The sequence below is a fragment of the Mesocricetus auratus genome, unplaced genomic scaffold, assembly GCF_017639785.1.
Source record: "Mesocricetus auratus isolate SY011 unplaced genomic scaffold, BCM_Maur_2.0 Super-Scaffold_100676, whole genome shotgun sequence".
NCBI classification, from domain to species: domain Eukaryota; kingdom Metazoa; phylum Chordata; class Mammalia; order Rodentia; family Cricetidae; genus Mesocricetus; species Mesocricetus auratus.
In genome coordinates this window covers 89584600-89656688 of record NW_024429266.1, presented here as the reverse complement: position 1 = coordinate 89656688, position 72089 = coordinate 89584600, and the positions used below count along the sequence as shown (strand labels likewise).

Here is a 72089-nt window from a genome sequence, read left to right as displayed (position 1 = left end):
AAGGTGTTTGGTTATATTGTATTCAGTAACAGGCACTTGGAACCATCGAATTTCTGAGGTGGTTCACATTTTTGGTTGTTATCTCATTTCTCTTATCTGTCAGAAACTTTAATTTTGTAGGTATTACACACTTTGGTATTGTTCCAGAGTGTAAATGGAGTTCTTAATTGGCCTAGATGATAAGTAGCCGGAGTCAGATACAGAGGGAAATGCTGAGAGACCAGAGAGAAGGAGCAAGCCACGGCACACCTTACCTCCTTCGAGTCTCAGGAGGCAAGAGAACGATTTTCCTGTTTCTCCCTGCTTACATCCTGTTTCTACCTAACTACCTCACTTCCTGTCTGTCTGTGTACAGACCTCCAGGCTTCTATGGTTAGCTACTGGCAAACTCCGTTCTCTGACCTTCAACAGGCTTTATTTACACAAGCAAAAATGTCACCACCCCTGAGGGCACAATGACTCTGTTAGATCCCCCGACCTGCACCCTGGAGATTGGGTCTCAGTATACAGCCTTGGCTTTCCTGGAGCTTGTTATACAGACAAGGCTGCCCTCTAACTCACTGAGAGCCTGGTGCTCCTGAATGCTGAAACTAAAGGCCTGCACCGCCATGTCCGGCTCCATCACCTCTTCTGTCCTTCAGACTGAATACTTTCAGTTGTCGTACCTTCAAATGAAGTCTTTCCACATTCACATCACTGCCAGCTATCCACAGTGCCCGGATGATTTTCACCCCTTCCTTTCCCCATTTAGTGAAGTTCCTTTGGTTCTTTTTTTTATAACTTCTTTTTCCTTCTCATCTTCATCGTGTCCACAATTTTATCCAACTACTTGAATTTATTTATAATAACTATTTTTGAAGCTCTGTATGCTGATTTTATTTGTGGCTGTTTATTATTTATTATTACTGGCTGACTTTTCTCCTTGTTGTCACTCACAGTTTCTGTGTCCTTATAAGTCTAGCTATTGTATTGGGCGCTGGGCATTGTAGGATTTCTTTTATGCCATGCTTTAGTATTTATTTACTTTAATTTTTAAAATTTATTTTTATTTTATGTACATTGGTGTTTTGCCATGGGTGTCGGGTCCTTCCAGAGCTGGAATTACAGACAGTTGTGAGCTGCCATGTGGGTGCTGGGAATTGAACCTGGGTCCTCTGGGAGAGCAGTAGGTACTCTTAACCACTGAGCCATCTCTCCAGCCCCCTCTTTCTTTATTTTGAGACAGTGTCCTGATTGCCTTGGAAGTTGCTATGCAGACCAGGCTGGCCTCATAACTCATAGAGACTCACCTGCTTTTCTTTTTTCTCTTGAGTGCTAATATGACACAGGCCACTACCACCAAGCCTATGCTGTAACGTGTAGTCCCCCCCCCCGCCAGCCGCTTGGGCTCTGCCACAGTTGCAGTCCCCAAATAACACACAGAAGGCTATATTAATTATGAAGCTGTTGGCCATTTGCTTCTTTCTTACTGGCTAACCCATAATTGTTAATCTAAGTATTTCTCTTACCAGAGAAAAGGGTCCGGACATGTTACTTCTCTGGAAGGCTACATTGTCTCTGCCGTGTCTCTCTTTCCCAGAATCCTCCTCAACTCCCAGTCCCACCTATCTTGCTTCCCTATTGGCCAACAGTGCTTTATTGACAGATACACAGGACTTCCCTATCACTATGCCATGGTTCTGTTGTGTTCCTTGAAAGCGTCTTCATTCTATTGTATCAGCTGGAAGTCAAATGTCTTAGTCCTTGGTGACCACGAGGAACCGTTCAGCTTATATCTCCCTGATAATTCTTCCCTATTCTCATGAGATTTTACCATATTCATGTTCTGTTTCCTGTTCAAAAGCAAACTCAGGCAGAATGTGTAGGAAGATCATGGAAGCTTTCCCAGTAGCTCTCTCTCCTCTCTCTCTCTCTCTCCTCGCTAGTAGTTTGTCATATGGACTCAGTTGCTTCAGATTGCCTAACTTCAGATTTGTGTCTCTTCAGCTTGGAGGACCACTGTGCTGTTTGTAATTCTAGCTTCTTATAACACAGTCTCAAAACTTGCCTCAAAGTAGAACATTTGAGGTAACTACAGGACTTAACCTTATAGTTTGGATTTTAATTACCCAAAGTAGCCATGTGGTTAAAAACATTGGTCCCAGGTCTGGAGAGACGGCTCAGTGGTTAGGAGCACTGACTGTGCTTCTGGAAGACCCGAGTGTAATTCGCTGAGCTAGCACAATGCCTCAAGGAAGATATTAATTCAGTCACAAGGGCAAAGCCTCTGTCACATAATTATTTCCTAAAGGCCCCACTTCCCAGCATCTTCCTATTGCGGTAACATTTCAACATGGATTTGGGCAGGGACGGTCCACACCCAAACCGCAGTATTACTGTTTGCTCAATCAGGGTTCCTCATGACATACACCCTGCTCAGAGCTCTGCACACCTCTGTGGAATCTTTCATCTTCTCTCCAGCTAGAGAGAAGGAAAAGAAGAGGGGAAATGGAAGGGAGAACAAGACAGAAGAGCCTAGGACAAGCCTGGCGGTGGTGGCGCACGCCTTTAATCCCAGCACTCGGGAGGCAGAGGCAGGCAGATCTCTGTGAGTTCGAGGCTGGGCTGGACCGACAGCCTCCAAAACAATACAGAGAAACCCTGTCTCATAAAACCAAAAAAAAAAAAAAAAGAGTCTAGGACAAAACCCCATGACCTATTTGCTCCAACTAGGCTCTACCTCCTAGAGCATCCGCAAAACAAAAGGTTTAGTTTGTTAATTTTGTACACATTGGTGTTTTTGCTGTCATATATGTCTGTATGAGGGTGTCAAATCCCCTGGAACTGGAGTCACTAATTGAGAGAACGCCTTACAGCAGCCGGGTCCTATGGAGGCATTCTCTTAGCTGAGGCTCCCTCCTCTCTGATGACTCTGGCTTGTGTCAGGCTGACACAAGACCAGCCAGTTACACACAGGAATGCATTAGTCGAGAGTGGGCTGTCCCAAAGTGAGCCTGACATCTCCTGTCTCCATTTCGTACACACGCTGTCTCTTCTGTGTGTGCTAACCCCACTCACGCACACGTCCCTGCTGTCTGGTGGCATCTGCCTGTCAGGGTAGCCACAGGGGCTTGCTAGAGGAGGCTGCCCAGTCTTGAACATTTCTGCCTCTAGAACTGCTCTTCTCCATAAACTATCCAGCCGCAGGATGATGACAACTGCAACTATCAAGGGATGCATTGTTTTATATAAGAATTTACGTACTCTGGAAACAGCCCCCTCTTCCTAGATGCACTTTCCAGCGTGCGTAATCAGATTCTCACCTAGCATGGCTCCTAGAGGTAAGTTGTTTCCAGTTGGGTTGTGACTCCTGAAACGCGAATCTAATTAACCTTAATGAGAAATAGGGAGTCAAATATTGGGGGAACCGGGAAGATCGGAGAACTGGGAGCAGCTGCCAGGGAATGGAGACAGGTAGGAAGCAACTGGTGGATGCTCTAGTCCCTCCATTTCCCTCCCCGGTGAAGCAGAGGTGATTGGTCAGCGGAGACTAAACCAGGGCAGGTACCTAAAGAGGCACAAAGAAAAGACGAAAAGGGTTTCACTCCACGGCTGGAACCTGGCTTCCCTGCTCCAGAAATGCTTCCAAATGCCCACCCTTGGGACCTGTGACACATTCCAGTTTGTGTTTTTAAAAATCTTCATTTTACATGTTAGTTCATTATGAGGGTACATGCTCAACACCCACACTTCTGCATCCCCAGACTCAATCAACCACGATGGAACATAAGGGGGTGAATACCATATCTGTCCCAAACAGACTTCTTTCTCTCATTATTTCTCTAAACAATCTAACAATAGCTTACATAGCCTTGATATTTCTTAAAGTACTTAGGAACGGTAAAGACTACTTAAAGTATATGGGGAGGATGTGTGGGGTTTTCTGTAAACATGCCATGCTGGGTAAGAGATGAACATCTGTGGATTTTATTCAACAGTGCAACCATTTCCCTGTGGATCCCAAAGGATGACTGGGTTTAGCAGCCATGAAATCTGTATCTGGTCTTCCTTACGACAAAAGTTCACATGAGCTGAGGTGCAACCAATACCATGGATGTATGAAAAGCCATTTGGAAATCTGCTGTTTTACGTTTATTAAAACTATCATGAAAGAGGTTTTGAATGGAAGTACCCTCCATGGGTGGATAATACTTCTCCCAAAAGTCATAGATTTTAAAATGAAAATCCCATTGCCGGTTGTGGGACACTCCCCTATGACCACTGGTCAGGGAGGTTCCAAACCCCTCCATACAGTCTATTACCACCGTTCTTGGTTGCCTCCCACAACTTTTGTTTCAAGACAGAGTTTTTCTGTGTAGCCATGGCTGTCCTGGAATTCAGTTTGTAGACCAGGTTGGCCTCAAATTCAGAGCTCCACCTTCCTCTGCCTCCTGACTGCTGGGATTAAAAGAGTGTAGCACCACTTCTGGCTTTGCCTACTAGAGTTTCATGGTAAGACCTATTGCTAAAGTCACTGCCCATTTTGGTCACAGGGCATGAAGATCTCAAGCTGGAACTGATCTAGATGCCTCCTCCCTCCTGGCTGGCTTTCACGGTGCCAGGAGATGTCATCAGTGTCTTACACAGCCAGGATTCCTGTGACCTATAATAACAATGCCAGGCAAGACACACCCTCTGGTGCAACAGTGGCATGCCCATTATGGGACTAACAAACTGCTTTCTGATTGAATGCGACACAGAAGTGAAGGCATGTCTGGCTGTGTAAACCTGTTCAAGAGCCCTTGGCTGAGGACGTCTAATAGGCCCCTGACGGGGGATGTCCTTCTGTGTATACGTTTCTCTTATTGGTTGATCAATAAAACACTGTTTGGCCAATAGAGGCAGGAAGATAGAAAGGACTAGGAAATGAGAAGAATTCTGGGGAAGGTAGGCAGAGAGAGACTGCAAAGAGACCATAAAGGATGCCATGTAGCTGCCAGAGGAGAAACAGGTCCAAGCATTCTCTGGTAAGCCAAGACCACACGGAAATACATAGAAATGGGTTAATAATTAAGAGAAATCTAGCCAGTAAGAAGCCCTAGCCATCACCCAACAGTTTAATAATTAATATAGTGTCTCTGTGTGTTCATTTGAGGGTGAAGAAGAGGGACCTGGCGGAACAAGAAAACATCAGCAACAACCCCAGTATGCAACATACTATTATTGCTTTGCAAAGTGGTCATGTTGCCAAACTGCCTTCTAAATACTCATCCTTACATATCCATACATTAGTTCTGCATTCATCCCTTCATCAGGGAAGCTTTTTACTGTAGTAGGCAATGGTTAATGCAGAAACCCATAGCTGACTACAGTGCCTACACTAAATGATGGTGGTATGGTTCAGTCCTCAATGGGACATCCATACCATCCTTTTCAGAGCTCAGAGAACATGGAGGAAGAGGGGGAAAGAAGAATGTAAGAGCCAAAGGATGGAGAGATGTGCAACCAAAAGGTGTCTGTGGACATGGCATAAGGATTGCACTCATGAACTTAGGGCAGCAGTGGCTATCTGGACAAGACCTGCATAAGATTGGGTCCACCAACAGTTCACCATAGATGGAGGAATGACCACAAGGCCCACCTATCCCTAAGGGAGTAGTGGCAGTTAATGACATCCTTTTCTTAAGTGGTGGGGCCATTGATAAGTTTCATATACTTCAGTAAATGACCTCCTATTCACAGCACTGCTAGAAACCAATCATAAACTCCAGGAGAGTCACCCACAAACAGAGCATGTGAATATGGAGGGGGCGGGGCTTATGGGACGGTTTCAGTGGCAGAGAGGAAGAGGGGGATGGGGTGAAAATGACTAAAATTATTTACATACATGTATGAAACTGTCAAAGAACAAAAGGGGGAGGGAGAGATGGGGGAAAGAAAGGGGGTGGTGATGTCAGCATGTGAGATTGAATTTCCACGTAAAATGAAAAAGCTTAAAAGGAATTTTAGAAACAAAAGAACAGAGAGAAGCACAACTTTTTGGTAGCAGCAATTTTCTCAGGTGGGCTCTGTTTTGCTAGCGACAAGCAGAGATTCACGAAGCTTGCTTAAGGGAGTCTTCCTGACTCAGCACAAATAAAAAAAAAAAACCAGCAAGGTTCTTTTAAGAGGCTCTGCTAACAATTGAAAGATGTGTACGTACAGCTGAAAGTGGCAGAGACCACATCTCCAAGCTGGCAGCTTTTGCTGGATGTCAGCATAGACTGAGACAGTGAGCTGGAGTCAAACTTATGCCCGCCATCTTGGAAAAACTGCAGTTTAAACAGCTGCAGTTTTAACAAATAAGACACATGGCCAGAAAAAAACATAAAGATTTACAGTAAAGTCAGACTTGGATTTGCTGCAGAGGCAGAGGCAGGCAGATTTCCAGAGAAACCCTGTCTCAGATAAATAAATAAATGTAAAAGAAATAGAGTAATATTAGATAAATAAATAAGCTACGTAAAGATGGAAAATACACAGAGAGTCTGGATACTGTATGCTACTGTGTTTTTCAGTTTTTTGATTGCTAAAGGAACAACTGCTAAATTACACTTGATTATAAATGCTGCTAAATTAATTCAACCTATATCTTTTAAAAATGCCTTGACTTCAAAATTTAAGTATAAGGATATGTTACTTTGGAAACGATATTTTATTTGTGTTTCCACAGAAAATGGAAAGCTGTGGATTCCTTCCAGACTATTGTGGTTTGATGAACCAAGACCCCCAGAAGCAGTGGGCCAGGTGTTCCAACAATTAAGACAGCTGAGATGGTGCAGCCTTACAGACCATGAAAATAAGGACTTCTACAGGTTTCTGAGTTTTGTCATGATCCCCATGGTATAAACAGCGCCCCCATCCAGCAGGAAGCAGTTTAGAATGAGCGACGTCCAAATTCCCATATTGTTTATAAATCTTTGTTTTCATTTAAATGGGGTTGCTTATAATTAGTTGATGATCACAACCAATTTATTTTTAATGGTAAAAGAGATTTATAGTATGGAAATGAATACTTGGTATGGGTATAGTTTTTCATTTATTGATAGAATTTCAAGGTCAATTTTGTGATATGTATATTTCTCTTCTTGATTAATAGTGTGCTTATATTGATCTTTTAAAACTTAATGCATAATTAAATACAGACTATAGATAGTTACTTATAATAGTCAGAACTTATAGTTAGGTAAGTTAGGTTTTCTAGATATACAGAAATATATTTGAGATAAAAAGACAGTCTTCAAACCTTTCAAAGACCTTCAGAAAATGGCATTTAAAATGGTTAGGGGTTTTCTTGACAATGAGAAATGTCTGCTCCTGGCACATCAATTACGTCTGAGAGGAAGATGGGCATCGAAGAAACTCGTTATGGAGTTTGCATTCAACATGGCAAGATTAGCCATTTGGGCAAGAAACTGCTCTTGCCTAGACTGCTTGACTGTTGCTGTATAAACTGGACATGCAGGACCCACAGGAAAGTGACTGCTGAACTCATCCTTCATGGTTCCTGATTCATGGAAGAGTCTACAAGATTTTCTTCAGGACACAGAAAAATAACTGACAGACTGCCAATGCAGATGGACAGTTTGAAATTTCCTGCTTTGCTGAGAAGTCTTCCAGATACACTGTGGCCTATGGGCTGAAGATGGATGCCCCAACATTACAGAGGAACTTCGGGTGACTGTTCAGGTAGCAAGATGTCTCTGTCAATTCTAGTGTTTATATATTATCCTTCTGTGGCCTTTGATGGAGTTGAAGACAGATAGTTATCATTATAGTTTTCCTTAGTTATGATAAAAGATAAGTTACATATAACACTTTAGACTCACAAGGATAGGATAGATGATGCTTTCTTTAAATTACTAAATGTTAATGGACAAAATATTGTAACTGTGTTCTTACTTAATAACTGTTCTGTTATATATAACTTGACTATATTAAAGTTAAAACCTTTCTTTTTATTTAGGCAGAAAAGACAAGATGATGGGAGATGTCATTCTGAAGTCTGTCTCTTTTTGGTTGTTGAATAAAACACTGTTGGCCAATAGGGAAGCAAGATAGGTGGGACTAGGAGTCGAGGAGGATTCTGGGAAGGAGAAACACAGGGAATCACAATGTAGCCGCCATAGGGGTAAGAAGTCCGGATCCTTTCTCCAGTAAGAGAAATATTTAGATTAACAATTATGTAGTAAATACTTACGTCCCGAGATAGCCAGTAAGAAACCAAGCAAATGGCCAACAGCTTCATATTTAATATAGCCTCCTGTGTGTTCATTTGGGACTGATGCAACTCTGGAACCAGGCTGGTAGGAAGGCTTCTCACTACAGGGAGGGTGTTTAGATTCTCTGGGTACACAGAGGTTTCCTACAGGCAAGAAGTGAGCTGCGTGGATGCAATGTGACCAGCTCCCAAAGGTCCTGCTGTAGTGACTTCTCTGCCATGAGGGACTGTAACCTGAACTGGAAGCCAGAATAAATCCTTCCCCCTTAAACTGCCTTTATCAGGGTATTTCACTATGGCTACAAGGAAAAGGAAGTAAGACCAATGCATTTCCCTCTCAGTGAGAGCCCTGGGGTCACCTTTGAGATTCTGAGACTCCCATCTGTAAGAGCCAGGTAAACTGGAGAGGATGGAGCTAACTCCATTCTCAGAAAAAGCCACCTTGAGAAATTCCTTGCTTGGTACAAGACTGATTCAGCTTCAGCCAAGGAACCATAAACAGTTCCACGGAGCACCCAAACTGTGCCCACCCTGGACAGAGTGACCCCATCCGGGTGGTCAGGCAATAACTAATTTTGGTAAATAGCATCTTCTTGCCACAACTGTCCCTGTGGGCAACTGTTACTAACAATTTTGAAATTCCCCTAACCCCTATGTCAGTGAATCCAAAGGTCACCTACTCTTACCCAATCCTGGACAGCCAAAGCATGTACTACCCTGCTTGCATTTTTTTCCTTTATAAGCCACTGCAATTGAGGCCAGGACCCTTTTCCTGCAGCTGCTGTGCCAGCTTGCTGGACGGGGTCCCTGCCGAGGCTTGTAGCTTAACATTAAACCTTGTGCGTTTGCATCAGCGAGTTGGCTCCTTGGTGGCCTTTTTTGGGGTCTCACCAACTTAGCATAACAATCCAAGAGACATGCTCCATCCTGCCAGGGGCTAGGCAGCAGGCATGGGCCTCGAAAAGGTTGGGAGTTTGACGAGTTGCTGCTTCCAGTGCACGGCCAATCTTGCCAGGAAGGCGTGAAGCAGTTCCTTGGCGTGTGACTACTCCCAGGAAGCACCCGGAAAAAAGGCTGAGAGCCAGGCCATCAGAAGTGCTGGAGGGCATCTGAATTCTGCTAGACCCAAACCTGATAGAGATGAGGAGCAGGCCACCTCACCCATGGTCACAGAGTCACGAAGAGACCACACTTTATTACTGCTTTCGTCATAGGAACGCAAAGAGACATGTGATGTCCACAATCTCTGCCACATCTGGAGACCTTGGGAAGCAAAAACAAAACAAAACAAACAAACCCCACAAAATTCGTCACTACTCCAGCCTTTTAGAGATTTAGAGATTTGGGTAGACTGGTCCTGAGCCCAGTGCCACTTAGGGCCAGATACAGTGAACACGAAGACTCAGATGCCAGCCAGATTCCAAGGTTCCAGCCAAGTGTCGCCATCTCCAGGACCAGGAGGTGGGCATCTTTGGAGAGTGGACAAGAGGGTACATGCCTAGAAATGGGCTGCTGCCTCCGGGGGCAATTCAGACTACTCTTGAAACAGTGCTGCCTCCGGGGGCAACTCAAACTACTCTTGAAACAGTGCTGCCTCTGGGGGCAACTCAGACTACCCTTGGAATAGTGCTGCCTCCGGGGGCAACTCAGACTACTCTTGAAATAGTGCTGACTTGCCTGGCAAGGGGCCTGGCACCTTGAGGCTTCTGCCACAGGGTGAAGCCACACAGACAACCTGTGTTCCTAGGACAGTGTCACCTTCAGCCAGGTCACAGAACAGCACCAGCCCTTGCCTTGCTTCTGTTTTATTAGCACAAAGATGAAATCCCGAAAGTGTGTGGGCACTGACTTAAAAATGTGATGGCAGCCCTTGGAGAGCTTTCTGACTTGGAGAACGTATTTTACCAACCACTAAAGCCCAGTCTTCCTTAAAAGGGGAAGACTATGGAGATTCCAGGGCAAATATTTTACACACACACACACACACACACACACACACTCACGGACAGACAGACACAGAAACACACAGACTGACAGGCAGACACACACACAGACACATAGACAGGCAGACACACATGCACACACACAGACACACACACAGAGACACATAGACACACACAGACACATAGACAGACAGACAGACAGACAGACAGACACACACACACACACACACACACACACACACACACACACACACACACACAGAGGAATATTGGGCCAACACCAAGCCAATAGATGACATTTCCAACTCTACTCCTTGAAAGCCTTCCTTGACTAAGTTTTTTTCTTCTTTTCTTTTCTTTTTCTCCCAGTACCTCGGGTTGAACCCAATGCCTTGTGCCAGCCACATAGTGCTCTACTAACTGACAGAGATCCCAAGTTCTTCTCGTTCATTAAAAATAACCCACCTTACTCCTTTGTCTTTCTTTAGAGCAGGCAAGTATTTCTGTTGGATTCCAACTACAAACTTTTGTCCAGGACTTAGAGGATCTCACTTCAGACCATTTGTCCTTAGCTGGGCTACTTTGAGTCTATTTTGCCACATGTAATGTGTAAGGACTCAGGCATTATGCTGGCCTGCCCCTGTCACCTGGCAGAATGCACTCAGGCAGTGCTCTGGTCAGCCCAGGGTTCCATGACTACGTAGTCTACACGCAGGTGCAAAGGACCCTTTAAAAGACAGACCTTGCCCATTTCTGCAGTCTTTTCCTGCGGTTCCCCTGGGGCAGACAGGACTTTTCCAGTCTCCCTCTTCTCTACTGTCTTTTGTCTCTGTCTCTTTATCTCTTTTCTTACCTCTCCCTCAATAAAACTTTCAATATGAGTCATGTCTACAGGTCTCTGTTTCCCATCCACTCAGGCCATCACCCTGTTAGGGACTGTGATCCTTGTGGTCCCGGGCGGGCCGGGAACGGCTACTTGCCGTCCCAACCCATTATTCCTAACATAAGACAGGAATCAGGAGAGAGAGGAAGCTTGAATTTGAGCATCTTTTCTAACCCCACGCCCTCTGTATTTCCAGTCCATGTAAAAAGTCGCTGATGGGCCCTACCCTTGATAACAGCCAAGCATTCAGCACCAGGGGCACAACATGGGTGAAGGAAACGCCACCAACAGTCACACACTTCCCAGCACGGAGCTCAGAACACAGTTGGTCCCCAGAAAAGAGACAAAGTGTCCCGTTTTATCTCCAGGAGTCAGACTCAACCAAGGCCCGCTCTGAGCAGCTGGTCCCCACACGCCATGACAGGAAGGCTTCGGCATCTGCCTCTCTCCACTACAGGTCTTCCTCATCCCCAGAAATCAACCAGAGTGGCTGGGAAACAGGGCTTAGCGGCGCGCTGTCGAGGGCTCTGATTAACACGGCAGCTTTAGCGGTTTCTTTACTGGGTGCTGGGAAATGTGACTGCCGTGCGGTTTGTCTGGCGATCACTACTGTTGGAGAATGATGTGACCAGGAATAAATAAATAAAAAGCAAGCGAGAAAGGTTGGGGAGGGGACAGGGAAGCTACATTCAACGCCCGTCAAGCCCTTCTGCGTGCCAGGCACAGTGAGGATGGGGGTGAGCCCCAGGTTTGTCAGGCACTGTCCTTGCTCCTCAGGCATTCACTGTGAAGCGTCCGGTATGAAAACATGAATTGATTACAAGCCAAAAAAGGAAAGTTACAATGGAGATGTGTACGGAACCCTGAGATAGTCAAGGTAGGTGGGGAGGTGGCAGGGAAAGGGACCGGAAGTGGGAAAAGACAGCCGGAAGGGCACAGACGGTGGCGAGCATATGGCAGAGTGAGCAGTCCTGGAGGCGGATGGCAGAGGGCGCACGGGGCCGAGGGAATGGGCATGTGAGGCAGGTACAGTGGGATTCCAGAGTGGCTGGAGTATAGTGTCTGAGGGGAGCATGGCTAAGAAGAGATGGTTGGACCACTAGGCGGTGGTGGCATAGGTCTTTAATACCAGCACTTGGGAAGCAGGGGCAGGTGGATCTCTGTGAGGCCAGCTTGTTCCAGGACAGTCAAGGACTACACAGAGAAACCCTGTCTCAAAAAAAAAAAAAAAAAACCAACAACAACCCCCCCCACACACCTCTTTTAGAAACAAATATTTTTATTAGAAGAAAAGAGCTGTGTTTGGAATAAAAGCCAAAAAGCCAATAGACCAAAAACACAATTTCCAAATAGCCGACAGAAAGTGTACTACTGAATGGAGGAGAGAAATTCAGAAGTAACACACACACACACACACACACACACACACACACACACACACACACACACGAAAAAATACATGAACTACATAGTTAGCTGTGGAGAACCCCAGAGAAGATATCATGTCATAGTTGGTATCTTAGTCACCACGACCATAGCAACTCTTATAAAGGGGAGCATTTAATTGGGGCTGGCTTACAGTTTCAGAAGTTCAGTCCATTGTCATCATGGTGGGAATCATGGTGGCATGCAGGCAGACATGGTGCTGGAGAGTGCTACATCTGGATGCACAGGCAGCAAGAAAGGCGAGAGAGAGAGAGAGAGAGAGAGAGAGAGAGAGAGAGAGAGAGAGAGAGAGAGAGAGAGAGAGAGAGAGAGAGAGAGAGAGAGAGAGAGAGAGAGAGAGAGAGAGAGAGAGAGAGAGAGAGAGAGAGAGAGAGAGAGAGAGAGAGAGAGAGAGAGAGAGAGAGAGAGAGAGAGAGAGAAGAAGAAGAAGAAGAAGGGAAGGAAGGAGGGGGGCCACACTTGAGCGTTTGAAACCCCAAAGGCCACCTTAGGGACATACTTCCTCCAACAAGGCCACACCTCCTAATCCTTGTCACATAGCACCAGTCCCTAATGACAAAGCATCGTGAGCCTATGGGAGTCATTCCAGTTCAAACCACTACATTGGGAGAAATTTCTATTTAAACTACCCCAGTTGTATTCCCTAGAAGGACTGCTTATGCAGAACTTGGGATACAAAATATTGTTAGGGCTGGACACTAGTGAAAGGAAGAGGAAAAGAGAGAAGTAGGGATTTGGATCCCAACAAAATTCCAGGTTACTCTGGCCCTGCAGCCAACACCTGGGCGTCCTGGGTTCTGCCTCTGTTACAGCATGCTGTGCCCTGGCACAGACAAGGCAGCCCTTCGAGGGAAAGGGGAAAGTTGCAATGGAAGTGTGTAGAGAGTACTGAGAGAGCCCACCATGCATGGGGAAGAGTCAGAGAGAACAACGGAAGGGAAGTCAGGGCCTGGGAGGCAGATGGGCGGCGTGCACAGCAAGAGAGCTCTTGGCTGCCTTTGAAGGAGCTCACAGCTGGGTTGCCAACTGGGCTTCCTGGAGGCCAGGCAGGAAGCAAGCAAGCCGACTCTGGGAAGGGGATCTAGATGGTGCAGTCCACATTTGCCACAGACGACTGTGCCCCAGTGTTCTTGGTCATCTTTATTTTGACAACCTCTTTGGCCAGGGCTCTGTTTCCCTTGGCTCGGTTTCCCTTCTCCCTGTTAAATAAACAAAGGGCAGTTTGAAGGTGGGATGATGAGGAAGAAAAGGCCATTCAGGTCCTTTCCTTTTACCTCTCCAGCAGGCAACCGGCCCTCCGTGGCCCATGGAAACCACTGGTCCCTGTTGTAACCCTTCCTCGGTGCCTCTGTACGTCCTTCAAGTATTTTAAAGTCTCACCGCAGCAGGGGGAAATCTGAAGGACAAACCCCAAGTCCCTTCATGATTCCGTTTGCCCTCCCCATGCACACGTTTGGTTTCGTCTGAGGCCATGTTTAAACTTTGAAGAACTCTTTTGTTTCATGCAGTTGGACTCCGGCTGAAGGGTTAGGCACACGCTCTTTCTGTGTCCTCTGAGGTGTCTGGACAGTATTGGCATGGCACATACTCATGGCTTTTGGTACTGAATCAAATGCAATTTCTTCAAGGAGGAATGCTCCAAACACAATTAAACCACAACCATATATAAACACTTCTTGCTGCCGTGGTTTCCTCTTTGAAGGAAAGCAGGAGGCCATGAAGGGATCTGGGGGAGCCGCATATGGGAATTCAACTTCATTCATGTCTAAAGCAGGAGGGAGGGGCTTTGTTTCTAGCTTTTCAGTGAGGACTGAATGGGCTTCCAGAGTCACACTGAAAAGGTACAAGAACTTAATGAACTCAAGTTAGGATCTACGGCTCTCTAATTATTAACCCTCAGAGCCACCGAGTCTCTTAAGTCAATGCGAAGTGTTAGCAAGCCCTGCAATCTAATTTTAAGTTTGACAAGGTACAACAACAACAACAAAAAGTAATTCCTCCTCCCCCTTAGCATACTTCATATGATTGAAACTCACTGGAAGTGGCGAGTGCCTTAGACAGGTGATTCACCCAGTGGAGCTCGGGGATTCTGGGGGAGCCAAGAGCCTCTTGGGAGGCCTGGGAGGGTAAAGCCCTGTTATAACAACTCTGAGGCTTTTGTCCCCTTCATTCTCTCATGACCACAGAGTGGAGTTTTCCAGAGGCTATGAGGACGATGATGGCATCGCTGCCGAAAATGGAATGTGGGCTTTGTAGTCCATTGTGTTTCCAACCATTTTCCTTAAATACATTGTTATTTTTGAATTATTCATGTGTATGTGTGTGTTTGTGGGGGGGTATGTGATGAGGATGTTCTTCTGTATATATGTTTCTCTTATTGGTTGATGAATAAAACACTGGTTGACCAGTAGAGGCAGGAAGATAGGTGGGGCTAGGAGACGAGGAGAATGCTGGGTAGGGAGAGAGGAGAGAGAAGAGTGGCAAAGGGACCCCGTGTAGAGACTGGGGAGATAGGACACACCACGCTTTCTCTGGTAAGATAAGGCCATGTAGAAATACATGGATTAGTAGTTATGGGTTAATAATTAAGAGAGAGCTAGCCAGTAAGAAGCCCTAGCCATCGGCCAACACTTCTATAATTAATAAAGCATCCGTATATTTCTTTGAGGCAAATAGGCTGCGGGGCCAGGCTGAAAAGAAACCTCCATTCTTCAGGTATGGGCACTGTGTGTGCAGGTGCCTGTGGAAGCCAGAAGAGGGCACGGGATCCCTCGGAGCTAGAGTAAGAGGGTGGTGTGAGTCACCCCACATGGGTGCTCAGAATTAAACTCTGGAAGAGCAGTACAGACTCAATTAGTGAGCCATGTCTCCAGCCCCAAACCTACTGTTCTTTAAGGTGGTACACTTTCAGAGACAACTCAGTGTGTTTTTAGCATTTTGAGTACAGTCTTAGTATCTTTCATTTTTACTCTCTACAATTTCTGTACTTTGCCACTGTGCCAAAGTTGTTTGGCGTTTATTTGGAAGATCTACAAAACAACAACAAACATACTTTGTTATTACTTTAAAATGTTTTGAAAATTTTTTAAAAAATTAAACAAATATAAAAGTATCTAAATTTACTGCTTTGTTTTGTTGTTGTTATTTAGGTTTTTTTTTTTTTTGAGACAGGGTTTCTCTGTATTGTTTTGGAGCCTGTCCTGGAACTCACTTGGTAGACCAGGCTGACCTTGAACTTACAGAGATCCACCTACCTCTGTCTCCCAAGAGCTGGGATTAGAGGCGTGCACCACCAACGCCCGGTCCTAAATTTACTATTTTAAGAGCCTATTTTTATGAAGCTATAAGAAAAAATATTGCATATTTAACCATAAAAGACTAAAAGACTGAGAGAAAAGTCACACCTGAAGCCTCTAAGTTTAAGATAATGAAGACAAAGAAACTAAGATAGCAGAACCCTTTACTCACAGAAGGCAGAGGGGGGATTTAATATCATGGAGAAAGCAGTCTTTCACTTACCTTTAAGGACATTAATAATTCACCACATTGTGTCTTATACAACAAAACTATTTCTGCAGACGGAAGTTTCTGTACTATCTGATCCTGCAGCCATTTAGTTCCAAATAAACACACAGAGATTTATATTAGTTACCAACTGTTAGACCAGTGGCTTAGGCTTTCTACTGGCTAGCTCTCTCTTAATTATTAACTCATAACTATTAATCTGTGCATTTCCCCGTGGTCTTGGCCTACTGGAGTCTTATTTTCCTAGTAGCTACTGGATAGCTCTCTCTTAATTATTAACTCATAACTATTAATCTGTGCATTTCCATGTGGTCTTGGCTTACTGGAGAATGTCCGGGAATCATATTTTCCCAGTAGCTACATGCCATCTCGATCAAAACTCACTCTGTGCATTCCTCTTCCCAGAGTTCTCCTAGTCTGGTAGCCCCACCTGTACTCCTGCCTGGCCACATCCTGCCTGTCCATTGGTCGAAACAGCTTTATTCATAAATCAATAAGAGAAACACATTCACAGCATACAGAGGGACATCCCCCCATCAGATTTCAATGTCATTTGGAAACCAATCAGAGTTTGAAGGAAAAGGAATATATCAAATGTAGACATGATGCGCTCTTTAAAGGCTAAAGACAGCTCCATGTTTTCAAATTCGAAGTGGAAACGATCTTACATGGTGTTATCACATTGTGCTGGGTATGGAGAGCTGAGGTCCTGCCTGGCTGACACTGGCACATGCTGGCTGCATGAAAAGCTAGGAGAAAGACACCATTGCCAATTCCCTTAAGTGTGATAACCTGAAATTTCAGATATCTGACAAACACAAAGACTAAACTTGTATGTCGTTCTCAGAGTTGCTCTGTACCTTAAAAATAACTAAATGAGGCTGGGCAGTGGTGGTGCACGCCTTTAATCCCAGCATTCGGGAGGCAGAGGCAGGCGGGTCTCTGTGAGTTCGAGGCCAGTCTGGACCGACAGCCTCCAAAACAATACAGAGAAACCCTGTCTCGTAAAAAACAAAAAAACAAAACAAAAAAAACCCAAAAAACAAAAAACAAAAATAACTAAATGGGGCTGGAGAAGTGGCCCCACAGTTGAGTAGGGCAGTTAAGAACTGCGTACTCTCCAGAGGACTGAGTTCAGATCCCAGCACCCATGTCAGGTTGTCACTTGAGATTCTTTGGCCCCAGACTGGTCCTGCTGTTGCTTCAACACACAGAGACACATATTAATTATAAATCCGTTGGCCAATGGCTTTGGCTTCTTATTATTAACCCATAACTACTAATCTATGTATTTCCATGTGGTCTTATCTTACTGGGGAATGCCCGACCTGTAACTCCTTTGCCTGCTACATGATGACTGCTCATCGTCTCTGCAGAGAAGAGAGTGATTTCCTGTTTGTCCCTGCTTATATCCTGATTCTACCCAGCTATGGCACTTCCTGTCTGGCCAATCAGTGTTTTATTCATCAACCAATAAGAGAAGCATATATACAGAAGAACATTCACCATCATCAGGTGGCTCACAACCTTGTGTAACTCCAGTTCCAGGGGATTCAATGCCTGTACACACACACACACACACACACACACACACACACACACACACACACACACACACGCACACACGCACACACACGCATGCACGCACACACGGGCACAAATGCATGCACATGCATGAATGTACACATATACAATTAAAAATCTATTTTTAATAGACAAATTGGCTAAATGTGTGGCACAGCCTTTAATTCTAGCATTTGGAAGGCAGAGGTAGGTGAATCTCTGAGCTTGAGGACAGCCTGGTCTACAGAGTGAGTGCCAGGACACCAAGGTTATAGAGTTTGGTTTACAGCATCCAACTCAGGTGATTCACAAACACCTGTAACTCCAGCTTCTGGGAATCTTATGGCCTCTGAGGGCACTTTCACACTAATGTGAACATGTATACACACACACACACAAATAAGTATTTTTTAAAATGCTGATACTACAATAAAAATTACTTCATTAAATTTCGACTCTTCAGCACATACCATTTTATTATTTTAGAACAATGCAGATAAATATATTTTATCAAATTTTCTTAGTTGTTATTCAGCATCTTTGTGTTTTAGGTCATTTATTTATTTGTTGGCAAAAGGGTCTCACTATGTAGTCCCTGACAGCCCGGAACTCCTTGTGTAGACAGGCTGACCTCAAACTCATTGAGATAAACCTGCCTCTGGAGTGCTTGGATTAAATGTGTTATATCACACCTGGCCTTATTTTAACACTCGGGGAGTTCACAAAAAACAGCCATTGACCCTGAACTACAATGGGTGACTCCAATAAACACTTGTGGGATTGTGCAGGTTGCAGGCTGAACTAACCACTTTTTATCTGGAAGAATTGGTATAGAACTATGGCTATTTACTGAGTATATTATGGTGATATCTTTCTTGCAGAAATAAAGCCTGTCTGGAGGTTAGAGAATGGAGCTTGCCACTAGTTAACCATGTTGGTCTGGAGGTCTGTACAGAAAAGCAGAAAGTGATGTAGCTGGCCAGTAACAGTATATAAGCAGGGGCAAACAGGAAATTGCTCTGCTCTCTGTGGAGATGCTTAGGAGATTAGGAGGTGTGATTTGCTCCTTCTCTCTGATCTCTCAGCATTTCCCTCTATATCTGACTCTGGCCTTTTATTATCTGGACCAATTAAGAACTCCATTTACAGTATGTGGCATTTTTTTCTCAATAATGATGATTAAGGAGAACAACTGATAGTATTGGTGGATAATGACCAAAATTTTTTGTTTGTTTGTTTGTTTTTTTCAAAACAGCGTTTCTCTGTGACTTTGGAGGCTGTCCTGGAACTAGCTCTTGTAGACCAGACTGGTCTCGAACTCACAGAGATCCGCTTGCCTCTGCCTCAAGTGCTGGGATTAAAGATGTGCGCCACCACTGCCTGGATAAATTTTGCGTTTTTAAGCAAATCAATCAATAAATGAATGAATGAATAAATAAATAAATAATTTTGGGAGCCCTTCCTCCAAAGTTGTGAGTTATGAGTGTCTCAATATTTAAGATCAGTGGTGTTGTCATCAAATGGGACTTTTTATAATGTCTACTGAAAAGGAGCATGCATTAGAAGCACTATTTAACTCAGTGAACCTGATGGGGGAAGTCCTGTGTATATGTCAATAAAGCACTGTTGGCCAATAGGGAACCAAGATAAGTGGGACTAGGAGTCCAAGAGAACTCTGGGAAGGAGAAACACTGAGAGTCAAGATATAACGCCATGGGGTAGGAAGCCCGGAAATTTCTCTGGTAAGAGAAATACTTAGATTAACTATTATGGGGTAATTACTTAAGTCAGAGCTAGCCAGTAAGAAACAAGCAAGGCCAACAGCTTCATAATTAATATAGCCTCCTGTGTGTTTATTTGGGATTGATGCGGCTCTGGAACCAGGCTGGCGGGAAGGCTTCTCTCAAGGAAAAGGCTTCTCTTTACAGTGAACCAGTAGCTTCCAAGTGATAGATGTATGGAAGACAGACCTCAAGCCAGATCATTGGCTTCTAAACCCTCATGCACTCTCTTAGTTCCTCGACAGGGCTTCATAGCTGACTTGCAACCAGCCCTTAAGAAACAACCCGTAGCCAAATTTTGTTCTAGCATCAACAGAGTATTTCCATAACTATTTGAAAAGTCTATTAAAATACTCCTCTCCTTTTCCAACTGCCTATCTGCATGGAGCCAAGTTTTCTTCATATTTTCTAAGCAAGGCAAAATATTGGAGCAGACTGAACAGAGAGACAGATGAGAGTCTCCAGCTGCCTCCCATTAAGGCAGATGCTTGGGAGATGCGAACAGCGATGCTCTTCTCACCGCACTTTGCCTTAAAGAACTTTTCCTCCCCCCAGGTTATCCGGGTTGCATGCCTTTTGAATTAGCAAATAAATTTCCTGTTTTACATTTTCATTTCTAATACAGTAAATATTGGTAGATAAATCTTCAAGCTTGGGTGGAGGGGGGAGCAATCAATTCTATTGTAGACTACCACGGAGCTCTCGGACTAAAGTACTTAAATGCTGTGGCTGGGAACCTGCAAATTTTGGGTAATGGGCTCAAGTGGCCTGACATATGGGCATCCCCTAGAGGAGGGAAGGAATTCTACCTAAATTTCATGAAGAGACAAGAGGAAACAGACACAGGGGAAAAGGCCACATGGCTGTCACCCTTAACTCCTCTTGGGACAATTGGAGGGACTGACCTGAGGTTTGGCCAGGGTTGGACCATGTCCTTCCTTAGAGAAGTTACATGAAGAGGTATTTTTCTGCGATCTAGGGTTAGGAGGTCCCAACTGGGTATTTAAAAACAAAAGCAACACACACACACACACACACACACACACACACACACACACACATACGAAAACCCTAAACATTTAGTACATCTAACCAAAAATTTCAAACTGTGTTTGGAGCCATTAGATTTTATTCTTTCATCCCAAAACAGAATAAAATAACCACAAGGTTAAAAAAAAAACTCCAAGTTTTACACCTTAAAGGACTGAAGCCACCCAGAGAGCAGATAATGACAAAGAGACAAAGGGATTGCTGTCACCCATTCCTTTCCGTAAGGCAATAGTTCTGGACCTGTGTATGGCAGGCTACCCCCTGGGGGGCTGAATGACCCTTTCACAGGGGTCATCTAAGACCATTGGAAAACACAGATATTTACATTATGATTCATAACAGTAGCAAAATTATAGTTGTGAAGTAGCAATGAAAATAATTTTATGGTTGGGAATCACCACGGCATGAGGTCTTACAGGGTTTCAGCATTAGGAAGGCTGAGAGTTACTGTCTGAAGGTTTCTGGTTTATATACACGACCTTGGCATTAGCTTCTCTCCTCTCCCCTCCCCCCCCCCCCCCCACGCCTGCCTCTTTTGTCCCAGCCTGGTTTTGAAGTCACTATGTAACTGAAGATGACCTTGAATTGTGGGCCATTGTGCCCGGCTCACTCAAGGCTAGGAATCAAATCCAGGGCTTCATGCATGTCGGGGCAGCACCCTACCAACCGCTTGTACCCCAAGCCTGGAATCAGCTTTCTAGAAATGCAGAAGGATGGAGTGGTGCACCGTGGGACTGAGCTTGGCCTCTAAGGATGCTGAGTCGGGTGGGTTGGAGTTCCTTATTCACCTTGACCGGAGCTGAAGGGAGAAGTGTGTGTCTTGCACTGATCTGCTTACAGCGTAGGCCTGAACACAGCGCAGCAGCAGCCAGCAGAGCTTGGAGGAGGCTGAACTGGAGAGACCGCAGCACTGCCAGGCCTCTGCTAGGATGTGGAGACGTGTGTGTCCAGCCCTGGCTCTGCGGATCCCGAGACAAACTCTTTTTCCTTGGTGGAAAGTACAAACATTTTATGAGCATTAAATGGACTGGTGAACTGGGCCATGGTGTGTGTCACTCTGTTTCCTACTAATTTTCTAAGTGAGAACTTTTATAAAATTTCCCAATGAAGATGGGAGGTAATGCTTCAACATTCTGACCATGTCCTTCTGTAAAACTCCAGGTTAAACAAGCAGTCCACAGAACTACAGGCCCAATTTACCTCTCAACGGAGCCTGCTTGGTTAGGCGCTCTGGATTCCAGTGTTGTATTGCCACCAATGGGCTGGTATGTGTAGATGAGCGTAAGAACCCAGGACCCAGTCACGTGTGCCAGGCATGTGCTGTGCATATCTCCAAGACTGTTTGGTCTATTACCTCCACTCCCCATGGCTAAGCAGGCGGGTGAGAAACAGGACTGTTGATAGTGGCTGAGTCACGACCCATTCACTCTGAGGATAATTACCCAGCTACAGAATAATGCTGAGATCCCTGGAAGAAAACTGTTCTTTCCTACCACAATAATTAAGGGTTGTGGGTGGTAGCTCCCTGGTAGTCCCTGGCCTCAAATGCACAAGTTTTCACGAGTCAACTTCTCCCACATACTAGCTGTCATTTAATGTCCTCTTTGGCCATGCCATAGAATTCTAAACATCAATGACCATGCTTTGTTTTCCCACATGTGAGATGACTTCCAAATATGGATCTGTGGGGGTGACGGTATCATTCGATTAATGACAGGAAGACACAAAGGTCAAGAAAAGTTGTGACTAAGATTGTATGAGTGACAAGCCACAACCTAAATCCCAGTCCCTAACCGCTACCATAGCCCATCTCCCTAGGATCTTATAAACACATAGGTCATTGCTCGTTCAGGGGCATCAGTCTGCATTAAAAATTAAATGATGTTCAGTACCATGTGACTCAGGATCTGAGGTTTCAGCTATAGCTGCCCTACCTACATAAGGCCATTGCCGTAGGGTTCTCCAGGATCTTCTGCTGTGTGCCTTATCCTTGAATTTCCTCGTGTATTCATGAAGCCACCAAGTTCCTTATTTCCCGTGTCTTTTTCAAAGCTACCTGGATGGGCAACTTCCTGCTCACACTGCAAGAGAGAGCGCAGTGCCCATCCCCACGCTCCATCCACTGAATCGCTTCGCTCCGTAATGAAGGGTAATTTGCACCTGTCCAGTGGAGGCCAGATCCAAGGAACTGTTGAGCCTGTACTCACAAACCATTTAAAAGCACACTCTTGAGTATTTCTCCATTTCCAAAATACCACTCATGCCTCCCTGAAGTCCTATGTTGTTTTCAGGTGTTAGTATGGAAGAAATTATTTCCATTTTTTATATCTGTTAAATGCACACATACACAGACATGTTCTTGTGTGCCAGAATTCATAAGAAGTTACCCATAGGACTTTGAAAGAAAATAACATGAATGCTTTAAAAATCTCTTAACTTTCGAAGGAGGAGAATTATTTAGATACAAATGTACAAAACTGAGACGGGGAGGCCTCGGGTGAAGAAGGGAGAGATCGGTCCATGTGCTTGCAGGGTCCACAGGACCCCACACTCTGGGCAGAAAACACACCTACGGATGGCTGCTGGTGGTCTGTAATCTACTTTCATCTGTTATTGTAAAATCTATTGCTGAGCTGGAGAGATGGCACAGGGGTTAAGAGCACTGGCTGTTCTTCCAGAGGTCCTGAGTTCAATTCCCAGCCACCACATGGTGGCTCACAACCATCTGGTGTGCAGGCCAAACACATAATAAATAAATCTTTAAAAAATACTATTGTCATCTCAGAAGAGGACAAAGGGAAGAAATACTAAGTTTGAATTAAAAATTAGAAACTCCCCCAAAATATAACAAATAAAAGGTTGGCCTCTGGCCTAGACTCATATTTGAAGCCTATCTCTGGCATTCCCAAAGGACCTCGGACAAGTTACTTAACTCCTCTAAACCAGATATTACAGACAAGGAGAGGTCTGGACAGGGGCAACTTAGACAAACCTGTGTCATGTGAGGATCTGCAGCTGTGTCAGGTCATATGCGGTTTGCTGTGCCAGAAACTGTTGTGGTTTCCCTGCTTGGTCTCTCCACACACACTGCACAGCCTCTAACAGACTGGTCATAGACCAGACATGGGTTCCCACACTTATGTTGATCATATCACCAATAAGTGATATTCTCAGATTATCTGATTGTTCAAAAGTCTGAGCAGCCAAATTCTAGAAAATAATCTAGAGTCACGTGGTGGCTCACAGCTTTCTTTAACTCCAGTTACAAATGCAATGCTCTCCTGGTTTCCAAAAGCACCAGGAACACACACACACAGTGCATGGATACACATCCAGGCAAAATGCCCACACACCTATGATAAAACAAAACAAAACAAAACTAATCCCAAGACCCAGGGAGGACACTGACTTGGAGTGTGGCTGAGTGCAAATGCTCTTAAGACTGACTCAGGACTTAACTGTGGCATCTTCTATTTATCACGTCATGTGTACTTTATTAAATCCACCCATTAGAAGGGAACATAACACGTGGTAGTTGTGATTATCTCCAAAAGATTATAAAATTGGAAAGGTACAGTTGTTCAGAACCTTTCAGCTTTTTTTAAACTTTATTGAGACAAGGTCATACTATGATGTCCTGGAACTCTCTATGTAGACCAGGCTGGTTTCAAACTCACAGAGATCGCATGCTTGCCTTTGCCTCCCAAGTGCTGGGACTAAAGGTGTGCACTATTCCTGACTTGTTTAGAATTGTTTAGAATTACATAAGCTTGCATTTATACTGTAAAAATTTGTGATACATAAGCAATTAAAATTCAATGCAAGGCTTTATTGTACTTTTTGAAAACAATGCCTCTTTGAAGGTATATGGTTTTAAAGGAAAAAAAACCCAAAACCAATAAACTTATAACTTATATCAAGAAACTAAGACGTTTCTGTAACTACTTCCCTCAGAGAAATACTTCATCCCATGGAAAATCCCTGTCGGGTCCCATCCTATGGTTCTAGAAATTATCTTCCCAGTGTTTTTTTATTTATATTTTCCCCTAAACTACATTCAAGTATCCAACTGTGCACTCCGTCTCCATTGGGGTCATAGTTATCTCAAAACTGTACACATCCATGGCAAGATTAGATCCACTTTCCAATCTGTTCCTGTTCTTCTAAAATCTCGGCATATGGTGTCACTGTCCTTGTTCCTATCAAAAAATCCGAGTCATTTCTTTTTCAGACAGATTGTCGGAGGACTTGCTGTATAGCACTGGCCAGCCTACAGCTCATCAAAATCCTCCTGTCTCCAGAGTGACAGGAATGCGCCACCATAGCCTGTTTCATGCTGTCACCAAAGTGTCCGTTTTGCCACCAAAATACAAGCCATGGCCCTCCACCCCACAGTCTCAATTATCAGTCAAGTCCTCACTGCCAGTCCTCCATCCACCAAAGCAATGGAAGCAGACCATGCCACTCCCTACCCAGGATTCCCCGCATCCGGAGAAAATCTAAACTCTTTTTCTGCAGCCCTGAACGGACCAGACCTTGCCAACTTCAGTGTCTGACCCTTTCGTGGCACTCTGTCTACATATGAACTGACTCCTGCTTTGGGGACACAGGTTTTATTTTCTCTTCATCTAGGATGCCTTGTTCTCTAGTTTTGGTTTTTTTTTTTTCTTCCATCATTCAAGGTTATCATTCCCTAACGATCCTATAGACACCAGCACTCTCCTCAGATTCCACCTCCCCCTGACTGGTGTCTGAGACTATTTCTTTGGTCTTCCAGTAAGACCCAGAAGACAGGAGTTTTGTCTTGTATTCTGATGTCTACCGATTATGATGACTGGTACATGAGCCTCTGATGGGCACTGGTGAACGGCTCAAGCATCTAGTCAAGACCCTCAGGCATGAACTAGTGTAAACCTTGGTGATGGCAGACTCTATGCTGCCTGCAATCAATCACCTCCTACAGAAATCTCACTCAAGACTCCTGGGGACATACCTCTCCTCTTGAATTCTATCTTCCACACTTCCACAGCAGCTGTTATAACAGGTGAAAACCCAACCCTCTTTTTTTTTGTTGTTGTTGTTGTTTATTGAGACAGGGTTTCTCTGTATTGTTTTGGAGGCTGTCCTGGAACTCACTCTGTAGACCAGGCTGGCCTCGAACTTACAGAAATCCGCTTGCCTCTGCCTCCCGAGTGCTGGGATTAAAGGTGTGTGCCACCAATGCCCATCGAGAAAACCCAACCCCTCTTATTTCGGCAATATCCCTGTCCCTCTCCCCATTCCCAGTTCTCCTCGGTACTTCATGTTCTCCCTTTTCCTGCTCAGGCCAGCCCGGTGTGCCCATCTACACTGTGTTGAGCCAAATGACACACACTGGAGTACGGAGTAAGTGAACGAGTCTGTGTGACTGGTCTTAGGAGAACACACTCAAAGAGACGGGCCTGCACTGGGTCTTAGGATTCTGCCTTAGTCAGAGGCTTAGCCTCTACCAAAAAGCATTTTTTTTGCTATTTGCTATGAAAATAAGGTTTAGGGTCAGTCTTAATAAGAAAAACATCTCCAGGCCAGTAATAGAGCCAGGGAGCAAAGCAGCTTTGAGATGAGGATGAATAGCAATCAGATCAAAATGCTAAAAAAAAATTCATAAGCTTTGGATTTTGTCAAACTGAAACTTGAAACTCAGGTATCTGTTTTAACCCAGCCACTGCCAGTCTTATAAAAATGTCTAAGGGTATAAGATTGGTTTGTAGAGGATGACAACTCAGGCTCAGTATTTTATCTAAGAATATAAATTTAATTTTGACATAGTTGTATTTAAAGCAACTACTTCTTGAAAAAGTTTTTTTTAACTGCTTCAAGCCACAAAATAAAATACTGATAAATTCTCTCTCTGTAAAGTGACTGTATTATAGATAAGACAACAGTGCCAGGGTTTACCTTTAGGGGCAGATAACACAATCTGAACGGTATGGTACTCCTGGGGATCTACAGAATAAATGGTCTTAAATGAGACGGCAGTGTCATTGTTTAAAGTGTCACCACTAAGTGTGCAAACACGCATATGTATAAACGCATATTAGAGTGAATATAAGTATGTATACAGTATACACAGGCAAAGTGAGGGACGACGGTGGGAGGGACAGGGACAGGGAATAAAGAATGAGGACACGAACAGAAGCACCCCCCCCAATGTAATTATGTCCACCCCGATGTAAAAATGTACTGCGACTTCTGAAGCATTTCTTGGTTTGGAATAAAATGCACCCCTCCCCACCTCCAGAACATAAAAACACAAATTTAGTGAACAGGCTACAATGGGACTCAGAGAAACACACAGTGAAGAAAGACTTCGGTGCACTTTCATGCTGGTGATTTTTCTCTTTTTAAACATAAGCTACTAACATTTTAACAAAAAAAAAATTGAACCTCAAAGTTGCATATTTATATTGTACACAACTGAAACGTAAGTGCTGTTTAGCACAGTGTACACATGCTTACACAAACTCAAGTTACACACTTAAAACAATTTGCATAATAACACAGGAAATTTTCTGAAATACATAAAAGCATTAACATTTCCTAGAAAACTATAGTGAGAACATCACTTTGCTACAAGCGTATAAAAACATCAAGTGCTTTCTCGGAGTTTCAAGTTCTCTTCACAGCATCCCTTGCTCACAGTCTCTCTCCCCCAGTCCTCAGCATGGACTTCTTTTCCTCAAGAGGGTTACTTTCCAGGTACACTGGAAGCTCAAAAAACAGACCCAACAATTATGCAATAGAATTACATCAGAACAACTTAATTGCACATTATGCTTTGAAAGTAGGTTTGGATGAAGTTCTCAGACACTTTGGTATATGTTCCTCAGGGACTTATACTACAAGTAACAGAGAATCTAAGTTCCTTCCATCTCCGTTTTGCATTCAAATGGACAAGTCTTTGGTTAAAGGTCCACATTTTGGGCATTTATCATCTATTAAAATGGTCCCCAAACCGCTAAGTGGTGCTGTGTCCCGGTTCACAGACTTCCTGTAACCTGTTTGTGATGCAGCTGGGTGCTCTAATGTTCCTCTGCTATGTTACTGCCAGCTCCAGCTTTACTAGCAGCAGAGAAATCGCCAGGGTGTCACTTCTGGGTTTTCTGTCGTAACCTGCTAACTACAGACACTCCCATAGGATTCGATTAAGGTTAACCCTAGAGAGCACTTGGTTTAGATTTAGCTTATTCTGACAGGTCAGCGTTGGGTTGCAGGCGAACCTGCATTAACTACAGTAAGTTGTCAGGTAATGCTTAGTTAAAAACCCCAAACCATTCCACGTACAAGAGAAACTGTGGCAAATGCATAAAACAGCAGATATACAAGGCAGACACCAACATACTTTATTAGCACGAGAAAGCAGCCAGAACAAGGCACAGCAAGCAGAAACAGACGTTAGCAGTCACAGGGTTAGTGTTGCATACAGATATAGCGTTTCTTTTCAGCAGCCCCGGTGATAGCCAGAGGGATGTAAAAGCCCCTCAACGGCTGGCGTGGGCCCCAGGAGCGCTCACCAGCAAGGACAGAGCACGGTGACAGACAACGAGAATGAACTTGGCTACTGTAGTGCAAATGTTTAGGACAGAGCCGAGAACTCAGTCCAACACAGATAAGCAACACTAGAATCTGACAATACTTCCCGAAGCGTTCACTCAAGTTGTATTACGTACTATTCTAAGTGACAAAAAGGTGCCAAGTAAGGTTATTTACAGACATCATGGTTGTACAGTACCTTTTAAATCAGCAATTTAGGTTTTCTGTGAAGAATTAACTGCACTAAAATGCTCTAAGTTGTACTTAAGTAATGCAGCTATGAGCTTACAACGAAGAGATAAGTAACTGCCATCCAAATGATTAATTATAGGTTAACATGACTCGACATCAGCAACCAGCGGAGTCACTTTCATCCGATGTGTCTGGGCATCGTCTAGTGTCGGTTCCCTCTGGGCTCACAAACTCAAGGGCACAGGAAAAGATCCAATTCTGATGAAACAATGTGCAGACTGCACGTGTCAGCTTAGAAAGAATCCCCACTCGAAACTCCAACTGCATGCCTGTCTGAAGGCACAGCGCTCAGTCCAGATGAATACCTAGGGCTGTGAAACAAGAGTCTACTACTAACCTTTAGGTCTGAAGTCTGAAGAACTCTTAGAGACCTCAGTTTACTTGAGAGTCTCTTTCTCTGAGACAAAAGGACACTGGCCATAAACCACATCGACACTGCACAATGCCCCGTGGCCAGAAAAATTGCATTTTTTTTCTCTAAAAGGAAGGCAGTCTTTTCTTATTTGTTTTGGACTTTCAAAGCTTGATTTATAGTTAACTACAAACATCACTGCTTTTGGAAGGTTATAGAAAAATCTTAGAAAAAATAATTTCAAACATTAATCACTGCTGAAATACCCATCCAATATTAATTATTTGTTCTTCAGTAAGAAATAGAATTCTCCATAGCAAATGCCCCGGAGTTTCCTCACTCAGTCGTCACAGCCATTTAAAACCAAGCTGCTCCCTAACTAGCTGTTTTCCAGCCCTGGACACCTGCAAACCATCTGTTGTTTCTAGGCACCTTTGTCTGAGTAACAGAAGATTCCACTGGATAGAGGCTAATGGCCAAGCTCACATTCTGGGCAAACAAACCTAGCGGCCGACTCTGTGCTTCCTATGGCTGTACTGTCTGATACACACCAGAGCAGACCTAGGTAATGCCCGTTGGGGACAGGGGTTACTTTGCCTTGACCGGTTCTCGCTCTAACCAGCGAACCCTAACTTTCTGTTTATAGTGATACTCTTTTAAAAAGTCCTGTAACACTGACGGCAGAGGGAGCCCACCGATCCCGTCATACGTGGTGCACCTGCAGATCACCGCGCGGCAGATATACTGCAGGCTGAAAGGAAAAGTCCTATTCAGTGATATCGTAAGCAAGGGTTCAAAAAACATGCAAGAGCTGGGGTCTTTATAATGTTCCAGGAGCCCAGTGACAGTGGAGGAGTGAAACACGCAAGGGTCGTGGGCATCGAAGCTGAAGTTGTGGTTCCACTGCTCGATTCGGGCGTGCAGGGATCTGTTGTAGCGGCGGAAGCTGACGGAGAAGAGGTAGTCCTCCTGCGCAGAGTCCCTGAGCAAAAACGTGCCTTCAGGTTTCCCTTCCAGAAGGGCTTCTGCTTCGTATCGGTCCATCACACCCCAGTAACAGGGATTCCCCGTGATCTGAAGCAAATCCGGCACAAGGCAGTGTATGTAATCGATCTGAGTATGAACTTTCCAAGCCCCCTGCCTGCTAACGTGCGAGTGGCTGTCCCCAGACACCTGGCGCTGCTTCTGCCTCCGTGACTGCAGACACAGGGTGGTTGAGTCCTCTTCCGAGTCACAATTCGTTTGTGGAACTGCAGAACCGTCCCCACTTATTTCTGTCATCCCAGGGGCTAACTTTGGTCCCAGTTTATACAATGGATTGACCTGTGCAGTAGCTTCAAATGTGTGTATTTGTGCATTGGGAGGGGGGTCCACCCCTTCCTCGATACTGAGCCGCCTTCTCTCTCGGAGCCTATCTTCTTCGTCTTCCGTAGACACCAGTGAGGGATCAAATGTATCGAAAAAGGTTGAATGTGGGCTCACCGGAGCTGTATGCTGCTTAATCAAATGCCACTTTTGTGCTAAATCTGAGCCAGCAGGAAAAGGGCATTTCTCCAGCATTAATTCAGAAAGATGAATTTTTCTTTTATTGGAAAAGAGAGGCTTTGACTGCTTGCTGTAAGTTCTCATGGGGAAACACAAACCCACAGTGTCCTGGAGCCTCTGCCTCAGAGAGCGGCTCCCAATAGCTCGGCCGGATATGCTGTCCATGTCGTGCACCGAGCTGACTCCATAGCGCCGCTCTCGCCTCTGAAGGCCACTTCGAGTTCTACCAAACTTTTTCTCAGTATCCAACGAACTCTGGGTCTTCGTGGAACAGGAATGTTTCTTCTTCCCTCCCCACGGGGCATGTCGAGAGTAGGAGTCCCTTCGTGCAAGCCTTGTTCCTGGGGTGGCACACGAGTCACTGTCCTTCTCGATGCTGATTTCAACAACCTGAGGGATCTCCGCGGCACAGTTTTGGTTTCGTCTTGAAAAGGTTTTTGAAGGGCTGAGTTCCAGCTGTAAGGCCACATTTTCTCTTAAGGGACTGCTCTGTTGCTGGGGGGTGGACTCTCCCAGACCCGTGCTTTTCTCTCTGACAGACAGACACCTGCTGGGGTTCATGTCCACACTCTCGCTGCGAACTCCTCCTTCATGGCTGAACAGAGCCTGGCACCTGTGTTTCAGGTTGCTCCACATCTTCCCCACTTTCTCCATTGATCAGAAGAGCTAGAGAAAACAACAGAAGAACAAGTTACCCTGAGGCCCACACAGCTGGGAAACGCAGCACCGGGGAGTGCGACGACGCAGTCCAGAACAGGCCTTACCCGGTGCCCACAGCGCTCCGTCTCGCTCTGCGCAGCAGCAGGGTCCTCCAGTGCCACTCGGGCCAGTCCCCCTTGCCAGTTCCCCTCACCGAGATGACACGTTAGCTGACAGAAAACAAGCTACCTCAAACTCTGCCTTCTTTTTGTTCAGGCAACAGTCGAAACCATCAGGGCACGGAATTGCATCTCACCTCAAGTATCGAAAGGGAAAAGGTGTGCTTTATTTCAGAAGTTCTAATGACCAGGTTTTGGGAGAGGACTCAGTGAATAAAAGTGCTTGCTGCCAACCTTGCTGACAGGAGTCCAATCCTCTGGCCCTGCATGACGGAAAGAACGTGTGTGTGTGTGTGTGTGTGTGTGTGTGTGTGTGTGTGTGTGTGTACAATGCAACCTAAGGTTACTTTTTAAAATTTTAATTTTTAAAGTTTTAATAATCAAGACCACATTTATGTAAACCTTAAAATTAGTTCAAACCCTTGAGACAGCAATTTCTCCAATATTACTTAGGAACCCTTCCCTGATGTTCTCAGTAACGGGTTTCTCTCTTGTTAAAGCACATCTTCCATCCTCACTCCACAATGTATCCGATTTTACCCATGATTCTGAAGAAGTTTGAACAGGAAGGAAAAGGTGAAGAAGGAGAAAGTAAGTTTCAGTTTAAACTCCCTAGTGTTCATGGTGGAGGAGTAAACTCAACAGTAATGGACACCTGCTATCTCCATCCTCACCCTCCCCCAAAATAAAGAAAAACCGCAGCAGACACACAGTCCTCATCGCAGTATGGAGAGCTGTTAGAAGATGGCAGCTCTTTTCTCACAAGTCTTTTTCATGCAAATTCTTGCCATGTTCTTGGTGACTTACCTATCTTTGCAGGTGTATTTTTCCAACATCTCAGCCCTATCCTAGTTCCTTTCTTCTCACTTCCTTATGAATTTATAAAGTTCTACCCAATTCAGAGTGCCAAGTTCAAATTCTGTTAGAAGGCTACTTGGTTTGAGGTTCTAGTTCTGAACTTGTGGCAATCCTGCAAAGCCTCTGATACTAGAATTAAGGGAGTGGCTACCACACCCTGCGCTAAAAGGTTTAAACTAAGAAACACAGCCCTTAGCCACAGTCCTCTATTCTTGCTGCCCATTGCCAGAGACTCAAGAAAATTACCTAGAATTCTTAATTAGCGGTTTCTGTAGGTATTTTTCTGTTTCTAGATAACAAGCGCATTATTCCTAACTGGCCTTCTACTACTAGAGACTGTCTGATGACTATGGGTTTTCATTTTCAATCATGGTATCAATGTACACTTTCCCATAACCTTCCTTCCACAAAAGAGCTAAAGTCTATTTTCTGGTTAAATTAATATTTACTGTTTTCACTATGACCATGCGAATACTGTCTAAAGGTAAGTAAGTCATTTCCCTTTTTTACACTAACGTTTCTTTTCCCTAGAGTAAGTGTCTCTCATGTCTCAGGTTTCTTGTTATTTACTGAGTATTCAACAGACCCTCATCAACCCGCAGTGAAGGCTGACAACACCCAGCAGTGCCATCCTGGGCCTCTCCTTTTAGTATTATTCCAACAAGTTTTTCTCTTCTATCATAAATCATTCTATTTCATTCTTTTTTATTTTTCCAGAATAAAGCCCTGGCTTAGAAATAATTTACCCTGGTTGAGTATGAGGGCGTCATCCCACTATTTTCTGGCTTCAAGTGTAGCTGTTGAAAACACACACTGTACCAACTTTTCTCGTCTCTTCGTGACCTGTGTTTATTTTCTGAAAACCTTCATGTTCACTGTGCTAAGCCTTTCGATGTCCACTGTCTTCTCCTTTCCTCTTCAATAGGACATATTGAAATGTGCTTCCTTTTATACTTCCTGACAGACTTGGCTTCAGTTTCTAACTTCTGCAGTAGAGTTGGAATCATCCTAAACAAATCTGGCCTGTGACTAGTTTTTATAGGAATTATTCTAAAGATGATTTAATTTTTTAATTTATTTTTATGTATAGGTTTTGTATGTCTACATGTACGCCTGTGTATTATGCATGTGCCTGGTGCCCATGGAGGCCAGAAGATAGTGTTACTGGGACTGACCATATGGGTACTGAGAATTAGGCCTGGGTCCTCTGGAAGAACAGTCGGTGCTTATAACCACTGAGTCATCTCTCCCTTTAAAGGGATTTTAAAAAACCCCAGACAGGCTAGGCATAGTGGTAGATCTGTGATCCCAGCACTCTGGAGGCAGAGGCAGGCAGTTGGATCTCTGTGAGTTCAAGGTCAGTCAAGGTCTACATGGTGAGACCTTTGGGGTTGGGGTAGACAGGCAAGACATGGACCACAACAAAAGCCTCATAAAGGAGCATTTCACAGAAACTGTATGTAACATACAAGCCTTTACTGCTTCCTCTGGCAGGGCGGAGCCTAGACACTCTGCTAAGTTTCAGGGACTTCCTGAAGCTATTTTAAGATGTTTACCTTCCTGCTGAGGGAGCTTTCTGCAGGATGGAATGTTTTAACCTTGGAGGAAACTGTTAGACAAGATCCCACCCCTTCCCTACTGTTCTTTTTTTCTCTAGACAGGGTTTCTCTGTAGCTTTGGAGCCTGTCCTGGAACTAGCTCTGTAGACCAGGCTGACCTAAAACTCAGAGACCTGTCTGCCTCTGTCTGCGATTAAAGGTGTGTGCCACCACCACCCGTCCTTCCTTCTTGTTCTTATATTTTTTTCTGCACCCTCTTCAGCCAAGACCCCTGAGCCTTGTAGGGGGTGACTACAGATGTCCACCTATGACTAAGAAATAGGCACCCATGTTACAGTTACAGTCACTCGTTCTCAGAAGCTTCACCAGTGGCTATGCGTTCAGTTGATCTATAGACATAGACATGTTCAGGAGACACTTTAGACAGTTTGACAAGGATATCACACCCATCTGGAAAAACCACAGAAGTTGCTTCCCAGCTGGGACCTATCACTCTCCATAGGTTTTGATCTGGTTTACAGTACCAGGCTTGAACTCCTGATTGTGCCCAATCCAAAGGCTGTTGTTCTTGTCCACAACAGCCAAGCCACTGCTGCACCAGCAGGCACATTCTGCCTGGCACTTTGGTGTTTCAGCATGACAGGTCCATAGCCAAGCAACAAAGTTTGTGAAAGTTCTCCCCAGCAGCCTGCATAGCCCCTTCTGGCACTATGAAAGTCAGTAGGGTGGGAGTTCCCAGTGTAGTCACCCAGCTTAGTTTCTCCATGTCCTGCAGTCATAGCATGCTCATGTGGTGTCCTTAGGAACAAGAGTTTGTGTGGGGGGGTCTCAGGGGTTTCCCTGGCACACAACTCACAGGAACATAGACCACCCCTGGCGCTGGGTTTCCCACTCAATAACCTTGTGGTCCCATGTAGTGTGGCTTTGGGTTTTTTTTTTCCTCTTTTCGATTAACCCAGCCCCAGCAGGGTTGTACAGAAGTACCAGTGCATCTAGTCATCTACAAAGTCTTTCCCAGAGGACACGAAGACAAGGAACATCCTGAAGCCATCCCATACCAAACAGTGGAGTTATGAAGATGACCTTGGTGAAGCACTCTGTAAGTCTGCTGCCACCTGTTCTCAGCAAGTGACAGGTGACCCCAGAAGTGCGCAATTAAGGAGATACTAAAGTCAAACATAAGCAACATGGGAAGGCTCCATCTGTTTTGCATCAACTGCTTCCTTCACAGATCAAGGTTGGGTACAAAGCATGTTCAGGCAGAGCTAACTTAATTAGTTCCCTGTAATTGTTAGTCATTCTCTGAGCCATTGTGTTTCCATATCCGGGAGCCCTTCCAAGGAGCCTCCCAATTTTTCTCCACACCTAATGAACACAGACCTCCTCAGGCCAAAGGGGAATGTGGTCTTGCTTTCCCCTATTGCACCGCTGGCTCCCTGGGCCAGACAGGCCCTAGAGTTTGTGGATGGAGCTGTAGCTTTTGCCTCCTCATTCACCACGCCTGGCTGTTGGGGGAGTTCCTCACTGGGCAAACTAAGTCCACCATAACTTTTCCTGGAGGGAAATGCAGCCTCCTCAATCTGGGGGGATAATTACCTAACCTGGGACAGGCTTGATCATCTTAACCTGCAATGCTCTATCACGGGTAAGGCGTCTTCTCAGGCTTTAAGGTCTTCCAGAAGTCCCTGAGCACACAATCGGCTTTCTATCATCCCCCTCCCCCCCCAGGAACTCCGGCTGGACACAACTCTTGTTACATTTGTCTTTGAGGAACCCCAACAGACCTCCTCCTCTGCTTTACTGTTTTCTTTTTCATTTCTTCTTGTTTTTTCGAGGCAGGGTTGCTCTGTGTAACCCTGGCTGTTCTGGAACTCACTTTGTAGACCAGCTGACCTCGAACTTAGAGATTCACCTGCCTCTGCCTCCCACACGCTGGGATCACAGGCGTGCACCACCACCGCCAGGCTCCCGTTTTCTCATCACCGCTAGGTTTTCTTAATAAGCGAGTACTCTTTACATACTGGTGTAAGTTAATTACATCTGTCAAAACTTCCTCTTTTATAAAGATCTTGTTCTGCGAAAGGGCTCAGTAAGGTCACTGAAGCTCCACACCAGCCTTGAGGTCCCTGCTGATCCAACCATCCTTTTTTTTTTTTTAACACAGTTCTATCTGGCTCAGTGAACTGGGGTTCAAACACAGCTTCTCCTATTTGTAGTTCCCTTAAAAGTGTCTGTTTTTTCTCTGTGGTCCCCCACCTCCTGCTTTTTGTAGGGATCTCAGATGGAGATAATCAAGAGTTCCTAATTGCTTTGGTGGGCCCTTCCATCGGGGCCTGACTTCCCTCAGACAGCCTCACCGCCTTTCACTCAGTTTGTCTGCCTCCAGACTGGTCCCACTGGTTCCCATGTCTCACAAGCCAGGCTGAAGCAGGCTCTTTTTCTCTTCCCTGACTCTGGCAGCTCAGGTGCTAAGTACTTCCTGACCACCCTGACTTCCTGCACAGGACCATGGCTGAGTTCCCCATCCGCACACTGGATCACAGATTCCCCTCTCTATTAAAGGCTGGATCCGAGGGCTCGTCCATCACTTTCACCAGCTCCCAGCCTCCCGTTCGTTTGTCTACGTCACTTGCCACAGGCTGAGATGGAGGGTGCTGCAGCACCTCCTTGTCGCAACTGTTCCTTTACACAAACAAGGTCCTGCTTGGCTGCTGCCATCTTGGCCTCAGATGCATTTCTAACCACTCACCACAACTGCTGTTGCTTGCTGACAATCTCGACCCTCTTGCGGTAATCTCAAAGACTGCAAGATTTCCTCTAAACCTTTAACTGTTTTCAGGGCCCTCACTCATCAAGTAAGTGTGCTACCCCATCTCACACAGATGACGACTGACATTCTGGGATTCCTCCCACAGACACTCCTAACCCTAATGGCTCAGCCTCAGTAGCATGTCTTACTACCCAGGACAAGAACCACGCAACTGCTGTCATAGCAAAAGGCACACTAACACATACCATACAGAAGAGGTCAACTCTGTCAGAATTTCCTCCACGGATGCTCCCCGCTCAGGCTGCTCGGCCTTGGGTGCATGCCCTGTTACACATGCCAGGACTGTGTACTCTCTTCTCCCTAGCTCATCTTTGGTCCTGTTTGGGACTACACCAATCATGTTGTGTGACATAACTTTTCTTGAGGTGAGCCAACGCACTTCTACTCATCCCAGACACGACAGACTTAAGATACCACCAAAGTGCAACCTGGTGAACTGTGACATTTACTGGGGTCACTTACAGGAACAGAAATGACTCCAAGACAGCTGCATCAACAAAGCCCACCCCAGCACAGACAGCTAACAAAGCCGGGAACCTGGAGCACACGGCGCAGCCTAGAGACAGCTCGACATGGAGAGTGTCCTTAACAGGCAGCTCAGCTGGTTTCTGCTTCTACACAGGCTGGCCAGGTCTCTCAGTCTTCTCTGCAGCCTGGCCCCACTCATATGAAGAGGACTTTCAGCTTTTATTGCTAACTACTGCTTACTCTGGCAGCGAAGGGCCTAGGGAAACTGGTCAGTTTCGGAGACTTCCTGAAGCTTTTTTGAGTTTACCTTCCTTCAGGATAGGATATACAATGACAGAGGAAGCTTGACACAACAAGGCAGCTTCTAGCACCGAAGTCCTGGAGGTTTCACAGATGGAACATGCAAGTCACTTCTCTTCATATGGAGACTCCCCAGACTGCACTGTGACAAAATACTCAACAGACTGTCTTTGGGGAAGACTGTAGGGCCTACTTTGTTTTGTTTTTGCTGTGTGTGTGTGTGTGTGTGTGCAAATACTATGGATGTATGTGTGTGTGTGTGTGTGTAAATACTATGGGTGTATGTGTGTGGTATAATAGTGGCAAATTTAAAAATGCTGACAGTGAATCATCATTGAGACAAAAATCAAGAATGTATTTCAAGTATCTTAATGTCACATTTGAGTTTCTGTTGCTAAATTTTTGGAAATGTACTTGGTTTAGAGTAGAAATCTTATGAGGTACACATTACAACTCTTTTACTTTGTGATTTTATACAAAGTTGGATAAGGTAAAAACTATTAAATGTCAAGTGTATCTACTTCTAGAATGAAGGTGCACATCTGTCAGAGTCTTTCACATTTCTACACATGCTCAGCCATTCAAGACAATTCTCTGTACGGTTATTAATTTCCTCAAAGAGCAATACTTTGAAGTTGGTTATATAATGTTTTTGAAAGTTAAATGGCATTTGTTGAAAACTCCCGTTTAATAGAATAATAAATCAGAATTAACAGAAATCAGGTCAAATTCCATTACTAGAAAAAATTTACATAGAAAACTAAACAGTACAGACAAAGGCTCTTTACGTCAAACCTATTACACATTTTCTACAAAACAAATGAATTGAAATAGTTTGCAGGAGTGCATTGCAATGGGACTATCCCAGATTTCATGATAAACAGATTCAGTAGGTTTTTAAGCCATTGCATGCCACAGCAGGCAGAAAGACTCCAGCCCAACTCAAATCCCCCTCTACTGCTCAGTAGAAGCAGACTCAGCTCAGCAGACCCTCATACATGAGGTACTTCAATGACAGTAGGAAAATGGGGGCTTGTGGACTGATTAAAGTATTTCTGTCAAGTCAGTACAGGAGATGCAAGTTTTTTTCCTGCTATTCTCCAGGCATCTTAGTGTTTGGAAAATGATAATGCCATATTAATACTACCTTTAGGGCTGACCCACAATCCTAGGAATGCATGGCTGTCATATTTATAAACATCTTAGAAGAATCTGAGAACTGCATAAAAAAACTTATTTATTTTTAATTACCTGAACATATGTTGTGACTTGGTCTGTGTTATCCTATCCATTAGATGGCTATTTATTGGTGTTGCTACTGTGTAACATTAGGCGGAAACACATGCAATAGATCTACATAAAAGTTGTTTTGAGTTTAAATGATGTATAATTCAACCTCCCAAGTTACACTACTACAATGTACACAATGTATCAATAAAGGGACTGTATGTGCACTCAATAACTGTGGAGTCCTAGCTGAGCTATACTATTGGTTTTGATGGGTTCCAAACCTGCTGATCCCACTTATATTAAATTATAGGATTAAATTAATGCTGATTAACATAATGGAATTCAGGAAGTTGAATGATTTTGGAATATTCAATGAAAATAGTTGAATGAACTGAAAAATCATGTAGCATAGACCTATAAAGATTCTAAATTTAGAATGTATCAAGAGAGTCTACTTAAAAGTCCCAAACTGACTTCTTAGATGGTATGTTGGGATAGAGTTCTGTAAGACAGAAGGTAGGAACCCGCAAAGAGATGCCCTCATCTCAACATAGGACCAGCTCCCTAATTAAACGCTGACAACAGTGCAATTACATTGGCTAAAATAAGAGCTAGATTTTAATATGTGAATCATTTTATTAAGATCTACAGACAACTGTGTCAGACTGTGTCAGGTAAGAACCTTTCCTCTGCAAACAGTAGGCTAAGTGATGGCAACACTAAATAATACAAGGTCCTAACCATCACATCAGACAGCCTAGCTTCACAGCTGGTGATTAGGAACTTATTGAGAAATATTAAGCTAAACAAGGTAGGGATGTCATATGATATTTTATTAGGGAGAAGTCACTTACATGAAGTCGAGAAACTAAGGTCAGTGCTCCACTGCTCTCCAAGACCTGACCGGAACCCCAAGTGACAGCCAGCGTCCCCCTGCACAGCCCTTTATTTCCTACGTTCATATACACCTGTAACCACGCCCAAAGCAGGCGTGGTCAGCGGCACAGGTATCTAAGATCTCTCCCTACAATTCACCTTTTAGTCTAAAGATAAGATTTAGTCGTGAAACAAAACTAAATTGTGTCAATATATAAAATGTCTCAAACATATATAAAGTATATACATAGAAGATAAGGATATTTATGCAAAGAAGACACATTACACAGTATGATGAATTGTGATAAACATTATAAATTACCAGAAGATAAAATAATATACTTATATCCCATTGTAAGCATATCTATTCCATCTAAACCTAACCTTATGTGAAAGAGATGCCCTTCTTCCAATCCCAATCCTAAACAATTGAAAACTAACTCTAAACAGGTGTAAATTATCATGGTGGCCAGTGGCACAGGTATCTAAGATCTCTCCCTACAGGACCTCTCTGGGAAGGGGATACTCAGAATTTTGTGTGGACAGAAGTTTCTGTCCCGACCAGTTCAACTGTAGCTATTTAGTCCCAAATAAACACACAGAGGTGTATATTATAATCTGTTTGACCGATGGCTCAGGCTTCTTATTGACTAGCTCTCTCTTAATCATTAACCCATTTCTATTAATCTGTGTAACTCAACATGGTCTTGGCTTACTGACCATGCCTGGGCCCCTTTCTCCCTTGGCAGCTACATGGCATGTGTGCCCCTCTCCTCCCTCCCTCCCTCTCTCCCTCTGTCCCTCTCTCTCCTCATCCTCTGTGTTCCTCTTCCCAGAACTCTCCTAGCCTGGCAGCCCTGCCTATACTTCAAGCCTGGCTACACCCTGCCTATCCATTGGCCAAACAGCTTTATTCATCAACCAATAAAAGAAACATATATTCACAGCATACAGAAGTACATCTCCTCTTTTCTGTCTACATCAAAAAGGTTTTAACTTTAACATAGTAAAATTATATATAACAAAATGGTTATCAAGCAAGAACTATAGTTACAATATTTAGTCCATTTACATTTGGCAACATTTAAAAATATTCTATCATCTATCCTATCTTTGTTAGTCTAAAGTTTTATATGTAACTTATCATAACTAAGGAAAACCATAACCATAACCACATCAAAGACCCCAGAAGGATAATATATAAACTCAGTCACCCAAAGTTTCTCTGTAATGTTGGGGCATCCATCTTCAGCCTACAGGCCCAGAATGTCTTGAAGGATCATCCTAAAGCATATCATAGATATGCCACACAATCCTCAGGGCATGCAGTTATAGGAAGATCAAATCAAACTCTAAAGGACATGTTAAATAAACAGAAAGGGATAACAAAGAACCCCAGAAACAGATTGCACAGTGTTTTATTAACTTTGAATTTTCTGAATGCTAATGTGAAAGGAACAACAGCTGCAGAGAGACATTGGGTAATAGGGAAAACTACAGAATTAAACCAACCAGTGTACTGCAAAGAAGTGCTGACCTATGAATGGAAACCAGGACATGTGTTACATTGTGGAAGAGGTTTTGCTTTTGTTTCTAAAGGTGAAGAAAAAATATGGATACCATCAAAATTGATAAAGATTCGATTTGAACAAGGCACCTCTAAATTAGAAGAGATGATTGTTAATCAAGAAGCATGGCTGTTTAAACTAACCTGTAAAACTAACAAATGATTTGCCAAGGAGAACCTCCCCAAAATTTAGGGTTGGAGAAGGCTTTTATTCTTTGTCTTTTTAGGAGAATAAAGATATTCAGCTAAGGTATCTGAAAACTGCTGGACAAATGAGACATCTGAAGAAAAAGTACAAATCATCCAGAAAAACTGCCCCAAAGGAACAGTAAACTGGCCTATTGGCATATCACATTTACAATAGGGTAAATTTCATAAATCTTCCCAAACGTTTGTTTCTTACTTCTATACAGAAATATAATATGATTGGTCTTTTTGTAGTCTCTGTCCAATTAAAGATTAAAAGCTGGCTTTGGAGTTGGAGTGTGGCTCTCTCCTTCTCTAAACCCAAGCATGCTTGTTAAAGTAAAATATAAAATCTGTCTCATGTCAGAAGAGCCATCTGATATGGAACAGAAGGAAAACAAATATTTAGGACTATTGTATTACTACTAATCTCATAATTTTTGTCAGGATACTAATGATCATATAGAGTACTAACAAATTCTAGAAAAAGGTTTTTGTCTACCTTCATGTACATGATTCCTGGTGTGACTCTCTATCAGTTTTCTGCTGTGAACCATGGCCATGCCTAACAGCAACCTCTGAAGTCTCCAAAAGGAGGATGGGGCCCCATAATGACAGTTTCACCAGGACTATGACACCACCATTATGCCAACTAAAGATCAGCTTTGGAGTACAAACTGCTCATAACAATTTCCAGGTGACTAGCTGAGGTGATCCAGCGTCACAGACTACTTTAGCCAGAAACTGAGACAAGTCCTGCACTTTCCCATTATGCAGAGACTTCAACAACAAATATACAGCTCGACAGTTAACTCAAAGTTTTTCTTTTCAGGATCCCCTAAAATTTTGTCCTGAGGACTGAAAAGGAATGAATTAGGACAGAAGGAAGGATATGTAAGTGTTCTGACAGAGCACAGTGCAGGGCATGAAAAGGGGCTGAAAGCCGGGTGTTGGTGGCGCACGCCTTTAATCCCAGCACCCAGCACTCAGGAGGCAGAGGCAGGCGGATCTCTGTGAGTTCGAGACCAGCCTGGTCTACAAGAGCTAGTTCCAGGACAGGCTCCAAAGCCACAGAGAAACCCTACCTCGAAAAACAAAACAAAACAAAAAACAAAAGAAGCCACAGCCTAGGAGGTGGGGCTGAGAGAAGCAGGCTTTGTAGCCATGCTACAGGAACAAGGCCACGCTGGTCCCACACTGAGACAAGCTCACAGGGCCAAGTAAGAGCCCAGTCAACAACTGACAGGTGGTGGTGCACACCTTTAATCCCAGCACTTGGGAGGCAGAGGCAGAGGCAGGGGGATCTCTGTAAGTTTGAGGCCAGCCTGTCCTATAGATCAAGTTCTAGGACAGTCAGAACTACACGGAGAATCCCTGTCTCAAATAACAACAATAAAAACCAAAAAACCAAACAAAGAGCCCAATTAACAACAGAGATGGTGATGAGATGTTCAGAAGTCAAATCTACACGGACTGAGGATGCAGAAAGAGGCGGAGGCCTCAAGAGAACTTGGGCAGGTTTCCAGCTTTCGCAATGGGTAATGAAGATGCCTTTTCAGAGAAAGGACGTGAAAGGCAAGTCGGGGTTTGGAGAAAGATAACTAGGTTTAACTTTCAAACTGCTGCCATTGAGATTATCACACGAACATGTAAGTGCACTCATCAGTCCACCCATATATCCATATCACAGAATTATAGGAGACAAACTATTTCTATCAATATACAAAAATCCCCAAAGCAGATTAAGAACAGGTTACTACACATTATGAAAAAAATTTGTCTTCAAACAGCCTCCAAAATATATTGCTTAAACATACATTTGTAACAAAAATATAAAAATTAAGAGCACATTAGTAAAGTCAGGACAACAGCTACTTACTGGAAGGGAAAACACAGAATTAAGAGAGTCACTCCAGAGGCTTCTAAAACACTGGATATATTTCCTGTCTTAGTTGGGGTAATGGGCTCATGTTTTGTTTTTTTTTTTGCTTTTTTTTTTGCTCATTAACTATTCTTTAGGTACTCCTTAAAATTTATAATTTTCCATAATATTATGTAATATTTTAAAAATTATATAGATTTTTTAACACAATAAAACAACGAGACTATCAAATAAGAAACTAGACTGGCCTGAGCTAAAGAAATAGCAAGACTATGTCTCAAAACAAACTATTTGGAAAATAGTATATTGACTTTTTAATGACCAGCTAAGTGATATCAAAATGCTCTTTTTAACTTGGTAACTAGTCCTCACATGGCTACTCCAAACACAGTAATGTGGTGTTGAAACAGGGCAGCTACATCGGGTGGGGATAAAGTGCCTGCTGTGTGACATGAAGACTTGAGTTCAGATCTCCTAGGATCCACAGAAACATGGGTGGACTGGTGCGGTCTACAGCCTTAGTGCTGAAGGAGGGACAGCAGAGACAAGAAGACTGGGGGAGAGGAGCGGTGGCCAGCTAGTCTAGCAAAACGGTGAGCTCCAGGTTCCACAAGAGACCCTGTCTTAAAGAAAAACATGGGTAGTAAGAGGAAGACATCTGACATAGACAGGTTAGTCTACCCTCCCAGTGTAAGCTCTATCATTAAAACGTGACAAAGGCCGCAAACACAAGCTTAAAAGGAAACTCCTGGCCTACGAATCAATATACTCACGAAATGAATCCAGACTAAACTGTGTTATTCACAGCCCAACTATGGATGTTCTGGTTTCATTTTATTTTTCTCCTGGTACTACTGGGGAGGGATGTTGAACCCAGGCCTTGCCCATAGTAGGAAAGCATTCTTCAGTGAGATAATTCCCCAACTGTGAATGCTGGTTTCTATTCTCTATCTACAATGAAAGCCTGCAAGATGCCTGTAGTGCTCTGCTAGCACTGTAACTAATGATTTAAACGAAGTTCATTGATGCTAAGTGTGTCTGCTACCACGTGCCCAATATAAAGAGATGGTACCTAAGAAGTTCTTGAGTTTCTCTATGCAGGGGGAGAGGGAGAGGGAGAGGGAGAGAGAGATTATGAGTTATGTGTTACATAATAATATCCCTCAGTTACAGGAGGACAATTTAAGGTCATCTTTTCTAAATTTAAAAAATAGATAATGTTTCATTTTTCATTTCTTAAATCTTATCTCCTAATTCTAGCTTGCAGTGTCACATGGTGGGAAGCTCTGGGCCCACCTCAAACCCTATTCTTAGGCCAAACTAGCACTTTGCTTCTCAACTGAGGCAGCGGAATGAAAAAAGGTGCAGGCTAGAAAGGGGAGGAGGCTGCACCCCAGCTTCTCCACTTCCCATTTCAGAATCTAAGTGTGCCACTGGTGTAAAGAGGAAGGCCTACACCGTGAGTCTGATGTGAGGATTAGAAACCATATACGTAAGGCCTTGGGCTCCCAGAAGACACACAGCAGAGGCTGACCATGCTATAGCTCTGTCTCGCATCTTCAGGGTTTTCCTTTTAAAACACAATTTCCCTTTGGTTCTTCCAGGCCATACCACAAACATAAGTATCTTTCCATGTCTAATATCTGCCAGACTGAGAGTTCTATCAATCACTCAAGCTCCTTCATTACTTCCTAGGAGACACCTCAATGCTCCTTACCAGTTGGAGCCATGGCTCATCTACAGTACAAACTATGGATGGCTAATCTGTGCAGTCCTGAACAAGGTATAGCAGCATAATCCTTACTCATTTTGAGTTTCAAAATTCCTTTTTAGTCTATAAAACACTGCTACAGTTTGAACTGTATTCTATGGTACTGTACATTTAGAAAGCATAAAATCCTAATATTTCATTCTTTAAGGAAAAGTACCTTATGTGATATCCTAACAAGCATACCAGTTTCTGATCGGGCCAGCCTCCCTGGCAGATTCTAGGCTCTAACACAAGTAGCACAAGCTTTAGATTTAGCTGGACCCAGTGTCATATTCAAGCATCCATTAGCTGTGTGAGACGTCTCAACCTTGCCATCTAAAAATAGCAACAATTACCACCTCTCTTATGAGGATAGCATGACATAAGGCAAATACAGCTTGGGGCTCTAACAGGGTAGCTTCTGATGCATAACCAATGCAAGAGGAGATGGTTATGGTAATAATAGAAGCAAGGGCTGTATATCCATGGAGATTACTGGTGAGGGAGGTTCTCTTGCCTTTGTATCCATCTGCAGGGAGTAAGCAAGTCATTTTACTGGACGCTAGATCCATGTGTGATTGGTAGTAGCATCAGTCCTGCCTCTACGAAGTCATCCACCACAGGTGTAAGACACCAAGGCCACTTCACATCTCTTCACATCAAAAGGCAGTTAAGCAGAAACCAGCTAGACAAAGCCAGTAACTCTGTGGAAGAACTCAGTGTGTATCTTACATCCAGAAACGTGTCTAATCCGGGGAACTGTTGAGCCCTTCCTAATAACTTAACAAAGAGTACTGTGGAGTAAATGTGCTCCAACTGTTCCCTTCCTTCATAATGCCAGCAACCCAAGTGTCAAAAGAAACACCACAAAAGAGCATCTAAGAACTCAGGTGCTTCGGAGAACACTTTTCTTTTTCCCTTTCAACCTAAAATTGCTTAGGATACATTTACCACTCATTTTCATATTTAAGACAATGCTCTTTTAGTCCCAATTTAGTTCTAGAGTGAAATAACCACCTTCAAATAATTTGACAGCTTGCAATAAATCAAAAACAGAAGCCTCTCTGGTAGATTCTTTTCTTACTTATTTACAGGTGATCTAGCTGCTCTCCCACATAAGAAAAAAGAGAATGTGAATACCTTCAACTTAAGTCTCTTCTTCGGAGAAAGGGACTGGAAAGGGTAAAACCAAATCACATATTTTAGATTCATTTAATAAATGTACAGAAATATACTAGTTAAACTTACAGATATAAATCCCAAGTCAAATATCCTTCTTTACCCATTCCATGAAATAACTGTATTCTGAAACAGGACAATCAAAAACCTTTAGTGTGTTAACAATATTGAAATAAAATCTGGCCCATCAAATGCCGAGAAGCAATTGAAAATCATTCTTTTTTCAAGACTATGTAGATCCTGCTATGTTGATGAGGACCACCTCGAACTCAGAGGTTCACTAGTCTCTTCCTCCAAGTGCTGAGACTAAAACCGTGCCCGCCATGCTAACTTTGACTCACTTCTGATGACCAATGTTTTCAGAAGACCTAGCTATGTCTTTGAGCCCTTTAATGTGTAGATGTGTATGCTTACAGTTCTCCCTAACCATCTGAGGAATCTTCATCTTATTTCTTCAAGTGTTTCCCTCTTTAGTCTTAGTCTGTAGTTTCTTGACCTAGATTCAGAAAGATTCTTTGTGACATGTGCCAGAATTCTCATGCATTTTGTAAACATAAAGGAATAGTGAAGAAAATAGAAATTACCTATTATTCCACCCTGACTAAAATGCTTGGGGTGAAGCAAATTAGAAGCAGCTACTGTGTTTGTGAGTTACCCTGCAAAACCGTAATATAGGATATGTCTTCATTTTTGTTAAATAACATAACACACTCTTTAAAATAAAAAGTCCAACCTTCCAGGTATACACTTGGATTTATGGAGACAAACTGTTTCCTAAGTGTTCTCCCCCAAGCACGTATGAGAAACCACAAGACATACATTGGTTTTAAAAATTCTAGTCACCCTGACAGAGCTAGTTCAGAAGATTAGCTAATCAAATGAGAGTTATTTTTATGAGAGGGCAGAAGGGAAGAAGGAAACTAGAACTAGGGAGGCTTGGAGTAACCACAAACACGCAGGCAAAACATTCATATACCCAATACAAATTTAAAGAAGGAAATCAGAACTTAACAAGTTCCTCCTTTTAAAAATTTTGTTACCAGCAGAAAGCCTAAATGGAAGTCCTCACTTTAAATTCTTCTTCCTCTCTCCCATTGTTTCTTAAGTTTCTGAAATATTTAGAAGTTTTGAACAATTACAGTGAACATTGGTCTGTCAATCACCCCATCATCCTTTCTGGAAGGAGAAAGGGAGAAGTTTTGTCAAAACCCGAGCAGGACCAAATTGTTGTTTAAGAAGGATGAGAACTCAAAGGGTTACAGTAACAGATAAATCTGCCACTTGGCCACTTAAAACAGTGGTGACCAGCTGAGCATGGCGGTGGACTCTTGCACTTCAGTGGTCAAGAGGCCAAGGCACCAGATCAACCACTACATGGCAAGATCTTGCTTTAGCAAAAAGACTAAAATTAAAAATGTAAAATTTATAGTTGTAAACATCAGAGATGGAAGATGTTGTGGAATATTTGTTTAATAATACAAAGATGTGCTGCATTCTTTTATGTTATATTTGTTTAACTCTGTGAAGCTGTGTTAGTTTGCCTGCCTAAAACACCTGATTGGTCTAATAAGGAGCTGAATGGCTAATAGCTAGGCAGGAGAGAGAAATAGGCAGGGCTGGTGGGCACAGACTAGATAATGATGATAGCTGATGCTATAGGGGGATACAATATATTTATTTACCAGAGAGAGAGAGAGAGAGAGAGAGAGAGAGAGAGAGAGAGAGAGAGAGAGAGAGAGAGAGAGAGAGAGAGAGACACAAGCTAGGAGTTAGAAGCGTGGCTGGCTTCCAAAAAGGGAGGTCCTTTTTCCTTTCGTTTCCCTTTATCTCTACCTGTGCTAATTTACTTGTCCCCGCCCTCATGGGCGGATAGCTTTGTAGGGTTCACTCCTACAATTCCCCTTTTAGTCTAAATAGAAGATTTAAATTTGATACAAACTCAAACATATACAACATATATATATATATGGGTGATAATTAAGTTATAATCTACTTATCCTAAGCTAAATATATCCATTCCACTTAAATTCTAAAGTTATCTGAAAGGGATGCCTAAGTCTGAACACCTCCTTCCAATCCCAACCCTAAAATAATTGCAAATTAACACTAACAGGTGTAAATATCCTCTAATATCAATAGTAGGGAGAAGGGACGTGGAATTCTCAAATTTACTTCCTGCTGAAGTGGGATGATGACGATCATGGGGACCAGTGGGAAGAAATTGTTAGTGTAACATAAACAGGAGGAGAAATCTAAGGAAGAGAGCAAGAGGGGAGGAGTGAGAAAAGGAAGAGAGGAGGACACCAGGAGCCAGCCACCCAGCCACCCACGGAGTAAGAAGGGAAGAAAGATACATAGAATAAAGGTAAAAAGCCCATAGGCAGATGTAGGTAATGAGAAAAGGGATACTTTAAGTTAGAAAAGCTGGCTGCTAGAAACAAGTCAAGCTAAGGCCAGACATTCATAAGTAAGAATAAGTTTCTGTGTATTCATTTGGGAGCTGGGTGGCAGGTACCCAAAGAGTGAGGGGGAAAAAAAAGCCAACTATGGAAGACATCTCAAAGTGATGGGAAAACCTACTGAATCAAAATGCATTAGAAACCAAAAGAAGCTTGGGGTGGCGGTGCATGCCTTTACTCCCAGTACTTGGGAGGCAGAGGCAGGAGGTTCTCTATGAGTTTGAGGCCAGCCTGGTCTACAAAGCTACATAAAGAAACCCTGTCTTGAAAGAACAACAACAACAACAAAACAAAACCCAAAAACGAAGAAGAAGAAGAAGAAGAAGAAGAAGAAGAAGAAGAAGAAGAAGAAGAAGAAGAAGAAGAAGAAGAAGAAGAAGAAGAAGAAGAAGAAATCAAAAGAAAACGAATGATGGCCAGAAGACTTAGCAAAGCTGGGAGTATTGGCTGACACCTGTAATTCCAGCACTCCAAGAGGTTGGGGACCAACATAGGAGGAATTTAAAGTTTAAGGCCAGTATGGATAAACAGTAAGACCTCACCTCAAAAACCAAAACTGTATTAGTTATTTTCTCCTACTGCTATGATAAGCAGTATGACCAAGGCAACTTAGAGAACAGTTGGGCTGACAGTTCCAGAGGAATAACAGTCAACCAGGGCAGGGAGTCATGGCAAAAGACGGCAGCAGGAACAGCTGAGAGCTTGAATCTTGAACTGACAAAGAACAAACTCCAAATGGCAGGAGTCTTTAAACACTTAGAGCCGCCCTGAATGACATATTCCCCTCCAACAAGGCCTCTTCTCCTTAACCACCCAAACAGTGTGTCCATTGGGGACCAGGTGTCCAAACTCTCAAAGTCAGACTACTGGGGACATCTTCACAACAAAACACATACCCCGAGCAGAATTGTAAGGTAATAAGTAGGACAAAACATTTTCAACATATGGCAAATAATTCAAATACTTAATTTATAAGGGGGGAAAAACAGAAAATAGCAAAAGTTGTGTGTAGAAAAAAATCACAAATCAGATGCACACTTGGTAAATATGAAATAAGGTCATTCATTATATAAGAATTTATTAAAGATGTCAATTGAAATGTGACTCAAGATTTTTACTTAACAATTTGGCAAATGTTTGTTTCTTTGCCTTTTTAAATTAATTTTTGTGCCTGCATGCACGCACTTGAACTCAGACTATTAGATGAGGCAACACATGTCCCTATCTACTGAGCAACTTTGATGACTTTTAATGAACTATTTAGTATGAAAATGGGAATTTAGCATTTTCTTATAATACAAGAATTTAAGTCCACATAACATTATGTATCATGTATTAGAACTTCAAAACTATGCAGAACTTTTTTACTCACAGCTTCACAATCATAAATGTATTGTAAGAAACAGATCAGATAAGGATTTAGGATTTATATACAAAAGACATACACCATAGCACATCAGCAGAGAGCTCCAGTAGTACTGTGTGACTGGTTCTGCCATGAGGTTCTTCCTTGGACTAGGATGCCTGTTTCAGGATCACTGAGTATCCTGGAAATGCTGACGATATTAAAAGAAAACTAAAAATACTGTATCTAAGTTGATTTCCGTATGCACAAACATTTACAAATCATTATTGTGTATGTGTGCACATGTATGACGTGTGTGTGTGTGTGTGTGTGTGTGTGTGTGTGTGTGTGTGTGTGTGTGTGCAGGCCAAGGCACCCGTGTCAGTCTAGTCTTGAGTTTTATACAACAATCACTTTCACTGGGTGACCCACCTGCTGGCCCGCACATCTACTAACAGAACAGAACTTATGGACAGAGGCTGGATGGACGGCTCAGCCGCTAAGAGCATTTGTTGTTTATGCAGGACCCACATTCAGTTTTGTGCACCCTTCTGACAGCTCACAAGAATCTATGATCCCAGTTCTAGGAAATCCAATGCCTTGTGACCTCCAGGCACCAGGAATGCATGTGGTATACAAATATGCAGGCAAACATTTATGTACATGAAATAAAAAATTTAAAATAATTTTAAACTTATAGACAACAAACACCACTGTGAAGATCTATTGATTACTGTAATTTTATTTTTTCTTTCAAAAATTTCTAAACATATTGAATGTGTATCAATTTTCAAGTTGGGAAAAATGTTATTTAAAACAGAAGTAGATCTTGGGAAATGCCAACCTTATTTCATACTATAAACCCAGTTATATGTAAAATGAAAAGTAAATAAAAATCATTAAAAAAACTTCTTGAAGAAAATGTGAGAACAAGTAGTTAAAAGAGACTAACAAGGGTGAGAGGCGCAGGACATTAATGGAAAAAGTAATGAAGATTCCAGTCCCTAGACATTAGCTTAAGTCTCTCTCAAACAGCCGGGGTTTAGTGTCGAGTTACAGTGAATTGGCAAATAGGAAATATGCTTCTAAAGATGCCAGCGACAAAGTGCATTCCCTTGTATACAGACATGTTGCTACCTACAGAAGAAGGTACCGAGGTACATGGTGGTGCTGTATAATACAAGTCCAAGACCCTGCCCCAAATAAAACAAGCAGAAGGCTCGGATTCTCCTGGACACTAAGATGCTATTTTGCTATGAACATGAATTTTGTCTCCATTCTACACATCACTAGCTATATGAAGAAATCAGAATCTACTCCTTCATCACCCCCATGTGTGTACCTGTTTGTGTATGTGTGCGGAGACCAGGTGTCTTCCTCTGCCTTACCTTTTTAAAGGCCTCTCATTGAACCTGGAGCTCAAGGACTCAGGATGGCAGCCTGCAAGCCTTGGGAATCCTCCTGTCTCTGCTTTCCCAATACCCCGTCCCAGGTACGCACTCCTACACCCTAGGTTTTCCTCCTTTTTAATATGGTCCTAGGGATTCAGGCTCCGGTCCTCACACCTGCACCACACATGATTTACTCCATTTACTACCCAGGCCCCAAAGGAAAATTTAAAATTTGATTTATGAGTTTTTACATGTCTCCCTGCCCCACCCCCTAGCAAAGTCAGATGCTTTTGCATTTACAGTTTTCTAGGACTAATCCTTACCTCCCTGAGTAAGCTTGGGTGTGTATGGGAAATGTACCTCTAGCTCACACAATTACTCTTCAGTCCACCAGCAGCCTACAAATTTGCCCCAATCTGGCTGTTCTTCATTGGGCATCAAGTTCACAGTGTCTAAATGAACAATTCCTCATTTTGTAAAAAGAAAGGGGAATTTTACTTTTCCTTCACTCAACACTACAACACCATATGATCTTACTCAACAGCCCTTTCCCTCCAATGTCTGTTTCTCAAACATAGCTTTCTCTCTCCATCTTCAGGGCCATCTTTAGAATTCCACTCTCCTAGCTCCGTCCAGTGGCTGGCCTTCCCAGGCTCTCACAGCACAGACCCAGTCCTCCGAGACATCCAACAGATGCAGCACCTTGTGCCCAACAGTCACTACTGCCATCTATGACGCTCACGTCACAGACATCCCCCTTCTGCCCTCCACCAGTCAATTTTATTTTCATATCCACATCATGTTCTGCTGTCTCTGTTGATTTTTCAAAAAGAATTTACATTCAACACCACTATTCATTCTTGTCTCTTCAGAGCATTTCAGATACATCAAATTCATCTCCTCAGGGGGAAAAAAAACATTTCAAAGAGGTAGAGCAATCTTACGTTGTTTTTAATAACCTAAAACACCTGGGTGAGGCAAAGAAATTTACACCCAAGTTTTAAATGGAAAACTCAAAAGGGCATCTGAGCCAAGGTCTTGGCTCTGGTCTTGGCTCAGGCTACTGATTATATCTGTGGTTGGCTACAGAGCTGCAACTCACTTCTGGCAAAGCGACCGATGGGAAAACTCTATAGGATACTGACACACACATCTGATCTGAACAGACACGGTTGGACAGCTCTTCCAGACTTGTTAGCAGAGATACTGATTGCTCTTTTGCCCCTTGTGCCTACTAGAAAGAGGACCTGAACTGGAATTTTCTAGGCATGAGGCAAACCACTGACAAATTTCCAATAATTACTGTCAATAATCTTCCATCTGAAAGCAAAGGAAGGAAGTTAATTTAATTTTCTTACCTACTGGAAAAAAATTTATTCTCTTTGATGCCAGAGAAATTTCTATAAAAGCAAAATCATTAAGCTGCGGCTGCCTTTTCCTTCTCCATGTCGACTCATGGTAAACACTGTATTTCCAATGAACAGGAGTGCACAGATTTCATCCTGTACCTCCATGACATAATCGATCAAGCTCTTAAAACAGAACCCGTCTTCTTGTGCAATGCCCTGCTGGTCTCCCCATTCCACCCAGATGGGACCCTGGGTAACTAGTATCACAATTTCAACTTTAACTTCCTTTATACTTCAGAAACTGTTTTTGGGAGACACAGTACAAGCTTCTAGCAAAGAAAGTTCTTAAAACATGATGGTTTTATCTTCACGACCCTTCTCTTCATGGCACTTTGATTCCTTTTGAAAAAGTATCCTAAGGAGATAGATGGTTTATGCTTGGAGGTAATAAACTGTTTTTCTTTAAAACAAAGATTCTTGACAAATACTAATAGAGCTATTTCTCAGAGTAAAACAACCTATGCAAAGCAGTGTCATAGTTCTTCCCTCTGGAAAATATTCACAAAAATCAAGCAGTATTAGCATTCTGTAATACAGACAGTTGCCAACAGTATCTGTAATAACAGATTAAGTAAGAACAGCGTTAAGTTTCAGGCTGAACCTTCTAAGTAGAAGAAAATAACCTTTTAAAAATGAACCATTTCATGTATGTAAACAACATGTCTTGATCACATCCACCTCCCACTTCCCCTGGACCCTTGATACATCCTTCTGAAAGCAAATAATCTTAACAATTACTGAACAGCAGCCAAATGCAATGTGCTACACTCGTCACCTCATTTAGTTCTCACAAGAATCTTAGGAGACAAGGGGCCTAATGATACAGGCATACAGCTACTTGGGAAGCTGAGACAGAAGGATCACAAATTCAAGGCCTGCCTGGGCAATAGAATGAGTTCCAGGCCAGCCTAGGCAGTTAAGTGAGAACCTGTCTCAAAGTAAGAAAGAGAGAGAGAGGAAAAAAAAAACCAGCTGGGAACAACCTGTTGTAAAGTGTTCATACCTTGTTGCTAAGGAGACAAGTTCATCCCAGGACCATAAAACCAAATTGAATTCTACAGAGCAGCTGGTTATTATCAGGGTTTTGATGAGCCCTTCACCAAGTCTGCCAATAAATAAAGAGAAATGAACCACTGTCTCCAACCTTGCAGACAAGAACAAGCTTCAAAGGTTGGCAGATAACAGCTTATAACAGATGTGTAGGCTACTGGACCATTACACTTTGACACTGCCCAATCTTAATATCTTGATATCTAAGGAGGTCTATGCATAGCAAATACATGCATCTGAGTCACTGCAGTGACTTTCTGAAGAATGTCCAGGTCCACATCCTTAGGACGCTGGGGACAGACTCAGTAAGCATCGCCCAGTTAGAGGACTCAAGAGTAAACTGCAGCTCAGTGAGAAGGGTTTGCCCAGTGCTCGCGGCCCTAGGCAAAAATCTCCAGCACCAGAAAACAAGACAGAAACCGAAAGGAAAAATTAGGAAGGCTCCAACATGACTAATGCAAGTCCAAGGTCAGCCTGGGCTTTGATAACTAACAGAAGAGAAAAAGTGAGATAAACTACACCCCCATTCACAGGTACTGGAATAAACGGGGCTGGCAGACCTCCTCCACGACAAACACAAGCTTAGGTCCCAAGAATGACCCCGATTTATGATGGCTCAAGTTAGGATTTTCTAACTTTACAATGTCAAAACAAAGTTTTTCGCTTATAACTTGCAAGTCTGTGGTCTTTTCTTAGGTTAGCAACATGCAATGATATTCTCCCCACGTCTAAAATGAAGGAAAAAGACCTCCCTGGACTGCTAATTACCAGTTTTAGACAAGCAGAAACAGAGGTGATGTAACAGATACTTTGGAGACTACAACACAGATGCTATGAAACACAATCTCTGAAAGGAGGAAAATTACTCAAGCAGGCCTAGGATTGCCCCAGATTATTACCTGTGGGCATAGGACTACATCCGCTGACTGCTGGAACCTCAACACAAGAGGGAACCAGATGGCCAGTCAGCTTGACCTGAGGTGCTTGAGGGTCTGTGGTACCCCCAGCAAAGTATGCAAGGCAGATCACAAGAGGAGACTTAGGGATTTGAAAGTAAAAGTATTACAAATTTCTTGAAAATGCTTCCACAGAAAAGTATACAGTATTGCTCAAAAAATTAAAGAATTAAATAAACAGAGATACATACTCCTTTGCTACAGAGGACCCAGAAAACTCTAACATAAAAGGACATACTATAAAATGAAAGACACCATCATGAATAGGCAAGCCACAGATGGTAGAGAAAGCTAAAATTTAGTAAACAGACAATTGGCTAAATTTCCTTTTGAACAAAGGAAATTATGCACATGACAGAGTAGCCATGATCAACAATCTCCAGAAGAGTGATGTTCAAATGACAATGAGCTACAATACATGACAGAGTACATCCACATGACAGAGTAGCCATGATCAACAATCTCCAGGAGAGTGACGTTCAAATGACAATGAGCTACCCCAACACATCGACTAGACTACAGTGGGGAGGGACAATGCAAACAACTCTCAGACTGGGAATGAGAGGACACGCCAGTCAGCTTTACAGCCCTGTAACAACATACCCAGAAAACACCTTGAGGCAGTGGTTCTCAAGCTGGGGATGACGACCCCTTAAGACCACTGGAAAACACAGATATTTACATTATGATTCATAATGGTAGCAAAATTACAGTTATGAAGCACAACAAAATAATTTTATGGTTGGGGATTACCACAACATGGGCAACTGTATTAAAGGGTTGCAGCATTAGGAAGATTGACAGCCACTGCCTGAAGGAGATACATTTATTTTAGATCATGGTTTCATCCCATCATGGCCAGGAGGATGTGGTAATGTATATAGCTAATGTCACCAGAAGCCACCCGGCAGAGAATATGCCTGCACTAGGCAGTGACCCCCAGTCTCCTCTTTTAACATCCAGAACCTATTGGAGAGTGAGGCACGCATTCAGGGTGGGGCAACCTTACATAGTTCTCCCGGGAGATGAGTCTTCTCATCTCTGGAGCCTTTTTTGATCCAATCAAGATCACAGAAAGTTAACTGCCTCAGAAACTCATCTATTTCTAGCAATTCCATTTCTAGGTATTTCCTGAAGAGAACTCTGCCTGTAAGAAGGTATATTCAGTAATGTTCATTACAGCTCTGTTCACAACAGTCAAAGGGCTGGGAACAACCCTTTCCACAGCAGATCACACAAAGTAATTCTAGCTTGCAGCTGATGAGAAAAACAAAAAAACTAGCATCACGTGTTACACAGGAGAACCTCAAAACATCACACTGACCAAAAGCCCAATATAAAAGAACTACTCCACACTATGTTCACACAAATTCTCCAATCAACAGAATCTCTCTCTCTCTCTCTCTCTCTCTCTCTCTCTCTCTCTCTCTCTCTCTCTCTCTCTCTCTCTCTCGTGTGTGCGTGCACGCACGCATGGGTGTCACGTGTGAAGTCAGATACTGATCAGGCGTTATTCTCGACAGCTCTCCATCTTTCTGCGACAGGGTCTGTTGCTGGACCCGAGGCTTGTCCTTTCATCTAGACGGGTCATCAAGGCCCTGGGACCCACCTGTGGGGCGGTAGACACATGCAGTCACACCTGGCTTTTACAAATTCGGGTCCTCATACTTGTTCAGCCAGATCTTTATACCGAGCTACCCTACACTAGCCTTCAAAATCTTATAGTGGTGGGGGGAATCAATCATTGATTGCAGGCATAGAAAAAGTGAAAACAAGAACCGAAGGGACACAGGCACCCTTTTGGGCTGACTGAAATTGTGAATTTTAAGATCTATAAGTTGTCAAAAGTACAGAAGCGGAAGCTGGGTACGCTGGCTCGGGCCTGCAATGCCAGGGTGGGAGGTGGAAGCAACATGAAAAACAAAGCCCCTTAGCGTGTGTGCACTCTACTGCATGTATGCCGTTCTTCTAGTTCTTACTGTCTTAAAGCATTGAGCAAAGCTGTGATTCCGACTTCCTACTGCCCGCCCGCCCTTTGGAACTGTCCTTTGCAAACTCTGGACTCAAGACTGACTGTGACTAACAGCATCACCGACCCTCTTCTAACCTACTGAACCACAGTTCTGAGACCCATAAAACTCTCAGGAACGTTTAAGGTTCAGTGTTAGAGAGATACATAGTGACAAGATGAAGACACAAGGAATTTAGACTGTCACAGATCATGGGTGCCGTCTAGACTATAAACATAACTGCTATTTTAGTGCTAAACTGCTCTGTTACCTTATTGTCTCTGTTCATGTTTGGTTTCTACTAAATCGCTCCTGGGAGTCCCAACTCCAAATTTTAGTTTTCATTCATTGACCTATTCTAATTTCTCACTAACCCCAATTCAAATTGCTTTAGTTTGGATTAAGCATGTCCCCAAGTCAGGAACACTGCAGGAAAACCCAGAAACTACTAACTCAAGAGTCTGAACCAACAACCAGGAAGTCAGCATGGGCCTGACTTAGGCCCTCCACACATATGGGACAGTAGTGTGGCCTGGTCTATTTGTGGACTCCGGGCAATGGGAGCAGGGCTGTCCCTGGGGCTTTGCTGGCTCTTGGGAACCTGTTCCTCAGGCTGGACTGCCTTGCACAGCCTGAATTCAGCGGGAGGTGCTTGGTCTTCTGACAGCTTGATATGCCATGCTTTGCTGAAGCCCAGGGAGGCCTGCCCCTTTCTGACTGATTACAGAAGAGGAGCAGATGGGGGTGGTGGGTAGAGGATGGAGGGGAGAGCGTGTGAGCGGTTGCAGTCAGGATAAAAAAAAAGCCCCCTGAAGGTCCAGGTGTTAAAGTCTAGGAGAAGGTCCTCAGGTCACCAAGGGCACGCTCTCATGGGGATTATAGGACTCTGGTATCTCTCTTTTTTGCTTCCTGGCAAGAAGCTGGGCGCTTTTACTCTATCACTCACTTCCAGCATGATGTGTTATGTCACAAAAGCGCCACACAATGGGGCCATCAGCACTACGATTAGTCAGGTACTGTGTGACTGTGACAGAGAGCCGCCCTCCCTCCTCCATGAACTCCTCAAGCTCCTTGCTTCTCTCCTGGTTGCTCCTTTCTGTACTGTGGCCCCTCCTTACCAGTGGCAAGTTCCTCTTTCCCACTAAACTCAGTCACCACCACATTCTCTGCACACTCCTCCTCTCAGGACCTGACGGCCTTGCTTCTAACAGATGTACTTATTCTACCTAAGCCAGGTATCTCCATCTTACTGACCAATCAACTCCTTCCCCTAGTTAGAATGCCCTCCACTGAGGGAGTGCTGCAAACGCCCTTTCACAGACTTCCTCTCAGGGCCTAAGGCACCAACTGAGCTGCAGGGTCAGGGAGGAAGCGGAAAGCATGCTGGCTCAGGGATACTCTCATAGACTTGAAAAGTTTTCAGGCCAACGTAACAAAGATCCTGAAAGGGCGCAGATTCCAGACCAGCTGTGTCCACCTTTAATCCCCAGCTCTTGGGAGGCAGAGGCAAGGGGATCTCTGTGGTTTTGAGGCAAGGGTGGACTACAGAGTGAGTTCTAGGTCAGCCAGGACTATAGAGAATAAGAGTTTTGGGTGGCAGTAACAGGTAAATATTTTTTAAATGTTTATGCTTTTGTTTTCACGATTTTTTATTCTGAATTCATTATTATTTAGAAACTATAGTTATTTGCCATATTTCATGATTTTCAACAAACCATATGCCTCACAGTTGTATGTATACACATGATCAGGCCCTTGATCTAAACCTGTATGTTAACTGGCATCTTGGTTGTGTCATGACTTATTTAACTGTGTACGTGCAAACTCTCTGAAGTTCATATATGGAACTCTACTGCCAAGCTGGCCTCTGCTCAACTTCTATCACCCTCAGAACCAACCCAAGTCCAGAGACAGGATTTCCTGCATTTCTCTGACCCCAGGTATCATTCCCATTCTACCACAAACTCTTTGATTCAGACTCTCACACAGTCTCCTTATTTAAATGACACCCACGATTGTGATCTCCCAGTGAGAAGCCAGACAGGATGTCTCACTCACTCATCTTGTCATATGAAATAATGACTTAGTGAGTAAGGTCTCCAACCTTCTTCCCTCCAGAATATTCTATGTATTATCTCTATGGACTCTTTTCTAAAATGTCAAACAGTGCTACTTTCCTAAGTACATAGCCAAATAAAAATTCAAACTACTCTAATATGGTACCTAAGACTCTTCTACATTTGTTTCCACTCTACCTTGGATATAGTCTAACTTCCTTGTTTTCTTTTAGACTCACTTTAAAACTTAGATTTTACCCTCTCCTTAAGCACACTATACCCTTTCATTTTTAATAATACAGAATAAACAGTAATCCAGCCCAGCTTATTTTATTTTTATGAGCTCCCTTATACTATTTAAAGCCATTAGCTAGCCCTGTGCAGAAACAATCAGACAATACAGCCAACTCTTAATTAGCTGTTTTCACAGCCATATTAACACTATCTATATATTAAACTAAAAAGTGGGGAAAAAAAGATGTTTCAACTATATGCTTAGTTTCTTCCTTACAGTAACTGCAAACAGTTACAATTGTGAACTTACACATGAGTGACTTTCAACCAGCACTTAATTTAACTCGGCTCACATCTGTCTCCTTTGGACCATGAGTTTTTTGTTTTGTTTTGGTTTTAGAGATGGGGTTTCTTTAAATAGCCCTGGCTGTCCTGGAACTCAATATGTAGATCAGGCTGGCCTTGAACACAAGAGATCCACCTGTCTCTGCCTCCCAAGTGCTGGGATCAAAGGCGTATGCCACCGAATGCTGTCTGGACTGTGATCTTTATTTCCCCTTCCCCAGTCTTTTCTACGTTTGTTTCTCCTGGCTGTCTTCCCTTCAAAAGATAACTGATGTTTCTGTATCCATCACTCTAATGAGCACAACACTTAGAACTTACAAAATATTGTCATATATACCTACTTGATCAGTATAAAATCATTTCCACATGTAACAGTAAGAATGTGCATATATAGAAAACCATGTATAGGGGCTGGAGAAATGGCTCAGGAGTTAGAGCATTGTTCTTCCAGAGGACCTGGGTTCAATTCCCAGCACCCACATGGCAGCTAACACCTGCCTGTAACTCCAAGACCTGGCACCCTCACACAGACACAACACCAAACATATAAAATAAAAATGAATAAATTATATTTAAAAACATGTATAGTGAGAGCCACCATGGTACTTTCTTGTATTTGATCTCTGCTCTAAGACCATTCGGAGGCTCAGTGACTCACCTAATATGCCATAATCCCTTTGTCCCCATCTCCACCTGCTCTTCTCAAACCTTCCTTTAGTCCAGGACACCTTCGGCCTACCCCAATGTGACCCTAATGTTTGCCCCTCACTACTCCAGTGACCCACATCATGGATGCCTATGTCAGTGCCTTTCCTACTAAACAACATTTTCCTTGTTAACGACCGTTCATGATTCAGAATTAAAGTCAACCAAAGAAATATTTTATGGGTGGCCAAAACCAACTTACCAATTTCAAAGGGCAAAACTACACAGCAAAACATCCCTAGTTTTTCTTGAAAAGGGTTTTTCCTTTTTAGAAGAAAATTTTAAACTTAATTTTTTTACTTTACGTGTACTTTTTTATATTTCTGTGTTTTGCCTGCATGTATCTCTGTCTGTACACTATGCGTGTCCCTAGCATTCTTGGGAGCCAGAAGAAGGCATCAGATTCCCTAGGATTGGAGTATTAAATGGTTTATGATCTGTCATGTGTGTGTGCTAGAATTCGAACCTGGATCCTTAAGCAATGGGCCATCTCTCCAATTCACTTTTCTTTGTGTTCAGTTTTTCTATGGCTATGCAGCCCCCAGGCTGGAGTCAAATTTGTGATGCTCTTGCCTCAGCCTCTGAATGTTAGGATTACAGGACTGTCCTACCTTGCTCCTGCAACCCCAGAACTCCGGAGTCTGAGGCAGGAAGATCTCGTGAGTTCAAGGTCACAGTAGGCTAGAGAGAAAGAGAATGAGACTATATAACTTAAACACAGTCTACAAATCCTCTCAAAGTATTTATATACACTTCTTAGGCAAGGAGTTAAAAGTGCTTCATAAGCCCTAAATTAAACTATTAAGAGATGTTTTTAATATCCTGAGATATGTGTAGGATTAATGATCAAAAGACTAGAGCCCTGATCCTAAATCCACCACGTAATAGCTGTCTTGGGAAAGTCACTTAATGTCCTTGAGTTGATTCATCTGTATGAACTGGATAATGCCACCTACCTTTCAGAATTGTCAGCAAATGAAGCCAAAGAACAGCTGTAAAATAACAGCTAAAAAATGGTAACCTTTTGATAACTACTGCTATGTACAATACCATTTTTTGTTTTTAGAACCATGCCCAGCAACTCTCAATTTATTCTTGAACTCCCTGGCCCAACAGCTACTATAATAGATGCCTTCAAGGAAGCCATCTATATAACTTCTGGATCCTCTTCCTGGGTCACAAGTCAAGTCCTATACATAGAATTTGAGTATTGTCCTCTAAGTGTATTATCTCTATGCTACATGAAAACTCAGGGGATGGTCCTGAAACTTCCCCTTGCTGGCTTGGCTTAACTAACTGGAACAGCTACAGATCTGGCAACATTCACTGTAGTCTTTCAAATCACTTTAAAAAAATGGGAAAAAAAAACAATGTAAAATGAAATGGGTCCTTGAACTGATCAAAATGAAGGGTAAGAGTTAGACCGAAGTCTCATGTAAACATGAGATGTTCTATTAATGTTTAGACAGCCTGTAGATCTAATACAAAAATCAGTTCCCAGGACCCCATACAGAAGTCAAAGATTCTCAAGTACACTTACCAAATGACACAGTGTTTGCATACAATCTATAGGCATCCTCTCTCATATAGCTTAGGTAGCTTTGACCTCCACACAGCTGATGATGACCTTGAACTTGTCATCTATGCTCTTACTTCTGCCAGGTTTAAAGATGAATTACTACACCCTGTTTATGTGATGCTGGGGACCCACCTCTTAGTGTGCATGCTAAGCAAGTGCTCTACAAACTGAGCTACATTCCCACTGCTCTGTAACACTAATACAGGTAAGAGCAATGTGACTCATTCTTATACTGCATTGTTAGAGAGGAGATGACAGGAAGAACAGTCTGGGCATGCTCATTATAGATATAGTTTCTCCCATAATATTTTCAATCAAAGGTTGAATCTACAGATGAAGAACCTGGCTGAGGCTTAGAAGGGCAAACTACCCTGCACAAGACATGGTGGCCAAGGAGGGCCATGTGACTGATGTTTACATAGTATCCTAAAGTACAGCAACAACGGGGCTTGGAGAATGGTGGCAACAAGCCCTGCGAGGCTGCAGCAGAGCAGTTAATAACAGGTTGTGTTGTTAGGCACTGCAGACTCTAAGGAGGTGCTGAATACCAGACAGCCTGTGGCAATCCGTCTGAGGGAGGTGTAGTCCTCTAATCTCTCTTCCTTGATACCATCTTTCCTAGATCCTCCTTTAAGGAGATAAGGGAGGCTCAGGAAGACTGGCTTGCATCACTGTTTACTAGTGTAGGTTTCTTTTATGGAGGGAAATTTCTTCTACAAAAAGACAGCTCTTTAAAACTATCCCAGTGTCGACAGTTTTTCTAAATATGCCAAAGAAGTGTATTTTAAGGTGGCATGTTTTGGTTCTCCACTGTGTTAAAAAGCGTATATGAACGTGTGGAAATGGAACAGTGTCATTATGGTCTCTTTCAAATCATTTATTTGAATTGTTCACCTACACATCAAGGCAGGCAACTAATTTTCACTTAAACTACACAAGTAAAATTTACCTATTATTTTTGGCTATTAACATGAGCCAAAAATCTAGCCCAATTGCCCTTCAAGATTATGTCTACTCTAACCAGATTCAAAGGCCCGTTTTCTCCTTAAAATAAGACAGCCAATGCAGATGATGAATTTATCATGTTTTATACTGTTCCTCCCACTGTCTAACATCCACACTGAGGCTAAGAAAGCATTATGTTCTACTCAGCCCATGTACCCTGAGTGACAGATCACTCTCAATGTCACACAATTTTTAGTATTTGCTAACATATATACACCCTCCAATCTAACAGGGAAAAAAACTGACCTAATGCCTATTATACCTTAATGATAATATTTTTGATGACTTCTAAAATCATATTTAACTAAATAATGTATTCACATTATTCAATAGGTGCAAAGAAAAACCTGTTTTGTTTCTACAGGTTCCCAAAATATACATGAATCCAACAAGTGTCCTCTAACAGTATTATAAAGGATTACAATATATACCATTATTATACAAGATTAGGTGTTGATCAATTTTCAAACATTAAAATTTTATAGAAGTGAGAGACAACTACAGCCCTAGAAACTTTTGATGGTTCCAGATGACTCTCAGGTAACTTCAGTGATTCTGGGCCTGCTAACAACAGACAATAATTGTCACCAACTGGGACATGTTAAACCACATGTCATAATACTAGCTGGGCCTGAGATATAGCAAATTAAAAGAACTTTACATCTTAAAGTTGGAATTACACAAACACATCACTAAACCCTGGAGTTCAATGTGTAAAGCTATAAAAAACAATCAACTGCTAAGACCAGAGAGAAGGCTCAGCAGTTAACTGTGCCTGTGGTGCCAAGCCTGAGGACTTGAGTGTGACTCCCAGGACCTACACAGCACAAGGTGAGAAGTGAGTCCCACAAGCTGTCCTCTCATTACGTGCCTGCCATGGCACGCACATCCTCATATACATAAACACGGCAAATAAGAACGCTGACAAGAAATTAACTTAACAGAAAACAGAATTCCGTGATTTTTTTTCTCATGGTTCCAATAGCAGAAACTAGTGTCGATCAATAATGGACCTTATAAACTTGACTGCCTAGTCTAAACGCACTTAAAAAGTTCTAGAACGCAGTCTTTTCTTCAGAGTACCTGCAAAGCAGCATCAACACCTTTTCACTCTAGAGTAGTGGAGCTGGAATGTTGGCTTCTCTGAGACGCTGGAGAAGGGGAATTTTCCTCCCAGACCCGATGTCTGGTATTGGAGTCTATTTTTTTTTTAATGCAATAGGTGAGCAAGAGGAATGGTGTACAAATGTGTAACTTGCACGTGTGGGTGGCTCACAGAGGCTAGAACTGAGGGTGTAACTGACTGGTGGAGAGCTGGTCTGGCTGCTTGAGGCTCTGGACTCCCAGTCAGCACTGGGGATTGGAGGTTAGCAGGCAGCTTACAATTTTGAAAGACAGAAAGGGACAGGGCTTGAGGAACTAAGGGTGAGGGTAACAGAGTTTGGAGGGTGAATGGAGGAAATGCACTTCAGAACAAAGATTGTCTCATACAAAGTATCTCAGTAAGAGCCTCAAAAGACCATGTGACATCCTCCGAGTATGTGACACCCTGTGGCCATCTGGAAGGAGGTGGATAGATAGACCATCCATTTTCTCCTAGATCCAGCTATGACAGATAAAGTAGCCTTAAGGAAGAAGCTGTTTAACTGCTTATTTCACTAACAGATTTTCTTTACAGAGAGACACATCTCTCCAGCATGCAAGGACAGCTTTTCAGGGCTACTCTCTGTGCCCTGCCACTCACAAAAGCCATCTGGAAACATGTCAAAAGAGCACACTTTGGGGGTAGCACTATTTAAACATTCCCCACCATTCAGAGAAATGTAACATTAACTCTAACTTGATATGCAGATCCAATTGAAAGTCCAGGGTAAGCAGAGACAGAACAAAAACCATAAGTATGCCATTTCCACTAAATCTTCATTAAGGCAAATAATTGTGTATTTATCTAGGGTTTTTTTTTTAAACCTGGAAGAATGTATTAACAGCAAGGGGGAGGGCATACATCCTAATTAAACTAATGAAACACAGAAAATAATGTCTAATACTACTGTGCCCTTTCTATGTGCTAGGCACAATTAATCCTCACCAATATGCCATAAAGAAGGTACTTCCTTTTTCTTTCAGATAGGATTTTACCATGTAGCTCTGGCTGTCCTTGAATTGTGCTCATGTAGCCCTGGCTGTCCCTTAACTGGCATCTACCCTGCCCCCACCTCCTAAAGGCTGTGATTATTGATTATTGCACCACACCCAACTAGGACAGCTTCGAATTAAGTGGCTGAAATACAACTCCTGTCTCTGTTACAACTATGGCATAAATTGTATTTTCACAGTTATGTAATTCTACTTCCTTTTAAAGGAATTAAAATCCATGTTAACATACGAAAACCCCCACGCTTAGAAATTTTCAGACAATTCACTTAAAAATACAAAACCCCCTTTGAATTCTAAAAGCCTCAATTAATTTTAGCACAGAGCTAGAACACTAGTTTAGCCTAAGATGCTCATTTAATATTTTAGTCCAGATGACAGTTTTGTCTCTGCAATAAGAGGAAACTATTAGCATTCTCACTAATAATGCGGCACTTTGTTTCCAACTTTTAAATGAAGGCTTATGCAGTTTTGCACCATTTCATGTATGAAGCACTCAAAGTTCTCTGCCGTTACAAAGAAACGGCATTACAAATAAGCGAAAAATCATTGATAGCTGGCACTAGCAGGCTTAGAAATGAACAGTATGCAGGTGATAAAGTAGGAAAATAACTGAACACACTCCAGAGTCAGGCCCACTAATCCTGACTCCGATAGCAACTAGCAATTTAGTCCCTTCAAAAGCTCTGGGCCTTGGTTTCCTAATCTACAAAATAATCATCTCCACCTTCTACTCTTCCAGCTCTAAGAGAAATGACTCATCGGCATCTCTTCTCCAAGCCTCTCATTCTCATTTTGTGTAAGTTATCACCATTACTTCACAGCCAGTAAATTGTTTTGCTTTAGGCCCACAATCATAGGAAACAGTCCACTCCAAACAAGGTGAAAAGGGAAAGCCAGCCTCACTACCGGTTTGCCATTCTCGGGGTGAATGATGTAGAAGCCATTATAATGTCAAAAGGTGTTAGGTTTCAATATTTTAAGCTGCTGTTTTGTATGCCAGTACATTCTCCCTAAGGACAAATAGTAAAATTCAAGGACAATAAGGAGAAAAATATATAATTAGTCATTACTTATTCAAGCACTTAGAAGGCCAATTAAAAACATTAGCGCCTTTTTGCAGAAATGCCTGAGTTAGCCGGCAAGATATGCTCCAGAATTTTTCCCCTAAATTTTAAGTACTTCCTAAATCAAACGAGTTTTCATTTTGTAAACCGTAGAGAACTCAACAAATGTATGAAATGAGTGATACAGAATATGACTTTAAAAAAAAGATAAAAGGCTGGCTGTGCAATTCTGAGCTTACTCCTTTCGATGGAAAGGAAAAAGCTAATATCCCTGCAGGACAGCCACAAAGGTGAACTCTGGACAACAGCCATTGCCTCATGCTTCATGTCTCGCTTCCGTTTCTAAGCCAGTCTCAAAAACGGACTACGAATACGTGAAAATATATTATGATTAAAGTATGCATCTGACTAAGATGCCCGACTGTTACAACACTCTGATTTTAGCACTGCTTTCTGATACCAGCATCCTTCTTATTTCAATACTTACTTAAAGAAAAAAAAACATTCTTAAACTTCTATAGAGCAGGTAGTTCAATTTTACACTACCTTGTAAAGAAGCAGTAAAAAGCAAGCATGACTTATTAGTCTTCTAGGATAAATGTCAAAAATCGTTAATAGTACAGTCCAGCCTAATGTTAACTTTGAAAGAAGCTAGCCTCCAGTGCGGATGGGGAAGCTGCTACCAGCATTTAAAGGTGTAGTTTTAAGAATATCCAGGAAAACTGCTAAGTGCCAAAACCTATCAAATATATACACACAATTTAAAATAAAGGATCACCGACCAAGTCCAGCAGCAAGCCACCTTTGCTTGGAACGCCAAAATGTCAAAATCTCGTGACTGATATCCCAAGCATTCAAAGTTGAGACCCAAACCAAGATGTACTTACGCTGTTTCTTTAGCATCCTTCTATCAATGCAACTCCCTCCCTACAAAGTCACTCCGCTTCAGCCACTCGGATGCCCAAACCCCAGCACCATTTATTGAGAGCCCAAGGACTTGAAGCGGGGTCTTCCTTGTGGCCACCTCCGCATCCTGTACTAACCACCCCAGGTTAACCCCCCGGAGATGCTCCCGTCTGTCCCCGCATCCACGCTCCCGGGCTCCTTCTTTCATCTCCCGGTACACCTTTCACCGTCGACCTTGAGGACCCTCAGGTCGGAGCTCTGGAGCTCCAGGTGAACTGCCTGGTACCCTCTCCTGACAGCGGGTGCCCGGCCACCCCCTCCACCCAGTCCCGACCCACCGAAGAGACCCCGAGGACGAATGCCCTCCAACCAGTCCCAGAGACCCCTTCATTCCCCTTAGGCGCCCTGATTTCAACCGAAAAGCAATCCCCTCCTCCGAAACGTACCGAGAGCCTACTGCGCGCAAGCTCCCACTACGCGCGGTACGGTGCGCAGGGGCTCAATGCCCCGGCTTGTCTTCCTCTTCCCGGCCGCTCCATCCCGGCCCTGGGCCGTGCCGCCCGCGCCGAGGTGCGGAGGCGCCCGCCCGAGGAAGGGACCCGGGCAAGGAGAGGCGACCGCGGGGGACACTCGGCGGCAGGGGCACGCGGGGCGGCCTCATCCAGGGCACCTGCGGCCAGGCCAGGCAGGACGGGCCGGGGCAGCGCAGTCAGCGACAGAGCGAGCCGGAGCCGCTCGCACTCCCGTCCTCGGCTCCTGTCTGCTCGGCCGGCCGGCGCAGCCTCGCTTCCTCCGGACGGAGCCCGGGGACCCCAGCTCGGCCGGATGCCCCCGCCAGCCCCCACCCCTTCCCGGCCCCTCGTCACCCTCTCCCCTCCCCCCGCCCCCCAATCCCCCACCGGAATGGAAAATACCTCCCGGGGCGGGGGGGGGAGGCGGGGCCACGCCTCTCTGAAGGGCAGCCTACCGTGACCAATGGCAGGCGGGGCTCTGGAGGGGCGGGACTCCCGTCGGCCAATCCAGAGGCGGGTAGGTGAAGGCCCGAGGAGGGAGGCTGGGAGCTAGAGTCGGGAGGCCGGCGAGTCAAGGAGGTCCGGCCGCGCGGGTGCGTGCCGTGCGCGGCTGCCATTTTGGAGTCGGGCAGCTGCGACAGCGGCCGGGTTCGTCCGAAGAGGGCGGAGCCAGTCAGGTGGGAGAGAGGCGGTCACGTGGGCGCGGTGGGCGGGGCGAAGCGGGCTAGGGCTTGCGGGGAGGGGGCGAGGCCGTCGAGCCTGGGAGGCTGGGGTGAGGGGGTCACGTGGCCGCGTTAAGGGTTCGCTGCGGGGCGCGAAGGGTGGAGGGGGTTCAGTCTGCGGTGCGGGTGGGAAGGAGCTTTGTTCGTTCGGGCTCCGTCAGGGAGGCTGAGAGGGAAATGCTGAATGGAGGTGACGAGTGCTGGGTAGGAAATCGTGAATGAGTCTCCCCAGCGCCCTCCAGCCTGGAGCCATCCGAGTCACTGAATTCCAGTATTCCCGGGAAGCCGGGCACCCTTTGCAAGCTCTCAGCTGCAAGCATGACTCATACACGGGGTGGGAAGGTGGGGAGGGAGGGGTTGTAGCTTGTACTTTATCTGGATCATATCCTCCCCCTCCATCGAAATGGCTGCAAGGACAGAGAAGTGTATCTGAGACACTGTGATACCCGGAGACTCCTCGTCTGGCCCTTTAGAAAGTTGGTCTCCATTCATAAATTGACCGACCTCTGACTCTCAGACATACCTACGATCGCTTTCCAGTGCTTTTCCCGTTTTACCTCATGGTTCAAATGCGGTCTGTTCTCCCTGCGAATCTACTGAAAGTGGACCTTTTGTCATAGACATCCATATATCCAAGTTCAGGGGTCACTTTTTAGTCCTGTGTGTTTGAAACAGCCTCACTCTATAGCCCAGGCTGCCCTGGAACTCACTGTGTAGCCCAGGCTGGACACTTTTTTTAGTGGTGTTTGTACTTCAGCCTGCTCAAGATTGGGATTAGTGACCACGTTTAGTCTTGGATGTCTTGCCGTGGAGACTGCAGACTACATGTTTTGTGAATGCTTTTCTTGGACTCCTTCAACCCCCACCCTCCCTTTCTTCGAATTGTACACTCAGATTGTCCTTTTCAGTTATTTTTAATGTCTGTTCTCCGTTGAATCCTCCAAAGTCCCAGGGTCTGACCCCCAGCCCTCGTTGGGAGGCACACTTTTACTGCTCTCTAGTGGATCTAACCATTCAGATCCAATCAAGGAGGCCCAGCTCTGCATACAAGGCGCTTCTAGACCCTTGTCTGTTGGAATAATGTTTGGAACTCATACCTTCTCAAGTTCACAAAGCCTGCTCTCTTCTTTTCCTCATCTCGCTTGATAGTACCACTTTTATATCTTCCTCCCGAGAGCTCCTGGAGCCTGAGAGAAATGCCCCACCCACCTTCTTACTGTTCCAGCATCTCTCTATCGGCCATAGTTCGGATCTGCGCTGTTCTCCACAGGCCTGTGAGTTACTCTTGTCCCCGGCACAAAGGTGATGGAAATCTTGAAAAGGCAGAGAGCCTAGTGGGAAGCTTTAGGTCATTGGGGGGTGTGCCCTCGAGGTGGATTTTGAGACCCCCATCTCTTTTCTTCACTTTCTGCCCATGATCTGAGGAGTTTTGTTCAGCATTGCACCCCTGCCCTCTTCTAGTTAGCCTCAGCTGTCATCCTGACCTGAAGCAGTTACCTGAGGTGGGGGTGGGGGTCTCAAATGGAGGGCTGCCTTGATCACGTTGGTTCATGGGTATTTTCTTGATTGATCATGATGTAGGAAGGCCCAGCCAATGTTTGCCGTGCCTTCCCTGGGCAGTGAGCCTAGGCTGTATAAGAACTGTAGCTAACTGAATGTGAGCCTAGGAGCAAGCCGGTAAGCAGTTTTCCTTTGTGATTTCTGCTTTGATTCCTCCTCAGATTCCCTTGGTGATGAGCTGTCAGATTAAGTTAACCCTTTCCTCCCTGAGCTGGTGTGTTTTCCACAGCAACAACAAAAAACAAAAGAGAACGTGCCCCAATGTGCTGGCCCTTCACCCCATAGAAGGCCTGTAAAGAAGCAGCCTGCCAGATCAGGACGGGAACCTCCAAAACTGAGCCAGAATAAACGTGTTCTCTTCGTAAGTCAATGGCTGTAGTGACGCCGAGCTGGCCGGCACACTAATACCTCTCATGGTGTTACTTGGACTATGTCTACTAAATGCCTTCTCTCCGTTACCATTTGTGCCGTTTAATCATTAGGCCAATATTTATTGAGCATTTTAGCATTGGCTCAAAATTTAGTGGTCAACCAAACTGTCGAGGCTGCCGAATGGGGCAAGACAAACAGTTAATAACTAGACAAACGTTAATAACCAGGTAAGCCAGGGGGGATATGCATTGCAAAATCTAAAAGAAGGGAGGCCTAGGAGAACCTCCTGCGATTGCTGGCCATCACCTTGCCTCCCTCTTGCTTTTCCTCATCTTCAGAGCCTTGGTCCTTTCTCACCCGGCCTTGGTTTCATTCATCTACTGAGAGCTTGTCCTGTTTTCTGTTACAGCTTCTAGATGAACGTCCTCAACAGAGGTCAGAATCAGATGGGGCACTTTGTATGTTTGTTTTGGATATTTTTTGGGGTGGTGGTTTGTTTTTGTTTTTCCTTTTTTTTTTTTTTTTTTTTTTTTTTTGAAACAGGGTCTGTAACTAGAGCTTTCTGTCCCGGCTGGGTCCTGCCACTGCTTCAGCCCCGAATAAACACAAGGATACTATATTAGTTATTAAATGTTGACTGGTGGCTAGAGCTTCTTATTGGCTAGCTCTGTCTTAATTACTAACCCATAACTACCAATCTATGCATTTCCACGTGGTCTTGGCTTACCGAAGAATGCCTGGACCAGTTATTCCTTTGGTGGGCTACATGGTAGCTGTGTGTGGCGGGCTCAGTCTACTTACCTTTCCCAGAATTCTCCTGTCTCCTAGACCCACCTATCTTCCTGCCTCATTGGCTAAACAGTGTTTTATTCATTAACCAATAAGAGAAACATATACACAGAAAGACATCCCCCATCAGGGGTCTTCCTCTGTAGCGGGAAACTCATGGCAGTCCTGTCTCATCCTGAGTGCTGAGATTACGGGTGTGAGCTACCATGTCCAGCAGGAGTACTGTTATACCTCTTTGTGCCTGTACAGTGCCTTGACTCGGACCAGGTGCTCACAAGTGAGTGTTCAGTGAATTGGTCAGTCCCCTGGCGGTTAAAACAGGCTGCCACAAAAGCAGTCCTAGCCCAGTCAGAAGGCAAGGTCGATGAACTCACCTACTGGAGTGTGAATGATATCACCCAGCTTGGTACCTTCTAGGCCTGGGATCCCATGATGTTGTACCCCCACATGTGACAGTATTTGCTTCGTAAATACTGCTTTACTCGGCAGTGCCAAGTACATGTGGGTGATTTAAAAGCACTCTTTGTTTCATATGATGAGCCTCGGACCCAAAGAACTCTGGGTGAGGTGCCAGGATAGGCCCTGCAGGGGGTTTCAGTCACCACTTCGCTTTGTATTTCCAGGCCCTTGGGTATTGCACCCCAACAGGGAACAAGCTGTTGCCAGTTCCGTCATAGTCTTTGTAATTAAATCCAAGTCTGGCAGAGGGCAGTACATAATTATGAAGTATTATTATGGTTTTTATCATTATTAGGCACCCAGCTGCCCAGCCCAGGAAACCACAGTAGTAAAACACCAAGACCCAAGCTCCTCTCCCAGCTGGCGTGAAGAAATACCAGGTGTACTGGCACAGAGTTTTGCAGGCTCCACATTCATCAATATGAGACCTTCTGTCCCCTTCTTTTGGCAAGATACACTTTTAAGTGAATGGGAGAAGGAAATGCAAGCAAAGACCTTTGCCACCACCTCTGAATCAAATTCATTTCTTCCCCATCTCCTGAGAACAATTTCTTCTCATCTACATATTTATTAGATAAATCTTTCCCAACTTTATCCTTGACCTGCACACTTCCTAAACATCATTCTGCAGTGTCTCCTGAGGGCATACAGAATTGGCGAGGGTGCTCCCAAAGAGCACAAAGAAAAATTGCTCAGAAAGCATAGCCGTGTGTTTACTGAGCACCTACTCAGTGCTACGCTTGACGAACACTTACGTTAGCTGACTCAGTCTACAGCACCCTACGAGATAGGTTTACATTACCCCTACCTTCTTCAAGGTCACGAAGACTTAGTGACAGAACCAGAGATCCCAAAACAAACCCAAGAAGTCGATGATTACTCAGAGCGACTTGTCCATCCTGGTAGCTGAATGGAAGGATCAGGTTTCCCCTTCCTACCAACTTAAAAATGGTTTCCTGTACAAAGTAGGTTTTAAGCTGAGCCCTGGAAGGACAGTTCGGAAGTGATGCTGAGGGAATGGTGCCAAATGAGGCCGCTGTATTGGCCATCGGCCTAAAATCAATCAATAAGGGAAGGCTTTTGTGTTACTCAGAGATGAGTCATGTTCTAGTCTTCAAGTACCTTCCCTGTCTCGGCTGCTCCCAAAGTGGGAAAGTCAACAGGGTGACACCGGGCTGGGAAAGTGGGGGCCACGCATGGAGGTGGGAAGGGCCGGGCTTAAGTCCCCTAGGACAGACCCTGCACATGGCTAGTGACCCAGTACATCTGGCCCTGGCTTCTGAAGCAGCTAGAACAATGGTGGACTGCTTGCTGCACGTGTTTGCAACTGATAAGTGCACAGCAGTTTCC

At 43.8% G+C, this 72089-nt stretch overlaps 1 protein-coding gene and 1 long non-coding RNA gene across 4 annotated transcripts in view; both read right to left on the bottom strand.

Annotated features, from left to right (window-relative positions):
* LOC121136648 overlaps positions 1 to 1567 on the bottom strand; it is a 2593-nt gene extending 1026 nt beyond the window's left edge. Inside the window, exon 1 of the long non-coding RNA XR_005873692.1 lies at positions 1509 to 1567. This is a non-coding gene — a long non-coding RNA (uncharacterized LOC121136648). The remainder of the gene's footprint in view (positions 1 to 1508) is intronic.
* A 25226-nt stretch (positions 1568 to 26793) lies between these two features.
* On the bottom strand, positions 26794 to 67453 carry Socs5 (suppressor of cytokine signaling 5). 3 transcript variants are annotated; one of them, XM_013118517.3, is made up of 2 exons: positions 67293 to 67453; positions 26794 to 30817 (listed from the first exon to the last, which is right to left on the bottom strand). In XM_013118517.3, the coding sequence occupies exon 2, from the start codon at positions 30803 to 30805 to the stop codon at positions 29195 to 29197; it is 1611 nt and encodes a 536-aa protein (XP_012973971.1). In that variant the 5' UTR covers positions 30806 to 30817; positions 67293 to 67453; the 3' UTR covers positions 26794 to 29194. The 3 variants fall into 3 exon arrangements, with proteins under 3 accessions (XP_012973971.1, XP_012973970.1, XP_040593282.1); XM_013118516.3 differs by lacking the exon at positions 67293 to 67453 and adding an exon at positions 66772 to 67167; XM_040737348.1 differs by lacking the exon at positions 67293 to 67453 and adding an exon at positions 30916 to 31222.
* Between the last annotated feature and the right edge of the window lie 4636 nt (positions 67454 to 72089).

Coding starts and splice junctions, on each gene's coding strand:
- Socs5 (XM_013118517.3), bottom strand. CDS start 30,805: ATGGAGAAAGTGGGGAAGATGTGGAGCAACCTGAAACACAGGTGCCAG.